At 43.4% G+C, this 72,089-nt stretch overlaps 1 protein-coding gene across 3 annotated transcripts; it reads right to left on the bottom strand.

Moving 5' to 3' along the window:
* Positions 1–26,510: 26,510 nt before the first annotated feature.
* On the bottom strand, positions 26,511–70,370 carry FNDC1 (fibronectin type III domain containing 1). Of its 3 annotated transcripts, XM_086626680.1 has the most exons (20): positions 70,169–70,370; positions 68,388–68,486; positions 67,401–67,515; positions 65,997–66,184; positions 65,231–65,338; positions 61,713–61,901; positions 58,645–61,020; positions 56,728–56,849; positions 54,955–55,066; positions 53,602–53,982; positions 52,586–52,588; positions 48,783–48,848; positions 46,685–46,852; positions 44,440–44,670; positions 43,184–43,292; positions 34,480–34,559; positions 31,717–31,746; positions 29,282–29,443; positions 28,093–28,215; positions 26,511–26,626 (listed from the first exon to the last, which is right to left on the bottom strand). In XM_086626680.1, the coding sequence occupies exons 1-20, from the start codon at positions 70,368–70,370 to the stop codon at positions 26,511–26,513; spliced, it is 4,980 nt and encodes a 1,659-aa protein (XP_086482806.1). The 3 variants fall into 3 exon arrangements, with proteins under 3 accessions (XP_086482806.1, XP_009990112.2, XP_086482812.1); XM_009991810.2 differs by lacking the exon at positions 52,586–52,588; XM_086626686.1 differs by lacking the exon at positions 52,586–52,588 and having other exon boundaries at positions 58,645–61,002.
* Between the last annotated feature and the right edge of the window lie 1,719 nt (positions 70,371–72,089).

Raw genomic sequence — 72,089 nt, 5'->3', positions numbered from 1 at the left:
TGACTGGTAGTTGTAAACCATAAAAATGTGAAAATGCTCAAGGATGTTACAAGAGCTGTCGAAAAGCAGTGAAGAAGGTTGTCATGATTAAGTATGTTCATAAACAGCCCAGAACTGAACAGAACCCCTTTCTACTAACTATAATCACCTTCTTGAGGAGAAGTGGTTTTGGCTTTCACTTCTTTTCATCTGCTTCTGGAGATGCTTTTCCCCTCTGCAGCCTCACAACCTTCTGTTACTTTGGTCAGTTTTCCAGACAACATGTCTCACATGAAAATAAGATGTGTTTTTGATCTATAAATATGAGTCTTGAGAGGTGTGGAGCAAACAAATATCCTGATAATATATCATAAACATGGATATGTATGAGTTCAGACAGCATGGAAGAGGCCTGAGATAGATGCAAACAATGGACCCAGCACTTGGCTTCCAAAGTGCTTTGTGTCTTCAAACCAGGATACTGGACAGCAGGCTGCAAGCTGAGGTCAGACCAGTCTTGCCACGAGCGGATTCGAAACCACTACACTTTGCTATGTCCCTGTGCCCTGTGCTAACACACTGCTATTCAGCAAAACTGGGTTCTCCATAAAATTGAATGGAAAGGGATTAAAAGGAGATGCATGATCCTTTGTGTCCTTCCCTTCCCATTACCGGCGTGGGTTGATCTAAAACTGGTCAAAACAAGGCAGCCAGCAGACCACTCTCATTTACCTGTATTTGCTAGTAGCCCTTGAGGCTGCTCTCCAAGCTGGTGTCGGGGCACAGGCACACCATAGCTCTGTACTCTGCCCCTCACCGTGCCCCACACCTTTTTTAACCACTGTAGAGTTTACAAGTTTGTAGCTGCAGCTTTGGATCCTGAGCGAGACAGGAAAAGTCCTGTGTGGCTTTAGGACAGCTACTGTTCCTCTGTGCTCCTGTACCTCCGAAATTCAGAGGCAAACCCTGACCCCCCTCTCTGGGTGCTCTTGCTTTGCCTTCCCGTTTCTGCCCTGTAAAGTTGGGGAACAAGCTGGAGAGCAACTCAGAATGATGTACTGGCTGTAAAACTGAGCTGGAGATGACCATCTAATTCCCAGCAGACAAGGAGGCAGGGTTTATCTATCCCCTTTGGAGGCAGACCCAGAGCAGAGGGGTAGTCCCCTCCATGGGGGTAGCCAACGAGGCCTCGTATGAGCGATGGAGGCATCTCGTTGGCACAGGTTCATCTCCGTCCTGGTAACCAGCTCCTCACTCCCAGATGCACCCATCAAGGGTGTGTCAGTGCTGCTGTCCCTGGGGCCAGGCTACTTCATGCTCGGTATCTGACCAAAATCCTGAGCCCTGTGCTTCAAGCATGGTCAGAGTTCGGTTTTTTGATTCCCATCATTATGTTGCCTATTAGCAGTTTACTATCTGCAATCACTGTTAAGGCATGGCTGCCACGTGCAATGTCACGTGCCCTGTGCAGCCTACCTGCCTCCTGCCCATGCAGGAATGGATCCAAAAGCCCCTGTTGAATCAACATGGATGTCAGGGATTTTTTGAACTTTCTTTGTGTCTTCCTTGTGTACCGTCTCTTGCATTTCTTGCTGACCATATGTTGTGTCCCTCTCTGGTGGTCCACCAGTCTCTACAGTTCTGTGGTAAAGAAATGGCAGAAGAAACAGGGGCAATGTTTCCTGGGAGAAAAGAAGCCTTTTGCCCTGCAGAATAAGTGATAGTCCAAGATAAATCAGTTAAGAAAGACACTTCTCAATCAACTCACGGACAGGAGTTCATATGACTGCACCAACTTCAGTCTAGTCAGGCCAGTTTACCACAGATGAAGAAAATCAGTGCCCATAATCAATTAATCTGAGACCCAAGGTGGATCTGGCTTTCAGACTCTTTTTACCTGTAGTGCATAGTGCATAGAGGGTCAGGTATCCCAGGAAAGGATCCCAAACTGCCAGTAAGTCAAGCAAAGCAACCTCCAAAGGCAGTACTTTCAATGTTCACTTCCAGATCCAGACAACCTCCTACCACTGAGCGCTGTAATAACTCTTAAGTATCACATCTTGTCTATGTGTACGACCTTATGCTTTGAAAGACTGAAGCTGAATCTTAAACCACAAAAAGTAAGAACAATTGGTTGAACTTATGTATGCATACATGAAAGACTTACTGAATACAATGAAAAGCAAGAAGAGACAAGAACAACTGGATAAACAAAAAGGTTTAGAGGAATACACGGACAAAATAGGAGCCCAGGGCCAAATCACAAGATCAGAGAAGAAACTCAGATATTTGTGCAAAGAAAGATAAGCATAATGAAGAATGTCTGAGCAAAAGGTAAATGAGAGAAAAAAATATTTTGAAGAGTTATAAAACATACAGAACATCCCTTAATGCATCTTAAGTCTATGTATTTAACAATTATAAGTGGTCATCGGGAGCAGTGTATCCACTGCAGGGAAAGGGAGCAAGCTCAGCTGTTCTTTTTGTTCAAAAACATGCTGGCCTTTCCCATGCAGAGCTTGTTTCTAAGCATCTAAAGTAGTTTGTTTGGGCCAGTTGCTTCCCAGTGGTCACATCAAGAGAATGTGAAAGTGTGTGATACTATGCCCACTAACCACGAGCAGCAACAGTCAAACACCTGGCTTCACTTCTGCAGTACAAATGGAGGGATGGCAGCCAGGTTTACCCTCCATGTCTGTGTATCAGACTGTCTGGTTAAGGCAGACCAGTTACACGGGGCATCTGAAGGAGCAAGGTGGCTGGCTCTCCTCCCCTTCTTCCAGCTTGCGTAAGATGATACTCACAGCTGGGTCAGGCTTCAGGACAACTTCAGTGTGAGACGAATTTATGAGAGCAGGTTTGAATGCCTGCTGTGCTTCTGGCTTCCTACCACATTCTCATGGATGTTGAAATATTTATGGAGAAAATAGTCTCATGAGTTGAAAGAAAGAGATAATGAGCTGCATAAATGGTGATTACCACAAGAACTCATCCTCCTTTGGCGGACTTGAGTTTCTCCCATTAGCTTGCAAAGATAGGTTTAGTCTTTCTGGCATGGAAATGACTGCAGTCCAAGATTTCATTTGTTTGATGAAGTGGGAACAAACACATCTGAGCAGATAGCTCTTGACAAGATTTATTCTGTCATTATTGTCCTTTCCGGTTCAGAAGAGCGGGGTATTGTGATAAAGACTGGATAGGCTCTCCTTAAATGTTTACACTTGCTTTTGAAGTCAAAAACTTTTCAAACTTTACATGCTATCCCTTCAAATTTTGATTTTGTAGGGCTTTTTTTTTTTTTTTTTTTGTAGCAGTAAAATATTCCTTTGATTGATAGCAGAATCCAGACTCCATCAAATTTCAAGCCATAAATTCCCTGTGGCAGCCAAAACCACTGAGTAAGGAAGCCCAGCTTAGAAGGATTTAGGGAAGACGTTCTGGGAACTCAGATTTGGGATGCCTGGAAGGTGCTGGGAATGTGATGTGATTCAGCTGGGGACTTTCAAGCTGTCATGAATTGCGCTTCAGAGAAGCTGAGCTGGAGAATCATTGTTTCTGTTAGACAAGTGGATAAAAGCAACAAAATTGTTTTCTATATCAGTCCTATCCTTGGATCAGTTCAGAAAGTCTTTCATATCATTAAAATCCATCAGGTCTCTACTTTTCCCAAAGAACTGAGAATCTTTCTATGGCAGCTCCACATGGTCCTGCATGCTTCTGCATCACCCCTCACCAATTTTCTCTCAAATTATACAGTCACAGGCAGCGTGAGCAGAGAGCAGAGAAGCCCTCATCTCTAGACTGAGTGAATATGTGGGTCATGGCTGAAAGGAACAGGAGGTAATACCTGTCTTTTAAGAGGGTTGATGTGGTCAGAAGCAAACTGGAATGAAACGGGACTGTTGAGGATCACGAGTACGTCCAGCTGTCACTGCTGACACACAGCCACTGGAAAAAAGACGAGTACATATGGCTTGAGGTCAAAACCTCACTCACACATACCTTCTGTATGGAATGGGAGACCACTCAGGAATCGGGTGCAGATTGTTTCAGGACTGGTGTCTGCAGGAGTCGTCAGCACCAGTTTGGCCACCAGAGCCATACCATGAGCACACCCCCACCACTCTCTGACACTAGCCATCTGCACGCCTCACCAAGGAGCTGCCACTGCACAAAGCTCTCACACCCTTGTATGTCCTAGTGTGAAGAGAAAAGTTTGGGAATAGTTGGAATATTTGGACACTCCAGCATCCAAAGGATTTGCTTTCTAACATTTGAAATGGCATTTCCTTTTGAAAAGTTTGGTAAGTTGAGAACAAAAAACATTTGGAAACATTTTTAAAAGGTCAAAATCAAAATAAACATTTGGAAAACAGAGAATCCGCTCACCCAGTCTGAAATGTTCATTTCCTTTTGATTTGCTGCGCACAATTTTTTTTCCAGGGCTTCAAAATTTCTTCGTTTCTGGTTAGAAAAGAATGTCGGATCCTGACAGTCCTTGTGGGGCTAGAGGAGCGTCTCCCACTTGGCCCTTCTGTGCATGCATCATTCATACAAGAAACGGGCCCTTGGACCGTAAACCAGTTAAGTAATTTGCTTCTAAAAGGAAACCACCACCAGAGTAGAAAAAGATGTTGAGAACAAAAGTTATTGTTTAATATGATAAAGAAAATCAGTGTTGAAAACAGCTTCCACTGTATCCCATTTCCTACAGCTTTGTCATTCAAAAACAAAGATTCTACTCTCTCCCCTCCGAAGGCTTGACCTAAAGCTTATCTTTCTCCCAGTTATGTGTCACTTGAATTCTACCAATTTTACACTCCCTGCAGTTTCTCTGGCTTTGCTTGTTGGTTCCACGGGACAGAGATACATTTGTTAGTCACTTTCCAAAGCACAGCAGGTTACCGCTCCCTGATGCAGGCACTATACCAGTACAGATAATAAACAAGGAGGAACATGCCAAGTCATACAAAAATTAGAACTTTGAAGTTTTCTCTCTTTCTGTTTTTCTCATTGCAATTTTAATGCAGTTATTTAGAAGTAAATATATTTCACCCTTGCTCCTCACTAAATATTCTTAGATCAGCAGAGACGCAGGGCTGCTGAACACACTTAAAGCAAGAAGGAGAAATTGTTTGCCAAACAGATGTAGAACATTATTACTAATTTCTTGTTTTTCATCATTCCTCTCCACTCAAGAAAAAATCAAATAATTGAAGTCTGAAACTGGTAACAAACCTTACGGCATTTGGATTCTGAAATAAAAGAGAAACTCTGTGTCTGCAGTCATCCGCCAATTTGTCCTTCAGCCTTAACATGTTGTTATCCTTGGCGGTATTTTTAAAACATCTCTATCTCAAAAGTTATCTTCTGACAAGTGGGGATTTCTAAGGTATTGGCGATGCCTTCTCTCTGACCCTGTGAAGGCAGCAGCCTGAGACAGCTGGGACGTCTCTGGATTTCGCTCACCAAGCTATTGGTGAGCACAGGCTCACTTATCCTGCCTTTATTCTCACCGTGCATCTGTATCCTAAATGCAATGAAGCCATGACAAATGCGTTGCTCCCACTATAGTGCAGGTTTCTGAATTCCCAGTGATTCTTCCTGCTTACTAGTGGTGCTGCCAGGCAGATCTTTGGCCTCAGACCCCTTGTTCTCTTACTTCTGCTAATATTACAAGGCTTTCTGAATCCATGACATGTGGCAGAATTTCAGGGCTGCACCAAATGCCCAGCGTCCCTCCCCAGAGGCAGGTATCCTGTCCCCACCACCCTGACAGTTCAAAGGGCCCCACAAGCTATTGGCTTTGCCCAGAATGCATGAACTCTCCTAAAATAATAAACACAAGTGTCTTTCTGTGCGGCCAGCCTCTGGCACTCCAAGTCATTCACTTTGAATCTCCAAGTTCTGATCCCCAAATGTGGAGGCTATGACCTTATCTGATTCGAAGGTGACAGCTGAGATTGAAAACGGACTGAAGAGAAGCTAGCTGAGAGCCGTGCAGTGATCTGAGGGGAGTTGCTAAGAGGGACCACGCCCGGGTTAGTTCCCAATTCCTGAGGCTGCATCCTGGGCCATTCTCCAACTGTGGAAAGGGGCTGAGGGCAAGGTGTCTCAGAAGAGTTACTTCCTCCATGTAGTCTGAGTCACTCCAGGCCTGTACCAGGATGACCAGATATAGAAAGAGTTTGACCTCAGGTCTCCTCAAAAGGCACTCGTCTCACCTAACTTGAGCCGTCTGCTACACTGCTGCCTAAAAGTAATTTTGTGTGACATAATCTCCCTGCTTAGGGCAATGGAAAGCAGTAGGAAACCTTAGAATAAGAGCCATATGACCAACTTATGTATCTACAGTGGGATTTACTTTGAGATATGGGCACCTGAATGTGTCTCCATGTAAGTGGCTGTGGTAACATTTCAAGACTTGAGTGAAGAGCTACCCCATGAAGCCTAAGGAACTGTGCAGTTGACCTTCTTTCTCTTGCCTAAACATACGTGTCTAAAGGTAGGCATTCTGTGGGGCTGGCAGGTACAACACAGGACCTATGGGTGGCCCACAGCCTTCCAGGGTCACGTCTAGGGGCCACACAAGATAGGTTGTCGCATCTCAGGGAGATGCCTAAACACAGGCAACCGAGTCCCACATCTAGAAAGCGTGTAGGCATCAACACTTAGGTGTTTGCCTAGAGCTAGATCCTTCCTCCACTTCAGGATGAGCTGAGTCTTTCCATAGAAGTGTCTATTTCTCTCTCTTCTGACTGTACAGGAAATCTGCCCAGCTGGGCAGGTGTCAGCAGCTGTGCTGCAGATGCTGGAGACCCCTCCCCATCTAGGGGAATGCCATGACCACTGCCACACCAGGTAAGCACTGAAGGGCCCTTCATGTTTGTGTGAAAAAATCCTTTGGAAGTATTGATTTCTTTCCAGTGATATGTTTTAACCATTTGGGGTAGGGGGAAAGGAAGGAAACGGCTTTATTTGCTCTAAACTAAGTATGAGGTAGACAGATTTCTTCAGTGCTGACTAGCATGCATCTCTTGCCCATTTTGGGTTTAAAGTCTATTGAAAACTTTGTGGCTGAACGTTGATCCCTCACAGTGATGCTAAAGGCAAGCAGTGCTCTGGGGTGAAACCTTGTCCAGCCAAAAATGATGGAAAGTCTTCTATGAACTTCAGTAAGGGTAAGATTTTACCCTTAATTTTTGTGGTCAATGTATTTCCACAGGCTTTAGTTCTTCTCCAATGTATGTTTAGTTCTTCTACCCAACTGGAGTAGATCAGGCCACCATAGGGAAAATTCAGACAAGTAGCTCTGAGATCTCAGAGAAGATCTCAAGTGAGGCAGAAATACCCTCAAACACCACACACTTGCACGGGGATGCTACAAGGGGATTTGAAATCAGCAGAGCAATGAAGAGCTGGAGGAGGCTATCAGGAGTGGAAGTGGTTCTGGAGGAGGTTGGAGGAAGGGAAAGAGAAGACTTTTCTCTGAACTGCATGAAAATACAGCTTGAAACTGGGTGAAAGTTCAGGGCTGTTCTGCCTTTATCCAAACCAGATTTCCTAGCTTCGCCCTCTGTGTGCAGGATTATTTTTCAGTTATTATTTCCTAGCTTTCCTGTTTCTGTACGTAATCACTCTGAGGAATGTTTAGCTATCTTCAAAACTGTGCTTCATAACCGAGGTGGATTTTGGAGGAGGCCGTGGCTTCATCTGCACTGACAAGCAATGCAGCAGAGCTGGAGCAGATCTGCGCAGTGGGTCAGTGCTGAGGACTCACCTCACACTACTCAGCGCCTTGGGGTTTTCTTCAGCCCAGCTCCAGCCTGGACCAGGTGCCCATGAGGAGGTGGCACATGCTACAAGCACTGCCAGGGACCACTCTTACCCTGATTTCGCCTGGCAGAAGCCCAGTTTGAGCTCCCTGAGGCCAGTCTGCAGTACAAATCTTTGCAGGTTGTGTGCAGGGAAGGCAGATACCCACTTCAAAAGTGCACTCTGGCTCCAGTCGAGTGCTGGTGTCAGCACAGCCCCAGGTGGCTGTAGTGCAGAGGCAGCAGAATAGCTCCCCTTTTTGCCCCCATCAGAGTAGAATGAACCACGGTACTTCCAGCTACAGCGATGCCGTTCTGCAAGCGTCAGTGTGGCACCAGATGGGAAATGAGCCTGCAAGGCTAGGCGTGGCTGTTATCAAGACATTAACTATAGACAGCTCCAAGTATTTTTCCCACAAGCCACAGCAAACCATGCTGATCCAACCCATCCAGAGTGCCTAGGGATACAGAAATGGATGTGTAGGAAGTGGTTAACGAAGAGTTCAACACTAAGCTGGCATTATTAAGAAAGGGAGAGGGAGAAAGCTCCTTTCCAGTCAACTTTCCTTAACCGGTGCTAACAAGCTGAGCTAAAAATGCACCAGCTCAGCTTGCGCTCGGGTGCTGACAGCTACCTGTTGGGATGGCAGTAACACCTGCCCAGCTGCTTGCACATCATCCAGACTGTAAAAACGTAAATCACTTAATCTCTGGACTAAGCTTGAAGGGAGCCGCTAGTTCAGGCTCATTTTAATTGCCATTTATTAGACTATTCCTCCTTGGAGGAGCAGGCAGCAACGAAGGAAAGCACTGAAACTCCCTCCTCTCTGTGATCGCTGACCCACCTCTAGCCCTGCAAGGGTGACATTGTGCTCAGTTAACACAGTGCAACACTAAGCTGCTCTGCAAGAGCACAGTGCTTCCCAGATGCTTGGTGTTCTGCTTGCCCCGGAACTTCTGAAATCAAGGTAGCAGAAGTGTACCAAAGCTATCCTATTTCTTGAGCCCAGCTTTTGCAATCTCAGAGGAAATTTTGTGAGAACAAAATACTCCAATTCAAGAATGGAAATGAAGAGAACTCTAAATTTGCTTCTTAAAAAAATGCTTAATAGATACAACTATCTTTAGGGTGAGAAGTACAGTGTCACACTCGGTGATTTTGTATGAGTTGCAATAATCAAACAGCACGTTAAGGCTAAGGGCGAGCTAAACTCTTCTCTTTTTCCAAATACTCTTCTAAATTAAGTCAGTATCTCCCATGTGGTTGTTGCCTCCCTGTCCAGGAATGGATTCTCATCTCTGACAAAAGGTAAAAATACTCATCTTGAATCACCCAAAACTTTTTTCTGGATCCATGAAGATGTAACTCCTGGGTTTAAGTGGAAAATTTCTTGAATGCAAACCAAATATTTCATGATCTGATCCTGCAAATGCCCATGAGTCAATAAATCTGTGGAAGTTTCTCATGTGCATAAGTATTTGCAGAACTGAGTCCCCAAAAAGGATCTTTTTGGCAATGATCAGCAAAATCTCTAGTGGTTAGAGGTCCAGTGCAGAGATTTGGATGCTTATTATACTTATGTAAACCTTCTGGATCGGCAACACTTGGCTCCAAATACAGGGAGTAAGACACTGGAAAGAATTGTTGCACTTTTACTATTAGTCAGACCCCCAAAGAGCAGAAAGCATGGAGCATCATGGAGAAGAAAAAGCACTGGAAATGAAATTAACCAAACTTTGCTGAAATGGCAATAAAAGCTTGTTGCAGATGGAAAGAATATGATACATTACCAGAAACATTTCCAGGTCCATTCCAGTCAACCCTTCAGTGAATTTGTAACTTGAATCTTGTTTTCTGAAATGCAATGTCACCTCTCCAGGCCCTGATCACAGTGATGCCGTTGTTAGTGTCCTGCTGGCTGGTGACATCTGTCCTCCTAGGCCTCCAGGATGCTGTGGGTAGTTGACCTCACGCTGGTGTAGATGTTTCACTGGCAGCACCACGATCATAAGAGCAAAGTATGTGAAGAAGGAATGACAGATCTAAACAGGCAGCTCAGCTCAATGAAGGAATACAAACATTTTCCTTTGGCTCTCATTGACTTCGTAAAGCCATCATTTCACCACATCTCTGAATTTCCATATGAGTTTCTGTTGCTCACCAGCCTGGGCTGCGGCACCAGGGACGCTGTTGCATCTTCCGCAGCCAGGAGGAAATGGCCTGCCTCTTGTGGGCAGGGTTGGTACCTTGAGTTGATTAGTAATTAGTAGTTCATTATCTCAGCTCAGTCCAGCTGGATAAGAATGATTGGTGCCATAATTCCCCCTTTGTGTTTTAGTATTTTTGTTTTCACAAAGGCTTTATGGGTGAGCAGAGACCCAGCCCATTCATCCAACTCCAGCACGCTTCCCTCCCGCGAATACCACGTCAGGGCTTGCGGCTTTACCTTCTTCTCCAAAGGACTCTCGCTTGAGCTCCCGGCTCCGGCTCTGGCTCTTTTGGCTCGGGCTCCTTAGCAGCCAGGGCTCTCGGCTCGGCAAGGGAGTCGGGGCTTCTCAGGGTCTCACAGATGTATCACGTCGGGGTCACCAGTTGTTGCTCACCAGCCTGGGCTGCGGCACCAAGGACGCTGTTGCATCCTCCGCAGCCAGGAGGAAATGGCCTGCCTCTTGTGGGCAGGGTCGGTACCTTGAGTTGATTAGTAATTAGTAGTTCATTATCTCAACTCAGTCCAGCTGGATAAGAATGATTGGTGCCATAAGTTTCATGTTTTGCAAGAGTGAACACAGCTCCAATATGACCAGGGGCTCTGTACAGTCATGTATCTGGGGACATGACCCACTCGCGATGGAGCGTGGGGGCCCCACAAGGCAGCGTTTCCGAGGAAACCTAGAGGGGTGGTACAGATCCCTTAAACCCCAGCAAACTCATGACTAGTGTTGCGTGCGTTAGTCATAGGGGTGTAGGAAAATGGATGAGCCGTTAAAGATTCAGGCTGAGAGCACTGTGGACTTGGGTCTGGTGTTAGGTGGGAGGAGATGCTTGCTCAGTAAGGATTTGGGAGTTGGATATAGCTCTGTGGATCAGATAAACAGTAGTTTCCTCTACTTTCATCCCTTGAAGTTTTAGTAGTTAGCAGTTTAAAAATTCATTGAGAGCAGTTTAAAAATTCATTGGGTTTTATGGTTCAATATATTTTAATTATTTTTTAAATTGGTTTCTGCCTCCCTCTGTCACTCTCCTCCTCAGCTCGTGATGGGAGACAAAGATCAGGTATTGAGGCTGAAAGCTATTTAGTCTGATGCAAATTCTGCTCTCAGGTCCACAGGGATAAAATTAGTGACTAATTTAAGTGTGAGCCCAGTTAGGACTCTTCTCTCTGTCCTTTCTTTCCAAAGACATCAGAGAAGGCCAGCAGCTCGCTGGGATGCGTGAGTCAGCATGACCAAGGGAAGTGACTGCTCCTTCCACCCAGCACTCAATAGACCATGTCCAGAATACTGTGTCCATTTTTGGGTGCTCCAGTACTAGGAAGACATCAGTAAACTGGAGAAATTTCAGCAGAGAGCCACCAGTATTGTCAGGGCTGAAGCACTTGCCTTGTCAGGAGAGGCAGAGGGAGCTGGATGTACCCAGCCTAGAGAACAGATGGTTTCAGTGTGACCGAAGAGCAGCCCTTGGTACCTATGGGGAGGGCGTCCTTCCTCAAGGATGGAGTCAGGTTCTTCATAGCAGTGCACAATGTGAGGATGAGAGAAAATGGGCGTAAGTTGGAATAAAAAAGGTTCGGTCTGGATGTAAGGAGAAGCTTTTTTCACCCTGAGGGCAATCTGGGAGGTGAATAGATTGTCCAGAGATGCTGCGCAGTTCAAAGCAGGGTGAGGACAGAGCGCGTTCTGTTCTGGACTGACGAGCTGACAGAAAGGCATGCTGTTAAAGGCTTGGACACAGGTGGAGTCCTTCACTCCACATCTGTGCAGTGCCTGTACACTGAGGCAATCCCCATCTCAGGTACAGCAGCAAAACCTTTATTAGCCTGCTTTTGTTATTGCTATTTTCGGGAGGGATCATTCTGAATTAGGCTGGATTATTATTTAATTAATGATTATGAGAAGCCAGCTGCTTCCACTGTTCCTCTAATGAGCTGGGTAAATAAGCAAATAGTGTCCAGCTTTTGTCTACATCAATTTCATGTCTGTGCAACTTCACTTCAGCTTCAGTGGAAGGGAAAAGTACCCAGAGCCATTTGCATCTGATCCTATGCCCATAGTTGACATATGACACACACATACATCACATACATCAGTGGTTTTATTGCTCTTTTTCCAGATATTTCTCGTCTGGTGCTCAAATGATGCATGCTTTCTCTCTCCATGGGGATAAAGTCTTCTGACACAGACCTGAGTGCAGAGTAACACAAGCTTTGGGCCAGTAAATAGTTACAGCGTAAATAAAATGTTGTCTTCTGTTCACAAAAGGGTTTTTTCCCCCTATTCATTTAACATAATTACATGTCAGAAAATACTTTATAGACTAAGCTTTTAAAATCAGGCCAGTCTCTATGATGTTGGGAAGCAGAGATAATATTGATCACTAGGGGAACAACAACACAGAGTCTCCTGGTCTAATTTGTGAAGGAGGGCATGGGTGACCCGGTTGGCTAGGGAACAGCTGCAACCCGTGATGATGTTCTTATGATCCCCAACCATCTGACTTCCTCCATACTCATGTTATTACATTACTGGACATCGTTAAAGGACCTGGCCTGCCAAAGTGCTTGGGCTTATTCAGCTCTCAGCAAGGAAAATGTTCCTCACCCCTGCTCTGAAGGAAACACCGCGTTTCAAAAGTTTTCAGATAGCTCAGCATTTCCTGAACTCAAATCCTGTCTTTTGTAACCAGTGAATTCATAGCGAGACTTAATAGAGATGGGGCTGCTGGGGCTCTGCTGGTGGTCGCTGTGCTCCCTGTAGCTCTAAAGTTCTTGTTATAGCACCTTGAAGTGCCGAACATGGTATTTAATGTGGGTCTCAATTTCTATGGCATACTAGTTTCCGCATTGTACTTATAAAGTAGAAAATGAGCTACAGTTGTAGAAACTGCTTACTTCAGAAAACTTACCTGTGGCTTCCAGGAGGCAAGGGAGACCTGGGCCCGGAATAGGACATATTGATTGCAAAGGGAAGTGATTGGTCTTGAAAAGCACAGGCTTAGAGCTGCCCCAGGTCAGTCTGTGTTGTACTGACAGTACAGAGCAGACACAAACTCATCCTGGCCAGCCATGGTCTGGATGCAACATGTAGGTACCCGTCTCAGAAATGCTCTGGCTCTGTTAGGTCTTCAGGCTTCCAACTCGGGGCCCTTTCTTCTACTTCATCTGTTTGAGAAAAGTCTTTAAAACATGGGCGAGGGAGCAGTGCTGTGGCAGTGGCATTAGCAGGAGCTGTGTATTTTGGAATGCCTTCTTGGCACAGGCCAAACAGTGAAACCGCTGAAACCCCAAACCAAGCTGATGACTTTTCATTTCTTGAGGGATTTCTGTCCCTGTCCCCAACATCCTGGAAATGGCAAGGCTTAGGAATGTAACATTTGTTTTTCAGTTTAAGATTTCCAGGGACTTTCGCAGTGTATTTTAGAAAAAAATTGCTCTGACACCTCAGTGCCTTGAAAGCTTTATTGAGGGGGGTGGGAGGGAAGAGCAAATATTGGCATATGAATAATGTGTGGATTAGAAAAAGGGTAAATACGATTTAAGTATTTTTTCTTATCTCCAGCTCACTCTACTTTTGCCCTCTTTCCAGCTCAGCAAAACTTTTAGCCAGCTCAGATGTTTCCTCAGAGACCCATAAATATGCTACAGCCCAGAGCAAGCCCCATAAAATAAGTAAAACCTCCCAGTGTGAAGTTCTGCCTCCCTCCCACTCAGCAATTAACTCTTCTTCCTCCCACTTATATACAAGTCTGCTTCCCACACACTGAATGCCAAGTTTTCTGCTACTCTTCTTTCACACCAACCTCAAGAGAAGGGGAAGGAGTTTTTGATGATCCTGTCCTCAGGCTCTGCTGGGTTCTTATCATCTCCAGGTCTCTCCTGGGACAGCTGCAGTCTGATATGGGCCTGTCTCAATTTTATTGGCCATTGAAGGACACACAAGTCTCCTTGCTTTCAACCATTTCTCATACCCATATCTATATGCCCTTCATCTCTCTCACTACCATCTATGCTTCCATCTTCGAAAGAAACACTGGCTCCTGAAACCAAAGTTCCGGTGAAGATCTTGGCATTTGGCAGCTCTTTTACCTTGCGCCAGGAGCATGGAGAGGTTTCAGTAAAACAAAGCACCATGGTCTCAGGTAACTCTCACATTTCCCCATGACAGAACTCCTAGCTCACGTGCCTTCTTCTCTGTTGATGGCAGACCTGCAAAAGGCCTCTTTGAGCACCCACATTAGCCTTCTTAATTCCCTTTTTGCCCCTTTTATTTTCTGGATGATGAGAAATCACTTCTACCTTCTTTTTCCTTCTCCTGAAACTCTGGATTATAATTACTTACTGCCTGAGCCTGTTTGCTCAGAGACTCTGGAAGTACAGTGCAGCTTGTTTTAAAGACTATTTGTAAGAGCAAAACATCAAATGTTGGTAACGGTGCTAACATTTATCATGTGGAGTTGTCCCTGTAGCTAGTTTCTATGAAGTATTCCTTGTACGACATCATTGCAAAAAGCCTGTGATAGGTTGACCGACTGTTTTGAGAAACAGCAAAGTCCCTCCTATAGCTGGCTTCCAGCCCCTCTACAGCTGGATAGCTTCTGCTAGTTTCACAGGGACAAATGGGATAAACCGAAACATGTATCTGAATATGGCCTAGTTAAGCTCTATGTAAAAAGCTGAAAGCTCTGGAAGACAAGTCTAAGAAAGCAAGGCATATTCAGATGTGGATGCACCATTCCTTGAGATGCTTTCTGGAGTTCAAGAGTGAGTTAAACTGTCCACGTCAACACAGCCAACAACTAGAACATCCGCATAGTGAGGGAGCCAAATAGAAGCCTGGCACTGCTCTGTTGGTTTCTCTGTGGTTATTCCAGATATTAAGAACCCCATTTCCTACCTAAGTGGAAGAATTGTAATTCATCTGGGTTTTGACTGCCTCTGTCAAACCACATCTGCATGTTCTGGCATGTATTATTTCCCATTAGATCTACTCAGATCTTAGAGGAGAACCACTTCCCAGTTCAACACCATAAAACACAAAGGAACATAACAGTAGCCAAAGAAACATTTCTCATAAAATAGGGAAAGACAGGGATAACATGCATATAAAGAAAGCCACACTTGCTGTGTGACTAGAACAGACTCCTAGAATCAATCAGGAATGGTAGAAATGGCAAACGAGCCCTTAGATGGCAGGGTTTACTCTTTCTAAAATAATAAGTATTTTGTAGTCACTTCCAACCTTAAAAGTAATGACCCTCCAAGGTAAGGTACAACAGAGACATCACTACTGACACACCACGTGGGAATGTTGTCACAGCTGCTCTGCCCTCCTGGCAGCACATGGAGTCAGAAACTGCAATGTGAGCCCAAACACAAGCATTTAGTTTGTTGCATCGTTAAACAGCTAGTTGTCCAATTTTATAAACCAATTCAAATTCAAGATCATTAAATGTTCTTCTTCTGAGGCTGACAACTGATGTGAAACCATAACTTGTCCCCAACCCAGTACTGAGGCAACCAACTACTGCTAATTCATGCAATTTTTTTAATAGGAAACCTCAGCTTTCAGAAGGTAGATTTTGCATTTTCAGGAAGTGAAAAGGCTTTCTACTGCAGTCTATGGAAGCAGGTGAGGATCAATCAGCTGGTCTGGAGCCTCCAGCTCCAGCCTATTTCCTTGCAGCTGTTAGCAGCTGGCTAACCCACATCCTGGATATCCAAATGGCAGAGGAACCTACAATTCTGTCTGTTAGTTGAGGCCTTGAAAAAGGACTACAGACCTGTGTGTGAAAAGTGTGGATCCTATACAAAGTTTTTCAGGCTCAGTGACAACAACAGAAACAAAAGGTAGTGGAGAAGACACAAGATTGAAAACAAGGCCCCATACTGAGAAGCTTTCCCTATAACTGGGCTTTCTACACAATGCACAAGTCTTCCAGAAGCAGTGAAACTTGGGGAAACCCATGGCTAGATCTTGACCCATGCTGAGACATCCCCAAGATATTTGAGTCCAGCCCTGTGAAGCATCAGGAGTCAGTGGGGATTCCAGAAGATCCCTTTTATACTTCCGTAATTGCATAAAGTAACATTAAGACAAGGACAATATTTATCAGAGGATTCTCTTACACAGGAAAACCCTCAGAGATGGCTCCATTGACACTCTTGCAATCTCCTTTCCTGTTATTCCTTGGCGGAGTGAGATCCAAGAGGACCAACGCCGTCTTCATTTATTGTACTGCTATTGAATAAAATACCAAGTGTTGCATGTAAGACCTCAGGTTTAGTTGCATGCCAAAGACATATATTATCATCGTAAAGGGATGAACAAGGGAAACATGGCAAAGTCAGCAAAAACCCAGAGGACAACTGGCTATGATATTGATTCTTGCCTTTTTTTCTATTTGGAAAACAAATGTGGTGTATTTGATGTGGCTGACAGCAGCAGATAGCTATAGAAAAATGAACACATACCATGCAGAAGCACACTCCCACAATAACAGAGCCAACAAATAAAGCCTTGAATGGAAAGAGGCAAATTAGGTAATCATCTCGCTTGTTTTACACAACAGTTACAAAAATCCCGATATTCTATATGCTGCAGAGATTAACCCACGTTGCAATATTTTTACCTCCCAAGTGATACATTACACAATTATTTCAAGAAAATGTTTTTCACAAGCCTGAAGCTCTTCTTTGGAGCTGTAACCCCTCAGGTGCACAGAACATTTGTATAAATGAAAATTTGGATGACAATGGAAAACTGCATTTAGGTACCAGGACGATAGGAATGCCCCTCAGCATGGAGAAACTAGACACCTGTCTTAGATTGCTTTTGCTGATGACAGAGCAAAGATCCCTGAACCAAACATGCTTGCATTGGCAGCCCATGGTTCAGTACTCCCTTTTTGCAAAGGAAGCCAAGGCCTGGGAACCTAAGTTTGAAGGACCACAAGAAGTGCATTACATTTTGATCACTCTGCTAAACTGACCCCAAGCTGTTTTGGGGTCACTGGCAGTAGCAAGGGTCATCGTGCAGCCTCTTGAGAGTGCTGTGGCAGGTGGACCAGTGAAAGATTTCCAGATTTTTTTCAGATTTTTCCAAGTTCTTGCAAATTTCACATGGGTTTCACACGCACTAAGTCGCTCTCACACTGTTGGCACTTACCATAGCTTTCTCTTGTCTAAGGAGATTTTTCCTCAGCCTGTTGGGATTCTAAAGCAGGTCCAAAAACCTTGCAAAGTCTGCAGAATTGTGTTGTCGTGGGTCTACAGCATGACAGGAACCTTGTGCCCTCACTCTGTCTTGGGACACAAACTCAGTCTTGAGCAAAACGCATAAGCATCATAGCTCTTCTAATACGTACATGATCCACTTTTTAGAAACATTAGTGCATCACTAAGACTCACTAAGAGTTTGCTATATAGCACTACGTGTTGTACATCCACTATATTCTTCAGTGCCATGCATTTTTTCTCCTCAGATGCAACTGAAACCATCCTTATGAAGCTTTTTGTCTCTATGTTATATGATAGCTCTTTGAAGCAATTCTGTTTCAGTAAGAGTTTATCAAGTGGGATGTGATATATTGATATATCAATTGATATATACAATACTATAATATACTCCAGTTATGAACAAGAATTCACTAACTGTATGAATAAATGGCATTTTAGTTACTCTGAGCAACATGTTTTTTCTTGTTTCTGAACCTTTTGAAACCAGTCCAAGCAGATTTCTCAGCACATATGATTCCAGAATAATTTTCAAAGGAAGATTTCAAAAGGAAGAAACCAAAGCAGATTTTTGTTTGGAACAAAAGATCTTAAAGCGTGTTTCTAGCAGGAGAGCTGAAAATCCAGAAAAATAATATAACCTTAAAATGTGAAATGAGAGCTGCAGTAGCAGTAGAGGCAACTGGGAAACAGCTGGTCAGTTGCAAGACACTCTGACCCAACCTAGACCATTTCTGTGCACAAAGCACAGAGGAAGATGCCTCATCACTTTGGAAGTCATGCCATGTTTGTTGGAAAGATCAGTTTCGAGCCTTTGCAGACTGAGGACTAGCAGAGTACCTGGCAGGAGAGCCAGTGGGCTGCAGCACGGATTCCCTGTGTGGGAGCCCAGGCTGATGCAGTACAGTGGACAAGCTTATCAGCGTGCAGTTTTGAAAGGTAAACATTCAGATCAAGAAAGCACCAAAAAATGAACTGTAGAGATAATAATAACCTATAGTACGTCTTGAAATTAATGGACAAGTACTCATTCTGGTTAGTTATTTCTCTGTTTTGTTTAGGTTGTGCTGCCTAAAGCCAGTGTTGACAATACTATTCATTTTGGAGGTCTTGTTTTCTCTCGCGTTCAGGGAGAGGAAATGGTAACATACTCACAGCTTGGAACCATTTTCTCTTGTTTGTTCACTGCTGATTAGCAGCATAAACTAAACATGACCTCAGCTGACTTGTATTTACATACTCTGCTGTTTGGGTAGAGAACACAAAACCACAGAGTGTATCTGCTCTTTGCAGCCTGCGGACCTTTCTCATCTGTATGCTGGTGCCTTTAGGCAACTCTGCTTGTACAGGTTACCATGTCACACGGGTTTGGGTTCTCACCCTGCCCTTTCCCAGCACCTGCCCAAGAAAGTCTGGCAGGATGAGGGGTGCAGCTCTGCAGATGGCCTCTCCCTTTCTCAAGGCTGTCCCAACTGAAAAGCAGAGCCAGGACCCTCTGAGGAACCACTGGAACAGCCTCTTCCTTCCTTTTCACAGCTGATCTATGAATATTGACCTTCCAAGATGGGCTAAAATTATCCTCTCCACCCAGAGTGATGGCACATGTAGCCTGGGGGAAGGAGGTGACTCAGTAGTGCCTGAATCCAACCCATGAGCTTGCAACAAGCAAGGAACAAAATGCCAGCACTCCTGCTCCCTAGAAATATCCATGGGCAGCTTAGGAAGGGCTCATACAGGAGAAGTTTTGCAGCCTGGGCCAGGCAGGACAGGGGTCAGCATGAAGACAGAGATGCTGGGTGAGCTGGAGGAGTGCAACAGATTCTATCCCAGGTCCTTTCTTATCTTTCACTGCCTACATTCCATTCCCTCATAATGCTACTGACTATAGGGAAGGGGAACATGCTGCTACCGGGTGTTTTGGGGAGATTTACAGAGTTGTGGCATTAACATCTCCTCTGTTTATGCAGGAGAGAAATGTGTGGGCAAGGCAGGTTAAACATCTGTTAGAAGACATCAAGTGGGACATACTTAAACCATACTTTCAGGACACAGTCAGTGTTTCAGCTGCAAGAAAGAATCTCCAATTACAGAAGAGAGAAGGTCAATGAAGGGAAAAAATGGAGGTTAATGATGGAGAATCAGCAAAAGCTTATAGGGATTTGATTAGCAGTTTAAATAAACACAACCTCTATTTTTAATGGATGAAGAGGACCTGCACCTCAGAACAAAGACCTTCAGAAGGATGAAGGGTGGAAAGCAATTAGAAACGCTATGGCAATTACACTCAAGAAGAGTTTGAAATCCTCCTGAAAACAGTCTGTAATGCTTTTACTCCTACTGCAAGATAAACTGGTTCTTGCTACCCACAGTACTCTGGGGAAAATCACAGTGCCTGCAATTTTAGGAAAAGTATCTCCTGAGAAAAGCACAGCAGGAGCACATTGTGCGTGTGCACTTTGTTTCTACTTCATAGATTTCTAGGTTGGAAAAGACCTTAGAGATCATCGAGTCCAACCATCCCTTGTTTCTACTTATAATCTTCCAAAGCTTTAGACATAAAAGATTCCAAGTTTTGCCTTGAGAGGGATGGACTCTTTCTTAGAGATTGTCTCTAAGACCTAGGAGTGGACTTTGTTGCTCCTGAACCAAAACTGTGCTCCCATTAAAACGATTTTCTCACTATGTGTGTGCAATGCTGAATGTACAGGCCACCTGCAGTCCTGCCACCCATCCTCTGCTGTAGGGCCGCCCCTGCCCTCCACTGCAAGGCCTGGCCAAGCAGCATCTCCTGCCATCTAGAGGCTTTTTGCATAAGCATGAGGGTATGGCCAACGCTCAGGTGTGACCTGATCCCCCAGTGCAGCTGTGAGCTTGCACAAGTCATATTTGGAAAACATGTGCAGGTACTACTCACAGAAAGACTTCAAGGTCAGAAATTCTTCATGGGAATCTAGGAGACTACTCTCCTTCCCTCTCTTGCCCTCACAGTCTCCCTCACTCCCTCACGCTTTCATCTGAGCACCAGATGTTGGGCTTGCACTTGCAACTTCCATTAGAAAAAAAATTTAAAAGGCTTTTTTTTTAAAATGATGGGTTTTATTTCCAAAAAGGTGATCCTTACCCTTTATTCAGTGCTGGTGTGGTTACACCTGGAGTACTCTGTGTTCAGTTCTGGGCTCTCCAGTACAAGAGAGATAATGGAGGAAGCTCAACAAAGGGCCATGAAGATGATGAAGGGACTGGAACATCTCTGTTATAAGAAAAGGCTCAGAGAGCTGGGACTTTTCAGCCTGGAGAAAAAGGTGACTCAGTGGGATCTTATCCCTGATGCAGGGACTAAAGAAGATGGAGCCAGGCTCCTCTCAGTGGTGTCCAGCAACAGGAGAGAAGTCAATAGGCACAAACTGAAATACAGGAAATTCCATTTAAACAAAAGAATTTTTTTTTTTTTTTGTGGGATGGTTGGTAAATGCTGGCAGCAGTTGCTGAGAGAGACTGTGGATTTTCCATCCTCAGAGATATTTAAAATGTGAGAGGACACCATCTTGAGTAACCTGCTGTAGCTGACCCTGCTTTCAGCAGAGGGGATTGGACTAGATGATCCTCAGAGGTTCCTTCCCACCTCAGCCATTCTGTGAGTCTATGATCATTTTTGCCCAATAAATAAATCCACTGTGCAAATTTCCTGGGGGTTTTCTCTTTGTGTTTGTGAAATTTTGGTTCTGGTTTTGTCTGGTTGCATGATGTAGTGATTGATATTATTCATAGACTTGTACACCTCTTGAGGTTGGAAGGAACCTTTGGAAGCCAGGTTCAACACACTGCTCAAAGCAAGGCAAACATCAAAGCTAGATCAGGTTACTCATGGCCCTCTCCAGGCCAGTTATGAGCACCTTCAGGGGCGGAGTTTCTCCCAACTCTCTGGGCTGCTGTCCCTGTGCTTGGTCACTCCATGATGAAAATATTTTAGTAATACTTCATTGGAATTTCCCATGTTGCAGTTTCATCCTTTCACTGAATGTCTCTCAGAAAAGTGTGATTCCATCTTCTTTACAATCCCATTAGGTTGCCGAAAATCAATTCTATCCACCACCATCAGCCAAGCCTTCCCTCCCCGAGGCTGAACAAATCCAGCGCTCGGTCTTTCCTTTTACGTCCTGTGCACCAGCCCCCTAATCATTGTGGTCATCCTCTCCTTGATCCGCTCCAGTCTGCCTTGCACTGGAGGGCAAATGGTACTCCATGTGCAGTCTTACCCGTGCTGAATAGAGGAGGAGAAGTACGTCACCGAGCCCACTGGCTATGTCCTTGCTAATGCAGCTCAGTCTATGGCTGACCTTCGTCGGTGTAAGTACGTGATTCCTCAACATGTACCATGTGGAGGTTCCCCCAGCTCTTCTTCTGCTGGTCAGTCTGTGTTTGGAGCTGGGTGACACAACTGGCACTGAGGAGTTATGGCAACTGTTAGCACCCAAGAACCTGGACCCCAGGCTGTTGCCTTTGACACTTCCCAGTGTTGACACCACAATTATTGCACTCAGTTATGATTCTGATGTTACTGTGCTCTGAATGTTCATCTCCACCAGGGCCATACTTTTCACTGACTGTAGTGATGCAACTGGCACAGCAATGTGGCACAAGTCCTGTGAGAGTGCTTCTTGCTTTATGCGACACAGAAGCATGATGAGAAAGGGAGCAGCAGTACAAGGCATGGCTTTGTTTTCAGATGTTACCAGCTAAGGGCCCTCAGGCAGACTGGAGGCTTTCCAGGGGTGGAATTTTTTAGGCATCCACAGATGCCAGCCTCACCTCGGGAAGCAGAGCAAGGCTGCTACAGCATTGACCTCATTCACTTCTGCATTCATCTCATTCTCTTCTGCCAGAGGAAAGCAGCTCTTTGTACGAACAACATCTATCTGCCTGGCGAGAAAAAAAGGACGTGGGTTTTGGAGACAGAAAACCATATAGTTTGAACAAGAAAGAATAGACAGAAAACCATATAGGAGGAACCACAAGGAGCTCTTCACATTGTTCAGTGAGTTGGGTTACCTCCCGCAAAGGCCTTCAATTATCTTTCCAAGTCACACCCAGTTCTTCCTTCATCACCAAAGAGCTCTTCTGTCCACATTCCGGATCTACGTGCTGGGCTTTGGCCGCCCCTGAGAGCCTTTGGCATTTCTCACATGCTGGATGCTGGTGATTGTTCCTGCTGCCTTTGAGGCAGAAATCCCAATTCTCACAAAAACATGGTACAGTGATCAGAGATTAGCATCTGGAATTGACCAGGGCCAGACAATGCTTCAAGCAACTTCTTCGCCTGTCTTTTTCTCCCCACCCCTTCCCTCGTTTTTTTCTCCCTTTCTTTTCCAGCTCTGTACAATTCCTCACCAGGCAGGGTCCTGGCGTCCCTCCGCCCAGAGAGACTTGGACCAGAGGCAATGCAGGCACAAGCTGTGTGGGTTTTCTCTCTGTGGGGATCCTCCCTCTCCTCCATCCCATTCCCTCTGACAAGAAGGCAGGGTTGGTGCAACACCCCTCAGAGCCTCTGAAGGGACATGGCATTCTCCGAGCTGGCGCCAAGGGCTTAGAGACCAGATGTAGATGTGGTTTTGCCAGTGAGGGGGGCATGGGAGGAGAGCTGACAGAGGGAAGGACCCATCCCTTTCCCATTAGCACCATCCGGAGCTGTATGATGTCCCCCGGCACGCAGCGCACTCACAAAGCTGTACAGCTATTTCGATGGAGACGGGGTTTACCTCCGAACAGGCATGCTGCTTCTCCTATGGTGGCACAGCATCACCAGTGTGTGGCGGGGACAGTGGGGAAGGAGAGAAGGAAAGAGTTGGGTGGCCCATTGGTCAGGGCACTGCCAGAGCCTTGGAGAGAGGATCTGGATGGGAAGTGGCTTTCCAGACCCATGTGGCTTCAGTTGCCTCTTTAATTCCACTAACTCTTAGATAAACAAAGAGCAAAAATAGTATCATCTCTTCAAGAAACTACCTACTATCACAATAATGTGTTACCCTGCGCATGGGGCAAAGGATGCAAATGTGTCAATCAGATCGCCTCATGTAGCACAGAGGAACTGACTGCATACCATTGCATTTCATGTTTCCTTGATGTGTCCTACTCCTGACTCTGCCCTGGCTGGTTTAGAGAATATTTACACTGGAGGGGAACAGCATGCAGTGCCCTCCACCCCTGCCCCCAGCACCCCTCAGTTCCTCACCAGCTGAGGCTGCAGAAGAAACAATGGCCTCAGCTCTTTACCCCTGATGACATCCCTAAATGGGACTGTCCTACCTCAAGGGGAATTTATTTCCAGCGGGGAATAAAGGAACCACATCTCTGCAGATGAACAAATCAAAACCCACCTGTGGTCTCTGAAGGTGAAAACGCAGAATGCATTGGCTGTGGGGCGGAAACATCCATCTTTAAGCAGTAGACCAAACCATGACTGGCGAAACCAGGCCCTGCTTTTTGGAGTCAGTGGCACAAGTCATAGAATCATAGAATTATAGAATGGTTTGGGTTAGAAGGGACCTTAAAGATCATCTAGTTCCGCCCCCCTGTCATGGACATAGACCTTCCACTAGATCAGGCTGCTCAAAGCCTCATCCAACCTGCACTCATATGTGCTGAAGACTGGGCTCTGGACCAAGGAATGACTGATTCAATAAAAGAAAAAAATACATTTTATTATTGAATGTTTTCTCTAGAATCATTAAAAGTCACTAAATAATTTAGGTTAGAATGATCTCTGTAGTGCTCACATTCAATCTGTTGTCCACAAGGACTCTCAAGTCCTCTTCTGTAAAGCTTCTCTCTGGACAGTCATCCCAGCATGTATTGCTGCAAGGGGCTATTCCATCCCACATGTGGGACTTCTCACTTCCCTTTGCTGAACTGCATGAGGTTCCTGACAGCTCATTTCTCCAGCCCATAAAAGGCCCTCTGATCAGCAGCTCTGCCCTCTAGCACATCAACCTCTCCCCAGCCCCAGTTTAGTATCAGCCACAAGCTTGTTGATGGTGCACTTCATCCATGTGCTCCATCCCATCGTCCAGGTCATTAGACAGTATCGGCCCCAGTACTGGCCCCTGGGGGTGACACTTGCAATCACTTGTCATTTGGACTTTTCACTATTTTTGACCACAACCCTTCGAGCCTCATGACACAGCTAATTTTATATCCACCTTAAAGTCCAACTATCCAAGCCATACCCCCCAGCCTGGCTACAAGCACACAGTAGGAGAATGTGCCAAGCGCCTTACAAAAGCCAAAGTAAATGACATCCGCTTCTCCCCACTTGTGCACAGAGCCAGTCATCTCAACAAAGAATATGATCAGGCTGGTCAGGCATGATTTGCCCTTGGTACCTCCACGCTAGCTGCTAACCACCTTCAAAAGGGAACAACATGCTCACATGCTTCCAGTCCCTTGGAAAGCGTTGACATCTACTCCTCTCTCAAGAAAGACTTTTTGAAAGCTAAGAATTTGTCATTTTGTCAGATTACTTGACACAGATGACCAGAAAGGATGAAACAGAAATGGAACCATGTATCATAGGTTTATTAGGGAAAAAAGTTATACTTCAAGACCATATATTTGGCACTGTACTGAAGCAAAAGTATGTGAGAACAATTAAAATGTTAAAAGCCAAATCACCATGAAAAATAAAATGCTCTTTTAATCACTTTAGTTCCTTTTTTGTCCCCATACAATTTACAATAACTACAGGAAGCAACCAAAAAGGTATTAGTCCTATACTACATGTAAGCTGGAATGAGAATGAAAGATGGACCAGAGACTGGATTCGTCCCCCAGGTATGCTGCTACTCTCCCAGGCTGTCAGAATGGGTGAGTTTTCCTAACATGAGCAAAAGCTGTTGAGATGTTACCATGAAATGGTAAGACCATGAAAGTTACTGAGTAAACCATTAATGATAGATTGCCCCCAAGGACTACTAAAATCCTACATTATTGCAAGCTTCCAAATGCCTGCTAAAAAAATCATCATTATACCTTTCATCCATGTCAGCTTTTGCTTTCTAGTCTGGCTAGAAGAGATTTCAGTAGTATTTTAAAAGAAGTGTAACCCAATTTGTTCCCAGGATGGATCAAAGTCAAATGAGTGTCCTGCTAGCTGACTCTTGCATTGGTGGCTTGGGCTTCTTTTTGGAGGGCAAATAAGTTAAAAGCAGTTTCTAATTTGCAAGTTACTCATCCCAGGCCTCTGCACAGTGAAGTGAAAGATACTGACAAGGAATAAATAACATATAGAATAAGATGAGAATGGACTGAGGAAAAGTTATACTAAAACTTTTAAATAGCAAAGGATAGAAAGTTTAACTGATGCTGATAAACTGCTGAATATGTGTTTTTTGCTGGACTACACAGTGCCACTCTAACATGGAAAGAGGGGTAGATTCCTGTTGAACATCCAGTCCAAAGGCTGCCAAGGAAGTGGGACACAGGTCTTTGATCAATAATTCAAACATTAGATCAACAGTACTCACAAGAAGAATACAGCTCTTTCCTTGGTTAATATATTGTGCATAGCAATATCTCTAAGAATTAACAGCACCTTTTACATAAAAATTCCAAACATATTAATCTAGTGAACAAGAAAATCTCAGCATCTCTAAACAGTACTTCTGCAGATGTACAGTACTGTATTTATATAGATATAGATACACATATATCTCAAAGTGAATTTACACTGTGACCTGGTGATTAGTCCAGCAGTGGGTGAACCCACAACGTAAGTCTTCAGGAGAATATATTGCCTTCGGTGAGTGGCCAGTTACGTGGCACAATTGCATAGGGGAGCCCCGGAGGGCAGCTGAGGACAGTTTAGCATCTCATTAAGCAAGCACAGCATGCTTAGGTCGTTCCTGCAAGATATAAGAAACTTCCGAATTTTCATGGCTAATACAGTTCTAGTTTTCACAGGTCGCACGCGTTGCAAACCACCCCTCCGTGCCTTAAAGACTCAGAGGAGGAAGGCAGGACACCAAACGTACACCCTGTCCCTGCTTCCAAGCAGAAATCAAGCAGCACCACAGATTTAGGCTGGTAGAGTGGGGACCAGGTTTGGCTTCACGGGGGTTTCTTGAGCAGCTGGTCTTCACTGGTTTGCCTCATTTCTCTCTTTTTTTTTTTTTTTTTTTTTTTGGTGTGTTTTCTTTTCTGAATCAGTTGCTCAGAGTCCTCTGGTAGAAATCATTTGAAAAGCATGGTCCGCCTAAGACAGGAAAGCAGACTGCTACCATTTCCCTGGGATGGGCACGCCACACTCATACCAGCCCACATAGTAGTAGGGTGTTGTGTGTCCGATGCGTCCAAATGACACAGGCTCCTGGCGATATTGACGGTAATACCCTGTTGGAAGAAAAGCACTCATTTGCATTTCAGAACAAGACACAGTAATTTAACAAAAATAATGGTCATGGCGAGAGTCGATCCCACAGCCAAATGAAAACTTAGACACTGTCTGGTAAGGAGTTTTGTCAAAAGGGTATTTGCTAGCCTTGGCATTTGGCCTAGATCTTTCTTGAATGATTTAACTCTGGTCCTTTGTATTTCTTGTAGTTTTGATTGGGTTTACTGCTCAAAATCTCTTGAACTGTTGTGTAATGTTGTGGTCTGCCAAGGCACTTCTGCATTTCACTCCAAAAGGTGGCCATATTTCAGCTGTGTTTATGAAGTTTGCAAGTGAGTTTAAATATACGAAGGACTCCAGGGCAAAAAATACCATCAAATCGTATTATCTCATAGGGCTCAAGAGACTATCAAAAAACATCAGCTTTTCACAAAACAAAAAGGCATCATTTGGTGCAGTAAATACGGAGCTAAGCCCTTCCTCCTCCTTTTTCTTCATCTGCAGAAAGAATGTGACTGCTTAAAGCATTAGGAGAGGTGCAGCATTCTTCTCCGCATAGCTCGTGCACTGGAACATGTGAAACACTCATGTCTGTGCCAATAATATAATTTCTGTGCGCTCTTTCTCTCTCTGTCTCCTAGACCTAGTAATACGCATCTGGATTTATCATCCCTCTTTTGAACTGAGAATGCAGTACTTCCCAGTGACATATAAATATCAGCGACTATTTCAGTTTCTTCCTGGTAATGCCACCATGACAAGAATATCAACAAATAATTCAACATGGAAACCATTAAAGCCAACTGAATAATTTAGACCAATAGAGTTATTGAAAAGATTGGCTGACTTTCATGATTGAGTTCCTTTTGTGCAGCGAGCTGTCACCCTCTTGGCTATGTTAGCTAAGCAGTTTACTCAGAGGAACTCCTTCAAGGAGAGAATTTTCACTCGGAGGGAGATATCTACCAGGCCAGAATAAAAGTCCTGCAGTCCGACCTTAAGTCACTAGATATACTCCTATGTGTTTTGCACTGAATGAACTGGTAAGAAGCCAATTGCAAAAGCCATATTTGCAAAGATGTAGCTGGTCCTTTGTGGCACGTGGAAGAGTTTTCGCACCTCAACTCAATGCGTTAGGTCTTATAATTAGGAGAAAGGTTTCATAGACCTGTACAATTTTTTCCTTCTGTTTTTGCATTTTGTTGCTGTAAATTATTTGCATTACATGCCACTCTCTCTTTCTGTCTCTTTCTCTCAACATTCACATGTCCTTCTGAGACTTTCATAACCTTTTCAGCTAGGTAGGTACAAGATGACCTCATCGCCTACTGCATCGGCAGGACTCCTCAGAGAGCTGCCAGCAGCCGTGGACAAAGAGCCCCGCTCTGTGCCCTGCTCCCTCCCCTTAAACCTATGGATAGGATGACAGGCACCTGGCCAGCATCCCACTCCTCCATTGCCGTACCTCGGATGGTGGGCAGGGCTTCAACGTACGACTGAGGTCCTGTTCTTCCGTCCAGGTGTGAATCCACAAACTGGCAGTGGTCCTCACCCCTTCCCCAGCTGTCCCCAATGCTGTAGAAGGTGTCTGAAGGGTAATACAGACAGATTATTTGACCCAGCATCACTTCCGTTTGGTGTGCTCTTTACCACTAGGAAAACAGATGTGGGAGAAAGCAGAAGTACTACAGTGACAAGCACAGTATTACCAATGAATCTGGAAAGAGAGGCTGAACAGAGTGAGATCGCTACCATTGCATTATGGATGGAGAAATTATGGAAAAGAGAAATGGGTTACAGCTCCGTAAGGAATAACTCTGATTTTGCAAGTCCAAGGACACTGTACCACAGGTGACAGGTGGAGGGAATTTCAACCGGATCACTAATTTCAATATGTCATGAGAAACTAAAAAATGCTCTACGTGTCAATATCATCAGTTTGACTGCAGTCTCAAATGAAAGCTAAAACTGTGGAGCTCTCTCTCTAGCAGATGGGGTGGGTCCTGCCACCTTGATTGTTTCTTATTGGATATTCGAACACTGTCTTTAAACTGTACCAATGCATTGCAATAAAAATAACACATTAGCATAATCTGAAAAGCCATTGAGATAATCCCAGTATGCCAGATCAACAATATGGAAAGTTTCCTTCATTATCTCTCAGCAAATCCATCCGTGTAAGACCTACTGCTAACCCTTAGGAGTACTGCTCACCCAGTCATTGCAAAATCAGTCTTTCCTCTGACGTTCCCCACTTCCATCTGCCCTGGGGCTCTCTAGGGTGCATTGCTCTGTCTGGCTGCAGCTGGGGCTCACCCACTTGTAGACCAAGTGTGGGACTTCCCAGGGAGACGTGTGGGGGGCACAACTTTGTTCTCACGGTACAAAGCACATTGCTTTCTCAGGATGCAAACACACACAAGCTTTTCAAGGTAAACTTCCTCCTGTCCTCTATCTAAAGAGCTCCGCTTGAAAGCAGATGGCAGGGAGTAAGCATAAGGCAAAAGCAGGGCAGCTTGGCTATCACATTGGACCTTCTCCAGAGAAGGACTCCCAGACAGACGTCACACAATTCTTTCACAGACGAAGTGAAGAAAGCGAGAAGATGGAGATGACAAGTAATCATATATCAGGAAATTAATCTTGGTGCCCACCTTTCAGGTCATCGCTGAGATAAATCTTGTACCTTAAGGAGTTGCAAAGAACCACTCCTACAAACTTGCGGTACCAAGTTCGTTTCACGTACTGCTTGCCACTGCAGTCTGAATAGGTGGGGTCATATTTAAAAGTGAATGGGATCCAGATAGGCTCACCACCTTGGAGAAAAAAAAATTCAACATTAATGACAGAATTTAGCATTTCAGTCTGAGTTTTGCTGCAGTTAAGGCCTGATAATACGTTTTACAAGAGATGCTGTAATAGATTAATGCATGACTTCTATATCCAGAAATACTACTTCAAGAATGAATATCATATTAAAAGAATCAAAAAGCAAGGGATTTGATTAAATCTCTTCTAGGCAGTAGACAATAACAACTGTGAAAATGATTTTTAAAAATGATTTCATGTACTAAACCACAGTTTTAAGTAAACAAATAGTCTCACTGTTTTTAGTAAGACATCTTCTCTACCTAGTGATACTCAGTTTTTTTTTTCTAAACAGAGCCTGACCTTAGGTCAGACAGTGACACTGTCTAAACACAGTCACTTTCATTTTAACACTAAGTACAGAACTTAATCCTTTCGCTAAAAACAGATGTCAAAAATTCTGTGGAGAGTAAGAGCCTGTGATGTGAGTTAAAGTCTATTCTCACTATTTTGTTAAAAAGATCAAATCAGAAACATACTTTTCTTTTTTGTTTTCCCATATTATATCAAAACATATGAGGTTCCAGTAACAGACAAATGAGACCTTTCCTGGGGAACTCTGTCCAGAGCATTGCTGAAGAGGAGACTGCTTAACCGTATCACAAAAGCCTAAATATTCCTCCTGGCTTGCCCAATGTTTGCTTTACACTAACCAAGACAATATAATTTCTTTTGAAATAGCTGTTGTAGTAATGTATATATAATTACAAGAAAAGCTTCCAATGTGATAATTGGTATTTTTCTCTCTAGCTGCAGCACGAAGCTCTGTTTTTACTGTGCTATTTTGAGGTGGTTTACAAATGAGATTGAAAGTTTTTTCCATTAGTCATTCTTCCTCCCTTTCACTAGGCACAGGGATCAAATCTTGCAAACACTTGCATGTGAGAAGCAATCACTGATCAGCAATTCTCAAAACTCCACCGGTATGGACACAAACGTTAACTGGACTGACTTTATGCAATTAGTCACACAGCAAAAGGATTGCAGGATTTTGGCCACAGCTTTCTCTTTAGAATAAAGCAATAAACTATCTACTTCTTGAATGCAGTTTTCTTGCTGTGAATAGTCGGGTTTTGTCCATCACTTTTGCCCACCTCCAAAAATCCCAAAGGATAAATTTAGCATGTCCTGTAAGAGTTACGCTGGATGTTCAGAAGCTCTTCATTTCCACAGGTTCCCAAAGCTCTGCCACCTCTTTTTGGTCTATCTTATCTCTACCACTGCAGCTACACAAAAATATTTTCTCTTTGTTCAGTTGAAGCAGAAACTGCAAGTGCAAAAGTCATCACCTTCCAAAACCTCCTTTCCGTGAACAGACTCACAAAATAACTGATGGTTAAAAACCCGAAGGTGACGGGGGACACGGGAAGGCCACTGCTCTTAGAGGCCTCTCACAGTGACTGCCAGAGACATCGTGTGCTCTGCAATATCTGTGCATCATCAGACATCAGAGAGGACACGGAACAAACAGACTAACAAGCGTAATGAAACAAAGAATGGAGGGAGACACTGGACATTGTTTTCATGGACAATGCAGTCAAAAAGCCCCAGAACTAACCGTTTGAACTGCTTAGGAAAAATGACAGTGTAATAACCGTGAGGTCTTTTTTCTTGCCATCTCTTCTGAGATGCGCTGCCTAGAGTCACCCTACCCGTGTCCATGTTAGCAAGGTTGGTCCCAGCAGCAGGAAATCAGCCCTTCTGATTAGGGGCTGTATTGGCTGATTGCAAAGGCAGAAGGCTTGGAAATACAAATGATGCTCCACAGTTTTGCGGTGTATCCCTGTCATACAGGTCAGCCACAAATCCTTTAAATTTTCAATTATTTATAAGGGTGTGACAATTGGTACAGATGATCACAACAGCTAGAGACAGGAAAACCTGATCCCCTGTCCAAGCTATGCTCAGGCAACTAAGGGACACAGATACAGAAGCAATATAGTTCAGTGCTTATTATTAAGCAATTAAAGCTGTTGTACCAGGCAGAAGATGGGCCAAAATCAAGTGCTTATTCTAACATATCTTTATAAGAATTCTTTTCAAAGACCAAAATAAGGGGTCCTAAGAGAGAAAATGTTTTGTGAATTAGCATGGTTAATTACTACCTGTTCCTGCTTAAAACTGTAACTCAAACATGTTAATATGCTTCTGACACCTATATTGTAACTGTTTTGCACAGGTTTTATGCACTTCATGAAAAAAACAGCAGAATAGGACTTACCAGGTGGTCTGACAATGAGGAGGGGATTGTCTAGAAGAATGAAACAACAACAAAAAAAATTAGTATTTTGTTCCAAACCTTGTTTTAGAATATGAAACACAGAGTGTCCCTCAAGAGAATATCAGTTGCAGAGTAAGAGCCTTTAGCCACGTTATGAATGTGAGATTCAATGTCTCGTGTATTTGCAGAGCTAATGAGTGTTATTCCACTGTTTTTCTCACTTGATGAAACTTGCCACAGGATTGTGTATTTATTCTGATACTGTAAAAACTCTACTGAGATTAGTACCAAAGTTCAAAGCCAGCTTTGAAACAGATCTCCTCTTGTCAGAAGATCCTCAGAACAGGCGGGCAGTTTCACTGTAGGCTTCTGAATATATAGTGTAAGTTACACCTGCAGGCCTACCTTCCAAAGGGAAACAGAACCTACCTCTTGAAGGCAAATCTCAGTCCCAGACATCCATCATGTTTAGCACAGTTGTTTAGTGCTAGTCAAAAATATGTGAAAATTGTCATTTTAACTCTTTTTGTCATAGTGGCAGAATTTTTGCAGGAGCTCCCTGGGCAGTGGTCCCTGCACTGTCCACTACCTCAGGAGCTTCTGCTAACTTGAAATAGTCTCTTTCTAAATTCAAGAAGAATGGACTAGGTGTGGAGTAAGAATAACAAAACAACATGATCTAATGCATTAGCTTGTCTGTATTCATTACGTTGCAGTTTCTGTCATCTCTTAATTAGCCCTTACTATATACAAAATGCCTAAAGAAAAAGCACGGTGCTTGTCTACCGATGGGGAAGAAAAATTCCAGGTAGTTTTTACAGTTTGATGAAAGAGAACAACGATTTTCTGTTCTCTTCAGTGTGTTACCAGGGGTAAGATTGAACATTTACAATAAGCTGCTCGATACTATGATGGCGTTCTTTATTGAATATTAGCATCAGCTCAAACCTTTCAGTTGCACTAGAAGACCACTCTGAACTAGCAATTTCTATGTTTTCTGACCTATTCCTTCACTGTAACTATACCATCTGGCTTTAGATTTAGCAACTGCTTTTGTAATTGTGCCAGCTGGAAAGCCACCTTTGGCCACAGGACAAACAAAAGATCAGTGCTGCAAATAAAACTTTAAATTTGGTGGATTTAACCTGTTAAATAAAGCTCACAAGGTAGCTGATTTTGGCTGGGAAAACCAGGCATTCAGGCCCGTATACTGGCAGCCAGCTAATCAGCAAAACTCCCTGCAAGATACAGCATAGAACTGTAAAATCATAGAACTGTTCAGGTTAGAAAAGACCTTTAAGATCATCGAGTCCTACCATAAACCTAACACTGCCAAGTCCACCACTAAACCATGTCCCTAAGCACCACACCTACATGTCTTTTAAACACCTCCAGGGATGGTGACTCAACCACTCCCCTGGGCAGCCTGTTCCAATGCTTGACAACCCTTTTGGTGAAGAAATTCTTCCTAATATGCAATCTAAGCCTCCCCTGGTACAAATTAAGGCCATTTCCTTTTGTCCTATCTCTTGTTACTTGGGAGAAGAGACTGACACCCACCTTGCTACAACCTCCTTTCAGGCAGTGGTAGAGAGTGATAGGGTCTCTCCTGAGCCTTCTTGTCTCCAGGCTAAACAACCCCAGTTCCCTCAGCTGCTACTCATAAGACTTGTGCTCAAGACCCTTCACCAGCTCCATTGCCCTGCTTTGGACATGCTCCAGCACCTCAATGTCTTCCCTGTAGTGAAAACAGTATTTGAGGGGCGGCCTCACCAGTGCCAAGTACAGGGAGACGATCACTTGTCCTGCTGGCCACACCATTTCTGATACGAGCCAGGATGCTATTAGCCTTCTTGGCCAACTGGGCACACTGCCGCATTTGTCCAATGTTAAATATTATGCTTGGATTTATACTTGAGCTTCTTACTCCTTTAAAAAAAATCTGAATATTTTATGCAGGACCATTTAATTGTCTTGCATTTTTGTCTCCCTTCTGTGAAGACTTAGTTTCTTGGTTCTTAATGGAGCTTCTGAAGCAAGCACTACAGGGTGAAGTCAAATGAGCAAAGGCAGAGACTCTGTAAACCCCATGTCATCAAAAGGGCAACATTTGCAACAGACAACAGACCTTTCACTCAAGTAAAGACTGAAAAATTTGTTCTTTATTATTCAGTGGAGTCTTTAGCCTCTGGCTCAATGGAAGAAGAGGAGGACGAAGGAGGAGAAGGAGAAATCAGTTAAAATAGCTCATTTAACATACTATTTTTAGAAGAGAGTGCTCCTCTTTAATTCACTGCTAGCTCTGTGAAAGAGCAGCATGCCTTGTCAAAAAAAGAACGGAGAACTTTGCCTGTCAGATGGAACAATTGTTTCCTATATTTCTTCTAGAGACAGCTGCTTCCAACTGCTCAGCTGTTCACAATTAGGAAGCTAATTTACTAAATGTTTGGTCAATCTATCTAAGACATTAAACCTCCCACAGCTTCTGTATTGTTGAACATTAGTAGTCTTTTGTATTTTAAATTCAACTTCCTGTTCCCCTGAAGCTCCTTTTAATGTGACTTATATTTTCATAGTGGCATTAGAAGTGCATATTACTACCCTAGCTTTACTGAAAACTAATAATTAACCTAAAAAAAAAAAAGTCTCAAAGCAGCAAGCTCAGGATAATTACTATAATTACTGTACTGGTTTCAGTCACTGTCTTGCCACACTTGTTATAAGGAATTTAGTTTTGAGATGAAAATAAAAAGCAAAGCATACCAGATTCTGTGATAAATGAGACTGAAGAGCTAACAGGTCCATAACCAAACGGATTCTTTGCTTGGACTTTAAAATAATACCTGAAACAAAAAGAGAGGAAAAATAAGATTAAAATATTGATTCCATTGCAATGGCTAAATTATACATAATACTAAAACAGGGTGAGACTCAAAGTAGCAGAATTCCACTGAGATCAGGCATCTTTTGCATTAAATGGAGTTGGCTGCTCAGACAGGGTATGAGCTCGCTGTTACAGATAAATTTCTCCTTTTTGCAATTCCTCACACGCATACTTCTGGATCATTTATTTTTATAATCCTCCTTCCAAAAAACACAGACAACTACATCCCCTTTAAATGAAACAACCGATAGCAACAGACTAAAAGAAAAAGTTGCACAGAAGTAAATTCTGATCTCAAAAACAGTTTTAAACCACATCAACTCCTACAAAAGCAGTGACGTAAACTGCAAACTAAAACTGGATGAGATTTATATGGGATCAGAAGCTAAGCTTTTGACCTTTCTTTAAAAACTTTTGCAGCATTAAGAGCACAATATTTGAGTAATATGAGAAGGCTTCACATGTTGCCTTACTGATTCCCCAAAGTATTTAAATCATATGCTTAACTTGAAGCACGTAACTAGCCACTAGAACTCCATTCTTTGCTTGATAGAAGCAAAATTATTCTCACTCTTAGAGAATATGTGTAAGCACATTTTTATTTCACTTCCAAATACAATGATTTTCAGTTGATGTCTATCATGGCATTTTTTTCCCCAGATTAGTGTTTTCTTCTTTCCCTTTTTTCTTTGTATCCAGTTCAGCAGAAACCAATTTGAATGGATGAAGATAACTGTGAAAAGCTCCAGCACAGCATTTTTGAAGTGCCTGAGTTTAGGTTTTCTTTTCTTGCCTGCTTGCTCAATTTCATTCTTGTAAAGAAATTAATTAAAAAATGACCACGCCTCTGTAATATCCACATAGCGTTTGGAACTTGATGTAGCCTCTCATCCAAAAGCAGACATCTCTAAAAGCTCCATACATGACCCATACAACAGGACAAGTACTTCCTTGCAGGGATAGGTGCCACTGAGTGCTCGGTTATCTCCCATGGCAATGCCCCATCCGAGTGGCAAGCCTGATGCTCCTCAGCTGGTGAAAGTCAGCCTACCCCACGAAAAACATCGGGGTGCTCTTGGTGGCAAAGCTCTCCCCATCCTGTAGAGAAGTGCGGCTCCACTTGCATGGCCCACGCTGGTCTGAGGCAGGGGCTTCAGAGCAAAGGCGGTCTGATGGCCCTGGAACCTACTGCCACCTGGCACACTTTATACACCAAGTGTGGACGCCATCCACGCTAAAAAAGTCACTGCCTTTTCTTCCCTTCTGTCCACAAGAAATGACAGTAGCCCTTGCAAGGTAAGAGTGTAACATGGTTTAATGCCACAGAAGATGCTCACGCTTCACAGCCTACCAAGCAGCAGGTGAATTCAACTCGATCCTGATGCAGGAACTTTGCTATTTTCAGTCTCCCTCTCAATTTTTACAACGTGCACTTTCCTGTTCCATAAAGTATATGTGTTCCTCAAGGACTTCGCTGCAGAACATGGCCTGGAGGTCACGGAGCCCCTCTGACCTGAGCACTAGCAAACCACACAGGACACTACTCACAGTGGCAAATCAGACTGAACCCGGATGAACCAGCCCTTTGGCAAAGGTGAATCTCGTTTTTTACTAAAAGGAATGCCTTTTTTCATGCAAATTGAACTGCTTTGCCTCAAAATCAAACTGATCTCTGAGAAAGGGATAGGCAAATAACATCCACTTCTTCAGCAGTAGGGTGGCAATCCTGTGGATGTAGGGTTTTGCTGCAAAGCTGGTTATCTCTCGCTTTAAGAGAGATATTGAGCTCCTGGAGCGAGTCCAAAGAAGGGCGACTAAACTGGTCAAGGGGCTGGAAAATAAAACTTATGAGGAGCGGCTGAGGGAGTTGGGGCTGTTTAGCCTGGAGAAGAGGAGGCTGAGGGGAGACCTGATTACGGCCTATAAGTACTTGAGAAAAGATGGTGGGGAGTTAGGGGAAGGGCTCTTTACATTAGTGATGGGAGATAGAACAAGAGGAAATGGGCATAAGCTTAGTCAGGGGAGATTCAGGTTGGATGTTAGGAAGTATTTCTTCTCTGAAAGGGTTGTCAGCCACTGGAATAGGCTGCCCAGGGAAGTGGTTGAGTCCCCATCCCTGGATGTGTTTAAGAATAGGGTGGATGAGCTACTTGAGGATATGGTTTAATGGGGATTAGGGATGGTTGGACTCGATGATCTCTAAGGTCTTTTCCAACCTAGAAATCTATGAATCTCCAGGGTACATGACAGGTCATCTCCTTGTTCGCTCTGTAAAAACTACAGGTGAGTCTTCTAGGAAAGATCTATGTGGAAGTTACAGAAATTGAAAAATTCTGGGCTTCATCCTTGGCACGAGCTTTACCTCGTATCTGTGCCAGACCTGGAGAACATGCATGGTCAGATGCTCTGCAGGACATGTTCCCGCGCCTGCCCAGGGGACATGCCCTATCCCTGCTGCGTCCCACAGCTGATGACAGAAACCAGCTTTGCTTCTGCTTTCTGCAGCCGCTTCACCTGTAATTAATAACTATATGATGCTCACAAAGGACTTGCAGCTTTCTTTTGAAAGACACACATACTATGGCAAAGAGAAACCACGATAAGTAGTGAAATTTAGCAAGGCTATGGCTTTTGCTCATTTCTAGCACAATCCTTTTGCTGGCAGAAATATTTTCCAGTGGTTTTAACTACTGGCCTTGATTTCTTGACCGCAGCTTGTGAGTGTTTAGTATGGCTGGAGAAAGAGGACAGCAGACGCGAAAAGCCTCCCATAAACTCCTCTGCTTCTGGCCACCCAAGAAGAGCACGGCAGCCTGGGCACTGCTTTAATCACCTGAGTCGCCCATACTCCCATGGGACACTAGCATCCATCCACACCTCCTTCACCCACTTGCACTTTCTCCACCCAGATCAGGACAGGGGCCATTGGCACAAGGCTGACCACAGGGACGGGACACGGAGCAGCCATTCCTCACTCTGCCTCCCAAAACATGAGGACCACAACACCAAGGTGTACTGACTTAGCCCAGTGCTTAGCGTAACTAGTTCAGAAGAGCAGGAGAAAAAACATTTTCCAGTCCACATCTTTTCTGCAACACTTCAAAGCATAGTGAAAACGTCTGTACGGATGTCAGACTTCCCGCAGCTTCCAAAGAGGCAGATACCACCTTGGCAACACAGTGGAACCATCTAAGCAAAACTTTCAATGCACTTAATACGTGTGTATTAACGCTCGCTCCAAAACATTTCCATGAGACGCATAACTGCGGTGATCCACATCTGAAATAGCAGAGAGCAGCCCAAGGACCCTGCGCTCAAATGCATCTGTTTAAGTGGAGAATAACATGCAGTTCTGAATTTAGTGCGCAATGCAGGAACTGATTACCTACGCAATCAAGGCAACTGGGCATTCCAGTGTCCTGGTATGTACATAAAAGCTCATCTGGGACACATAATTTTCAAGTTGCCTGCCTGCCTGCCTGGAAAAAGCAGTGATGAAGTTATGAGTACATTTTTCTTCGCTAAATTGGAAAATTAGTTCCTAAGCCTTTATGTACACAAAAAGCCTCTAGTTGTGCCAGAAAGAGAGCCAGGTCTCATGACTTGCTGACCTGTGATTTAAACATAGACGATGCTATGATTGCTGTATTAAGAATGTCAATAAAATTATGCAGTCAGGATATATTTCTTTGTCAGACATGACAAATAAAAAACAAACTGCCAAAGCCTTCTTAGGTCCAGGCATCTGACATTTTCATTAGTCAGAATCCTTCAGCTGGTGAATTTGCCAGGAAATCTCAGATCAGTATAACTCAACTGTTCTTCATCACATAAATACATGAAGAAAATTTGTAACATGTAAGTTGTGCTTTCATTACACTTTGCTCGGGAAGAATTGCAATGAATTTTCACCAAGAGGCACAGAAATATCACAACTGCAACAGCTGCAATACTGTTTGTTGTTCATTTTCAATCCAGACAAGAAAAAAGCTTTTCCTCCTATAAATTTCTTTTGAGATTTTATATATCGCTTCTATTGATGTTTCACGAAAAGACATAGTAAACTGTAATGGCGAAACAAATATGCAATATTTTTATTCATTTAGACTATATGACTAATCATATCACCATACCTGTCACTTTGAGCAAAATTATTTTGTGACTTAATTCGGGGTGTCTCCCTTCTGTTGGAATTAAATCGCTGGCACTTGCAGCCACAGAGTGAGATAATCACTCAGCATGCTAATTAGGGAAGCAGCTGGTTTAAAAAAAAAAAAAAATAGCCGTAAAATCCTTTTTCCAGCCTCTCCAAAGGCACACCAGCATGCACCCCCAGCCCCGTGCCCCACCCAGTGGTAGGCTGAGATGGCAGGACACCAGCCAGCTGTGGGACGTGCGGCAGTGCCGGCGGCACCGTCCAAACGTGCTGCAGGTGGCGGGGCGGGAGCCCATCCCCATGACCGCAGGCCAGCCACAAGGACGGTGGGATGGCTGCTGCCGGATCTCCATCAGCGCTAGGTGGGTGCACAGACGGTAGGCGCAGGTGTCTGGGAGGGAACGAGCCGACGCCACGGCACCCTACAGATCTACTGCCCAGCAGGATCGGTGGATGCGGGGGAAAAGAGGCTGGAAGGGGACTGGGGACAACAGGCAGGAGTCCTTCCACGTGCACATGGAGAGGGCAGCAGGGGCTGAAACCCTCCTTCTGCAACTGCTCCATCCCTCCAGAAGAAAAACACATTAGTCAGCCACCTGCAGGTTCACAGGCTAGTGCAAAGTGCCTCCCTCCACCAAAAATGGCCCAGCACTACGCCCGTCCAGCTCTGTCAGGAGTCGCGAGCCCTGAGTAAATGTTTGAGAGCCTCCTGTGAAATGCTCTGTGCAGTAGTGGAGTTGGTAGCAGGCACTGTGGGATCAAAAGGTCCCTGGAGGGAACAAAAATCAAGTGGGCAGGGAAGAAGGTTTGATGAGACATGGAGATACAGTAGTAAAGGAGGGTGTTTTAAATCACAAGACTATCTAGCTGCTCCTATCAGGCATGGACACAGCTTTCCTGCAAAAAGGCAGGAAAAAGCCTAACCCTGCTCAAGAAGGAGATTGAAACGTTTATGATGAGGATTATAATGTTTGTGACTGCAGGAGACTGGATTTAGTGGTTGAGTGGATGCTGTCCAGCCCTTTCCATCAGTCTTCTGTGATGGCAGAGAATTAAGATTAGGGAAGGGACATTGTCATTGCTGGTTTTAAGATATAATAAGGTTTAAAGTAATTTTAGTGTTTACATTCACATGTCACAAGGCAGCAGCTCCTGTGCCCACTGAAGCTGACATGAGTTTTGCTAATGGAAAAACTTCCGCTTCTCAAACAGAGGTTAGACCAAGACTTGAAAGAAGACTTATGACACGGGTTAAACACAGGCTTCCGTTTTGTTTGTAATATCTAAACACCAGGCAGATGTTTTCCGGGATATGTTGACAGCTTCAAATCTACCCTGGGGTTGACTTCTGTCAAGATGCCAACCCGTTTCTGATATGCTGCGCACACCACGGGATTGCACCACCAACATACCCCCACGGAACATCCAGCAGTCAATGGCATCTGCATACAGTGAATGCCATCAGAGATTTCTCACAAAATGCACTAACAATGCAAACACAACATTTTTAGACTAACTTCAGATTTCATGCCATATTCTCTTAGTTACGCATGGGGTCTTTTCCCAGTGGTTGAAGAGTTAGTTATTTTAAAGACAACAAATATGCAATCAATTCAGTCTGTGGATTTGGAGAATGTAAATGAGATTGGCCAATACACACAATTTCCCTGTTGTAAAGAGCCCTCCTTCTCCACCACAGACCCCACATGAAGCTTTTATTGCCTCCACAGAGCATACAACAGAGGGCAATGGATTATAGAATTCTTCAGTAAGATGCTGGGGAAATAATATGCTTAAAACAAACAGTACTCACTTGAACTTTCCTACTTTTAAACAGAACTTCAATATTCAACAGGAGAGTTATTAAGTTCGTGAAGATGCATAACCTTATTGTTGCTATAAAACTCTGTTCGAATACAGCCAAATGGTGACCTTCTGAAGTCTGGAGTTAATGTACATCTCGGCAGATGTATCACAGTTTGGCAGCTCTGTTCCCATCAATTCCCCTGCACCAAACACAGCCAGGACAGTGGCTGCAGGTCTCCTGGGGGCTTTCACCGCAACCACTCTTTCTGGTGAACTGGAGCTCTTGGGATGTTGGGCATGAGAAGCAAAGAGCTATTGCTGGCCTTCAACACTGCCCTTGGGGCAGCAGAAGAGGGAGACTTGACTGAAAGACAGTGAAGAGGTGAGGAGCTGGGGCTGGAAGTTAGAAACAGCAGAGAAGCAAGAGATGGAGCAGCCCAGCCAGGGGAAGCTGGGGCATACAGGCAATGCCTCCCCCGTCTGCGTGGGGGACAGGGTGTGAGTGGGGGAGCAGAGGAGAGGCTACAGAAAACTGGTGAAGGGGAAAAGGGCTGGGGATGTATCGGAGTCTGGGATGTGGAGGCAGGAACTGGGACTAGTGGCAGGAGGAAGAGGTTTAGGCAAAGGATGTCCTCAAGGCACAAGGATGTGGATGTACAAAGGCAGGAGGGTCTGCATCCACTCCTCTCGCTATGTAGGAAAAGAGTTTAGGAGATCTCAGATCTCTTCCATGTTGTTGTAACAGGTGACACCATACAGGTGAAAACAAACCAACTGTGCCCCACACCTCCCTCCATACTTTTGTAACACTGATGTTTTATAACAAAGGCACTAGCAGCTACAGAGCATACAACTGCAGCTCTCTGCCATGCAAGTAATATTGCTTTAACGCACCATCCACCATTTGCAAGGACTTGCACTGAGATCTAGATTATTAATCTTCAGAATAGGATACCTTCTTTTATTTCTTGAACATGTGAGAAAAGCCTCATGAAGTGTATGACTGACAGCACTGTAGACAGAAAAGGAGAGGACTAGATGGAACAAAGTTTTTCCTGTAACATCTTATTTTTGTTTGTTTGTTTGTTTGTTTTTTTAACTTTTTAGGTGTCCTGTGCGTGCTTATCCTGCCTCTCCATACACCTTTTGCTTGCTAATTTCCCAGGTCTTTGACGCTGCAGACATCCTCTGGTTTATGTGTCCCTGGTGCACCTGCCTAAGGAGCTGCTGCTGAAGTCACTTCGGTGCTGGTTCTCCCAAAGAGATGTCATGTCCCCAGAACTCTTTGGTTGGAGGGAAATGTCCAGGGAGGAGATAGGGAAGCAGCATCCCCTTCTTAACACAGACTGATTTCTTGGTACTTGGATGTTTCAGGGCCAGCAAAAGTAGCTGCCGGCGCAAGGTGTGTGTGAATCTATACTAAAGTCAGGGCTGTGCAGAGAAGCATTGTAAAGTGGTCAGAAAAAAATATGCCTGGTCATATTTGAGACCCGAATGCTACACTGCACTGACTTTTAATAACTTATTTATTTTATCTTATTTTATTATTTAATCTATTGTGATTTTAGATTAAGGCCATGCTCAAATAATTATCTGTTTACTAGGTTGAGGTTCTCAATTCACTGCTTTTAACCAGCAGAACCTTCCTTTCATCTATAAATCATTTTGGAAAGAAAAGATACTTCAGGTGACACCGTTTCTCTCTTCTGCGTTGCCCTGGCACAAACCCTATGTGCCTGTCCTAAGAGTGGATGCTCTGATCTGTAGCTGGCCATGAAGTGAGGCATGCTAGTCCCATCCCACATTACCAAACACAGCAGCAACACTTGCCACCAGTGTCTAAGAGACTGTAGTCATCAGCACGTGAAAAACAACCACCTAGCCCAAGACAGCACCAAAAGTATTTCAGACTCAGAATTTGAGAGAAAAGTATGAGAGCCACTGAACATCTGTCAGAAGAAGTCATTTTAATGTAGTCTCTTTGTGGCCATTTACTTACCACCCAATTGCCATGAATTATTCCAATGCCACGCAAAGTATGCATTCTTTTTCTGCCATTTCAGTGAGATTTTTTGCAAGATAAAGACCTAAAGCTCCTGCCAAACTGACTTCTGAGCAACTGCCATAGCCTTATTATATACCACCAAACCTTCTGTTCCAGCGCAACTCATGCGAACAGAACGTGAAAACAGATCACAGAGCGACACCTCTCCTCATCAGCTCTTAGGTATCAAATCTTGGCCACACCAGGATGTGGGAACAGCCACATGACATCACGCCAAGGGTACACTTTAGTATACTCTTCCCCCTAAAATTTGATTCAGTTATGCATAAGACTAGAAAAAAAATTTTTAAAATAACATTTTCTCTGTTACTGATATGTGTTTTTATATACACAAACATATATGCATGTACACACAGTCATCTGCCCCAGGGTTAATATGGTAAAAATATCATGTAAGTAACTGTGCAGTTTATGAAACAATTTGCTATCAAACAGAATGAGTAAAATCCAGATCAGACTTAAACATTTATACTAAGGTCAAGAAAAACAACAAACAATTCTCAAAATTTGTTTTACTTCCCTAATAGAGCTGAAAAAGAGTGGATCAAATCCTTACCGTGTGTTGGGCTTCAAGTTCTCAATTGGCAAATGAGTAGTCCCTGCAGTCCTTGTTGACCACTTATTCTTTAAAAAGTCGTCATAGGATGCACTATAAACCAGATAGCCTGTAAATGGGAAAGACAAATAGTTGTGCGGATTCTAAGTAAATTTTAAATAAATAATATCCCTAGGCGTCGTGGTAGATTTTATGGGTTAAAAGGAGTGGAAGCATCTTTGAATATGAAAGTGATTAGATGCCTAACTGTCCTGGAAAATCCCAGGCTTCAAGAATTTCCAGTCTTTAGTTAATAACGATGGAGCATTAACATCAGAGGATGGTACCCAGGTGCAAATACTGATTTAAAACAGTGAAAGTGAAAAGATGACAGAGGCAACCCATTCACTGTGATACACAAGTGATACACTGACTGTGCAGAAACTAATATAGCTAGAAATACTGCGGTTTTTTTTTTAAAAAATGTTATGCAAACTGTGCTCGGTACGGTACTGGATAGACAGCCTTGAATGAAATGCTGTGGGACAGACACCACAGAGCCTGTTCGAGTGCCACCTTCTCCCTTCCCAACCATTATCGCTGCTATCCCCCTCCTCTGTCATCGCTGTCAGCCGCAGAGCTGGGCGAGACTCCTCAAAAACTGGACGTTAGCACCAAAGCAGTGGTCTTTTCCAACGCTTACTTCAGATCTTTTGAGTCCACTGACAAACAGGAGTTGATTAATTTCTAAAATATTGTGGTTATTTATTTACTCTAGTGTCTATCCAGCAACTTTTGAGATTCATTCTTGAAATCAGTTGCACGCTCACAGCCGGGCAGGACTCACACTGGCTCCAGTCACACAGTCACCTTAGCTTGGAGTGGTCTAAAGCCAAGTGTGAAAGATGCTCCAAAGGCAGGTTTGGGAGGTGCCTGCAGTGGTGCTGAGGGCACTACCTGGGGGCAGAAGTGCTCAGTCAAGCAAAGTGCTATCACAGCTACCATTCAGGCAAGAAGCGGTGCCTTCAGAACCGCTGGCACAAAAGCAGTGTCAAAATCTCTGAAATATCTGGACCAGCATGACCTGGTTGCCCTGGCACTGAGGGACAACAGAAAGACCTTTCTCGTTCCTCAGAAAGTAGCTCACTTCTCTCAGAAAATTGCAGGGGAATGAGAACTTCATGAGCCATTGGCTCAGTTTAAGGTAAAAATGGTCATTAAAGAAAATCTTCCCTTTCCCCATTACTCCATCAGGAGAGAAACCCTCAGGAGAGTACCTGTTACCATGTCTCCTTGAGCAGGCTTGGCCCAGTCCACGATGACAAAGGAGTGACAACCTTCAACTGCCACGACAGTGATGTTGTGAGGGGCTTTCAGGGGACGCAGATCTTTCTCTCTGAGGTCATTAGGGATGATTTCATCGAGGCTCTCCACTTGGAAGTGCTCCAGGGCCTCTGTCAAGGAGCAGGGGGCTGCTGGGTCTTTATTGAGATAGGTCACATAAGGAGCTGTAAGAGACAGAGAAGTGTGATGTTTAGCTGGCAGTTTGTAGGTACCACAGAACAGTACATAGGCTGGCAATTTCCTGAAAAGAAGAGAGTCAAGTTTTGTGATGCATTTTAAAATTCCTCCCCTTCCAGCCCAGAGATGGTTCACTGCTGCCAACAAAGCGTGGCTCGCACTCAATTTGGTTGAAGATCAGGGGCAATGGGATGCCAGTATTCAGGTTTACCCCACACTCACGACTGTGCCCAATTATACAAAGACAGAAGGATCATCCTTGCTATGAGAGGCAGAAGAGAGCAGTCTGACTGCCGGACCCTCCGCACACTACCTCCAGCCGCTCTGGAAGATGGGGTGAAAATGTCACCCAAACGCTCTGCCTTTCCACACATGGAAACAGATCCCTGCCAGGGCCTTAGATCGTCTAAGACTTTACAGGTCTAAATGGTTTGTTCTTATACAAATATCCTGAAGCTTGAGTGAAAAAACAGAGGGAACAAGAAGAGTAATTCCAAGGTGAAGTCTAACCAGGTTAAACAGAGGAATTATTGCTGTGGTCCCCTGGGTACTAAGAGACCAGGAGTCACGAGTTCCCACCTTCCAGGCATGTGCTCCCAACCTGTAACTTCTATTTTAAAAAGCTTTATACTGACTGGAATTGTACTTCATCTCAGGAAAAGATTAAACTATCTTTTTATTGCCTTAAAAGTCACCGTAACATTCGAAGTAAGGACTGTAAAACTTGCTTTGGAAATGTTTATTCAGTTGCAATAATACAATTCATTGAAATGGTAATATTATTTCCCTAGTGCCTTGAAATGTTCATAAACCAACATTTCTTGGTTTATCTTATTGGATTTCATGCCCTAAAGGGATTTTTTCCAGATCTTGCAATGAAGTTAATTTTAGCCTCTCCAGCTAAATGAATCAAGAAGCACTGTCAGTGAGACGGCCGAATAGAAACATCATGAAATTGTTTGGACAGGGAAACTGAAGATGCACTGGAAAAAGTCTTGGCATACATACAAACAAATCTTTTACTGCAGCAGTAGAGCTCCACTCTAAGCCACGTGAAGCTTGTGGATATTGGAAGGGAAGGCAGGACATGAGTCAAAGCTGACCGTCAATCCCCTGAACTCCCATCTGAAATGCCAGGTGGGCCAGCAACTGACCTGACCTCAATTCAAATGCCAGAGGTTTGTAAAGGGCAGCAGGGAGGTCATTGGTCTGGGGTGGAGGCTGGAATACAGTGCCCTACCACCTCCAAATCCCTCTAGCCAGGCCCCCATCTGCTTCTCTGACAAAGCAGCAGAGCAGCTCTGAAGTCAAGAGCTACAACACCCACCTACACACTTGAATGGCTCACGTACCCAGGAGCCAGCCTCACGGCTCATGTCAATGTATTGGGGTTCCTTCATCGAGTTCCTTACACAGAGCCAAGATACAAACAGCAAAGTCAAATTTCTCTCTACTGGTTTTATTTTTTCAAAAGTTCATATCCAAAATACCATTCATTCCTTTACTTTGAAGCACACCTTTGACATATATGCTTGTGCAAGGTGGGGGAAATCACTGGGGGTTGCATGGGTCAGTGGAAAAGAATTCAGTTCCCCAGAGGAAGACACGCCTACATGCAGACTTGCACTGATTGAACTACTGGTGTGAACTTAAAATGATGCAGTTGAGCTGAACAGAGTAGACACTCTTGCTTTTTTACTGACTTCAGCTAAACTGAACACAACGCAGAATACAAAGTCGAGCACTTTTACACTGAAAGAGTACAAAGAGGTTTGCACTGCTTCAACAAAATTGGTGTAGGTCCACACGCAGACATGCAAGCATCAAAGCTATGAACAAAGTACTGCTGTTTGGGTTTCCCAGGTGGCAGTCCTTACAGGGACCACACACCAGTCTGTTGGACATAGCTGCACAATGGTCTCAGCTGAAGGGCTGACCTTACTAGAACAAGAATTCTTTGCAGCACAAGCAGTAAGCTACATAATCAAAGAACAACCTTACCAGTGAACCGTTTCTTCCCAGCAATATCATATTCTGACATAGGGCCGGTGCCAACAACACTAGTCTCTGGATAGACAACTTCCGATTCTGTTGTCGTAGAAGCAGTAGTGGTGGTGACAGTGGTGGTGGTGGTGGTTGGTGGCAAAGTGCTCTCAAAAAACTCGTAGTCTTCAGAGGAAACATAAGATGAAAATGTTAACTTACTTCATGTTATTTTGGCTTAACTATGAGAAGGGAAACATTTCTGTCATCAGCCACAGCCTCAAAGGAGTGCCACGCACCCTGCCCTAGCTGCCATACACTCCTTACGGGCCTTTAAGTCAGGGTTGGTAACATCTCAGCCTTGCAAGGGTTTCTACCAAACCGATGGACAGTGAGTGCAAAGTTTTTGCCTTAGAATACTAGTGTCATTGCTGATTTAGACCTTGCTCACATAGGTAAAACGTATGACAATAAACAAATGTATTTATACAGCAATATCCTGAACGTGCGCTGTCTGCCACCTCCCCTCACAACCCCCAAGAGAAGACGGCACTGTAATTGAATCCCTGGCTGCAGCCCTCAGATGCCAAAGGAAGGAGATAAGGAAGCGAAAAAATGGCTTTTTAAGAAAACTGTGTTATTATTCTAAAACACTAGAGCTGGTTCATGCTGCTCTTAAACTTTCCTGCAACTTAAGAGGCATGAAGCCTTGTACTTGCCATTCGTGGTCCTATTAGGGCCATGAGGGAAGGCAAACTGTTATCTCCTGATTTTCAGTCCTCCATGTCAGTCCTATTAAATCTAGTGCTCTTTGAAAAGCTTGACACACAAAACGAAGGGAAAGAAGCACTTGGCATCCTTGCCATGTCCTCATACAGGCTGTGAGACTCAGCTCACAGCTTTTGAGTGTTTTCTGCTTAAATTGCTAAAGCGTTTGTTTTCTGCAGGTGACCTGCCCCTAAGGGGAGGCCTGGCAAAAGACCTGTGCACCGAGGATATTCTGCTTTCATTGGGATGTAAGGAACATGAGATGTAGGACTTCTGCAGTTTTTAGTTCATCCTCTCCTCCCCACATTCTAAATGTTGGCCTCAGTATGAAGTGATCAGAATAAAAAGCACAAAAGTCTATGATATCTTCCTCTCAGCTGCCGTACTCTCTCTTTAAATGCTCTTCTTGTGGTAGTGGTGGTTTGACTTAAGATCCCAGCACTGCATCCACAAAGAACAAAACTTCCATTATTCTAGAGCCATAAATTCTACTAAAAAGCTTTGAGTTTAACAGAGGTCTGTACTTATCCGCTTTCATATGCGGGGGTAGAAGCAGGAATTTGAGGATTAAAAGCAGCAGAACATCAGAAGTCACCGATGGCAGAAAGTGAATGCTAGTTCCAGTAATCAAGAATTTGCATTCCCTACACAAACTTATAATTAAATGCTGGGACTTGAGGCTTCCTCTTCATCTAAGTTTTGTGTGTCCTGGATTACAGTATCAATATGGCACGAATATGTGTCTGAAAAAAAATCTTTCTCTCTTCTCCTTTTATCTGATTTCAAATCTCTTTGATTTAAATTCCACACAAATTCAGCAGACTAGTTATTTTATGTGTAGGTGATCTCATTCAGTATGAGCATGTTTTATAGTCTAAATGCAGATTACATATAAAAAAATATATATATTCACAGTGCTGTAGAGTGTCAAAAACTCACTAAGGTATTTCAAGTTTCCAGGGCTCAGATGTTATTTGGATTTTCTATTTAGATTTCCTATTTTAGAAGAGTTCATTGGCTTTGACTGGGCTGGAGTTAGAAGTTGTATAGAAGAAAGTAAATATAGGATTGAAGCAGTGACTGTACGACTCAGCTCTGAACGTAACTTATTTCCACAACAGGTTCCTCTTAGAATGCAGGACCAGTGGAAACGTCCAGAAATGGTTGCCTTTGCACCCTTGCTCTTCACATGTATGCAGGACTCTGGAAAGCTTTTCCAGCTTACCACTGCCTGCTTAAGGACCCATTCACCAACCCGCCCCCTCAAACCCAACTCCAAAGAAAGAAGAAAGGGAAAAAACAACCCCAAACACACCACTTGCAATAGACTTTTACAGTTAAACAGTACCATCATCATATATCACATATGCTTCTGGAGTTGCTGTCACATCTGAATCCAGTCCTGAGAACGTATCTATTGAAGGAGAAAGAAAAAATGCTATAAGAATTCAATAGTCTCATCCCTACCCTCCTAGTAAAATACTTCTGGAATAAAGTTTAAAATAAAAATCTTTAGTCAGTTGATTTGTAAAGAAATAAGATAACTGTCTAGCTTCCAGATAACACAGGGACAGTCCACTCTGCATATTCAGAATAACAGATGAGTAGCTAACTGTAGTAACCAGGAGTTTTGCAGGGGGAAAATGGGTTCAGGCCTGCTACTCAAAAAATCAAGAGTTAACACACCTTCCAGGAGCTCTGCTCCGGCCCTGGGAGCTCCGGAGCAAAGGCAGGCTGCCAGCAACCATCTATAGTCTGAGGAGCAGCAAATGTGAGAAATGTATATGAAAAAAAAACAACTAAGGAATTCAAATTAACTGAAAACTTCTATTTAAATATTTTTGTGGGAGAATAAAAATCAAACAACCCAGATAGCCATGACATTTACAGACTGTGTCTATGCTAGCAAGTAATGCAGCCCAAAAGGAATGGATTTGCAGAACAAAGTAATTAGTTCTGTATTTCCCAGTGGTTTACTTTGCACTACCTCTAGTCTGATCCTGCGGACTGAACGCCCGTTACAGGTTGAAGGACACACGTGTCATCCTGAAACACTGCTTCTGCTTTAGTTTCAGCCAACAGGAACTCAGTTTGTGCACACTGAGATTGCTTCATGATGCAAACAAAAGCATAGCAAGAAGAGATGATTGTGAGGTGCACATCAAAGACGCTATCCCGATCCACCCAAAAAAACAGTGCCAATGCACCCACGGCCTTCCCAGATGCCTGTCCCTACATATTATCTCAATATCTCTGCAGGCCATTTATCCAGCACAAGATACATCAACCATCAAGCACCTCATCTTGTGAACCCTCGAGGCTTCCCTGCACACTCAGAAATGCATTACTCCAAATGTTATTCAGGGAAGTCAAAGAATACACAAAGTTCAGATTAGCCATGAAAAGCAATGCAAACAAAGCAAAAGCATTGTGCTGGGACCCACTGCAGGTACAATCAGAAGTCTTCACTGAAGTGCTGGGGCTGGGAAGAGGCCAGTGTGTGAACAAAAACAAGAGAAAGACAGCTTTGACCTCAGGATACTACACAGAAACTGGTAATATTCCTGTAAACACTTGATATGAAAGCAATAATGTTATTTTCACTGAGCTAGTAATACAAACAATGTAAAATTTCAACTGTCAATGTCAAATAGTTCACAAATACTATCTGAATGATACATTTTCATTTTGCAGGGTTTTTTTTATTTAGAATGAACAATTATTGTACAAGACTGATTTTTTTTTCTACTACAATAAGTTTCTTTTAAATATACAGCAGTGATTTTAATGCCAAAATAAGCTTTGAAAACACAGGAAATGGGTTAATTCTTGTCAGACTTTCATATAGAAAAATCTGACGTTTTCTCACGGTAGACTTTCATCGTCATTCTTCAGATCATCCTGGAATGTCACCTGACTCCTGTGAGGGTAGTCAGTGACAAAGTAGTGACAATGTAGGTCCTTTGCTGAATTCTGCAGGTCTTCTCACCACAGTTGGCCAGCATCAACCAACGTCTACAATGTAGGCACTTACCTTTGACTACATCCAAGTAAACAAGAGGCTCAGATATGCAGAAATTTGAAGTCCTTCATGGGCAGATTTCAATTCTTTCACACCTACTAGCTAGTCAGCCTTTGGCCTACGTACAATCCAGCAAAAATAAATTTTATTTTCCATTTTTGTACTTATTCAGTCTCTTCTACTTCACTGTTGGTGCTTCTTTAGCATTAACTGTGGCATGGTGACAATAGGGGTACTTCCCAAAAGATCTCTCACTCCATAATTCTCTGTACGTACACCAGCTGCAGTTCTCCAGCTTGCTCCGTCGCTCCTTGCTGCAGCTCTTCAGTGAGCCCTGCCTGTACCAAATGAGGTTAAGTCTTGCTACAACATCTTGCCATGGTCTTTTGGCATTTGTAATTACAGCAGAGAGCACAACCATCACTTGATTTTATCGCATGTAACACGTAGCTAAGACTCCACCTTTTTTTCTTTGTGAGTTCATGACAAAATTTTAGCTGATTTCACTGACAAATCACGCCTGTGTGGCCAAACTCCTTCTTGAAAGTTAAAGACTGCTGAATCCAGTGAAGTGTTGACAATAAATTCTGCTGGGTTGAGCAAAAATCCTGCCAGAGAGTAAGTGAATCTGCCAAAGCTTAAGTAGAACATTTGGCAGTGGGTTTTGGCACTTACAGACCCAGGCTGTTTGTGAGTAAAGCACCTAGCAACAAATATCAAGCTTTGGCAGAAAAAGTATTTCATTAAATGATCTGGAGGATTTTCCAGACTAGGATTAAAGGGAAAGACAGCACAAAAATATGATTTGGAAATAGTCAAGGGAAAACAGCATTCAGCATTTTGATAGTTCAAGCAGTAGTTGTTTATCCTTCTTGTAATAGACACTGCACTTGTTAAACAAAAACAGCCATCATTAAATAAATATTGAATAAATATTAAATAAATATCACAAAGATGCTTTCTTTTCAAGCAAGTTCCTCTGTGGAACAGGCAGGTTGATTTGTAGTGTTTGTCAAATGCTGAGGTAGGTCACCAGGATGTGGGGCAGGGGGAGGAAAGGAAGGTCAAGAAAATCCTAATAATTACTCTTCAGAGTAACTTGCATAATTGCCAGGTAAAGATTAACATCACTCAAGCTATATAGCAGGTAAAAAGTGGAAATCCAGCACCATCTTGTCCTCTCTGTCTTCCACTTTGATGTGTTTGCAGACATACTGTTGAAATGTCAGGCAGTTTAGGAGTGACTTAAGAGCCATTCTCATTGAACATGCAGCTCGAACAAAAAAACTAGTTTTCATAGAAAGCTCAAGGATCCAGCAACCCATCTGGTAGAAGGCAAAAAAAAACAAGCAGAATGTTTTTAAATGTTCATAAAATCACATGAAAATTCCCCAGCCCGCAACTCTGCTAAAAATAATACTGCAAAGCTTTTTGTTGTTCAGCTTCCGGACCCTATGCTCAGATTAGGCCCAGTCATATTTCATAAACCCTTATTGTTCTTATAATATGTATTCTCAGAAGATGTCCTTCAGGTATGAAATAGCCTAGGCCAAAGGGTGGAAACATCACAGGACATAAGCAACATCTAAGGTAAGCAAAAGCAGACAGTGGCAGCAGGAGGGACTCTAACCCTACCAAAAATCATGGTCTCCTTTAGGCAACTTGGAAAATACCAGGCTGATCATATAAAGCAATATTTGTAACATTTTTGTAAATACAATTCAGAACAATGAAAGCACCAAAGGGAAAATGAAAAATCTTCACAGCAATGTTTAACGATGATTGTTATTCATACATAGATACATTTGTGCGTGTGTGTATATATGCACACATCTATGCATATGTATGTATGCATGCACACTTCTATAAACATACTCGAACAGGGGGCTAATGGCTAGATAAATATTAATACTATAAATCATTGTAATTCCATCTGTACAAGGCAATGACATCTGTGACTTATTACTTACCCAGGGTAGCTGGTAAGGAATTTTCAGTCTTTTGCTTCTGAGATCCTTTTCAAAGATGCCATCCTTAGATTCAGTGTGAGTTAGCTGAAGCCAGATCTTCCCATATCTTCTACACTCTTCAAAGCAATAGTTCAGCTGCTCAGGCCATGGTTACATGACCTACTTGTGAATTTACTTTGGCTTCAGAGATACAGGTGTATGGGGTAAAGCTAAGTGGGTTTAATTACCCATTAAAAGCAGCCATTGCAGGTGGCAGATGTCTGATTGCCATTCCTTTGTTTAGGTTATGGCCCTTCTACGGCCCATTTACAGACTGAGTTGGGGATTACCTACAAAGGGGAAGGATAAGGACTACCACGGTGCTTACCATGGTACCTGAACTCGTTTTGCAAAATAAACAGCTAACCGGATTGCAATGCAACATTCAGGTTATAAAGGGTAAAACATGGTAGGAACAGGCTCAATGCCCAAAGATTCTAGTGCATTTACATTTGTTTACTTTGGATTTTAGTTTGACGCCAATTGCAACAGGGAAATAAAGACCTGTAGTGACACTGGTTTATATTTTCAGATGAGAAAGAAATTAGTGTACAACACTCTGCCCTATCTGTGTGGAGCCAGAGTTGTCTTTCCCCAGATTAATCCATGCTGTGCTACATTCCTGCTAGAAAATCTCCATCTCCGAGGGCTGGCAAGAGAACAAGAATATCATTTTGCAAAAGCCGATCCCACTGTGGCTCAAAAGAGAGACTTTTCAGAATTTATTGTGAGAAATGAACACAAAACAGACAAAATGTATAGTGCCTTCAGGTCTTTCCCTGGCCTGAACTGGAGTGAGGACTTAATTATAGGTGACTGCTTTGACCACAAGACTACGGCCTGTACTTGTGTTCACATGCACGAATACATGTCACAAGACTGGATCTGACGCAAGGTAAGAATTTTGCCGAAATCAACGTATTTCCATTAAAAACTTCAGCTTTGCGGAAAGCTGACATTTTCCAACGGAAAATCATTTAACACCCAAACCCTTGTTTAGCTGCTCCAATCTCAGCTCCTACCTTATCACATGGACCAAAATCTTCAGAGGCAGTCTGTTTCCCACCTTACATTTGTGTAATGCACTGTACAAACAGCACAACCAAAGAAGCTCAAACAGCACAAAGGGAAGATACCTTCTGCATTGCACTCTGGCAGGCCATCGAACCCCAACAGCAAGTTGCCCTCATCATCATACTGTGCATAGGTGCCTGGAGGACAGGTTGGGGGTGGTTTCTCAGTGGGCGGTTCAGTGGTAGTTGGTTCAGGAGTGGTGGTGGTAGTTGTAGCAATAGTTGTTGTAGTGGTTGTAGTAGTTGTTGTGGTAGTTGTTGGGGGTATTGTTGTTGTAGTAGTCGAGGGAGTGGTTGTTTTCTTAATCATTTCAAGACCAATCAAAGGTTTCCCTCCAAGGCTTATTATTGGTTTATCTTGCGCACTCGCTACAGGTTTGCTAAATCTGCCATGTCCAAACAAAGGTAATCCATCAGGACTCACCATCGGGGCACCCTTTTCATCTAGGAGAGAAGAACAAACCAAAACCATCTCACCATTAATCCATTTCAAGCTTATAGCATGATATTTATCAACAGTAGATACCACAAGCGCACTGAGGGTGTGATTACAGTCTCCTGTACCTAAGCTGACAGAGAAGAAGCTTGTTATCTAGGAAAGAGCCATGGCTAAGGGAGCTGGAAAATGGTTCAGAAGAACCTCAGATAAACCACAGTGGTGTTCACTTTTCTCAGCTGTTTGATAAACACTTCTTGGGAAGACTGCAGGGACATTTCACTTCAGAATCACAACATGCAGACAGTGCCTGCATTTAATCTAAGTTAGTCTTGTAACTATTGTTGAAAGGTACGATGAAGCCATGTTCTGCTCCCTAATGTCAAACACGTCCAAAAAAACTGGGATGAGTTGGTGAGATGCTTTCACTGCAGATAAGCTTTTGTGCCATATTCTGGATACTGCAAATATTCATGGTAACCAGTTTAACAGCAGGCACTGAATTTGGGCTCAAGAGATCCATACAGGTAGACTGATATGCAAACTGCAGTGTTTTCACAGATCACACACAGGGTTTTTTTACTATCTGTGGTTAGTTTCAGAAGAAAAAATAAAATAATCACATAAATATGGCTGGTACAGTGCTAGTGGTGGGGAATAATTATTTCTATGTATACAGAGATGTAAACAAGCATCAATCCTTATTCTGGCTCAGTTCCGCAGTCTTTTCTAATGCTGACACCAGTGAGATGGACTCGGGTGATTCTTGCTGCCTCGTACTCCAGAGCCCCACAGGATGCCCCAAAGCCTCCCCAGGTCCTGCAGCATGCTGACTGCCTGATGGACACCTGAGGTACAAGCAACTCCAAATGGCTTGCATGGGACCTAGGGATGCCCGAAGCATCCAACAGCTCAAAGACTCGTACCATATGCACAAAAACAATAGATTTTTTTTATGTAAGAAGGAAACTGTCACTTACCAACAATCGTACGCCCATCTCCTCCTAATTTCACTCGGAGAGGGTTGCCTTGGGAATCTTGGAGGTATTTTCCTTCAACATTTAACACTAGCCCTCGGTCAAGATCTACAATCTAAAAGCAATAGATGGACTCAAATTTAGATAACACAAGAGGGGGTGAAATGAAATTTCACAGCAACAGAAATCGTGGGGAAATTCAGATGCTAAGTGTGATGTTCAGGAAAAGCTACAACACCTACAGACAGACTTCTAAAAGCAAGCGACTAATTGTATAGTAAACACTGAAAAATTACTGCTGAAGAAGGCAAATCCCCAGAAGCTGGCCTCCAGAGTTGAGCAGCAACCATATTCATTTGGCCTACTGTAGCTCTCACATGCCAGGGAGCAACTTCGATTTCCTTGGGCTGCACAACTCTTAAGGTGGATTCCTGTAATGCTGATTTGAGTATGACCCTGAGTCCCTTTGAAGATGGGATTTTAAATTATGTCTACTCATAAAAAAAATAAGAAAAATTAAATTAGTTAATTTAGATTGAAGCGACAGTGAAAACAAAGTAGCTAAGATTTTAATTGGGGTAGGAGACAGAAGAAAAGCCTCTGTCTCATAAAACAAATCTGTCTGAGAGCTTGGATTGAATTTAAGAGGTAACTGCAGTCTTTGCTGCTATTTCAACCAAAAACAGATGAATTGTATGCTGTTTTAACCTGAGGTAACACACACTAAGCCACAGAACACACAAATGCAAAAGGTGTTAAGTACTGGGAGGAAATCGGGAAGAGGACGTGAGCAGCAGTTTCAGGTTAGCAAGACAGGCTTACATTTGGTGCTGGGCTACAGCAGGAGGGACAGCAGACCATGAGATCAGTCTCTGGAGGCCTCCAGGCCCCAGATGTGGACATAGATGATTACATAGACCCTCTTGCTTTACAAGGTGTTCATCATGCTTGCAGCAATGCCCTCCTCTCGTGGGCTGCAGAGAGATGCCCCACGGCCTCCCAGGTACCCTCCTAGCCCACTTTCTGGAGTCTCTTTAAAGGGTTTTGGGCATGCTGTTCAAAATGCCTCCCTTGAATGTGACATATCTGATATCCTCCTGCTCAGTGCTTCGGCAAACACACAGGAAACACCAGTTCCTTCCCTGTGTTGGTTGGTTATAAACTCATTGGAAAGGATTTTACAAGACAAAGTCTGGTCATATAGGCACCTAGAGGGGCTTTCCTATCAATGACATCTGAGCTCTTCTGAAAATACCACTGGAAACATGTCTGTAAAAATGACAAAATGCTTAAAGATACCTATGTATGTACATTTAAAGCATCATGACACTTAGGGATTAATTTTACGTTTTCGCTACTCTTGCTCACGAGCTTCTCCCTGGAGCATGAGTCTGGGAGAAGTATTGTTGAACATGTCTTTCACAGCAGCTGCCCCGGGCAGTCCCCATTCACACTGCCAGCAGACAAGCTCTGATTCACTGGGGAGCTTAAGTCCCACTGACTTCGAGGAAAAAATGTTTCACTAAATCTATGGGAGTAACGCTATAGTTGAAAATTCAAGCCATCAGGCTTTAAATCAGACGTTTAAAATGTTCATATAATGAAATGCAGAATTTGTCTTTAGATTTCAGTGAACAGTGGAAGCTAGATCTCTAGGTATAACCTCACTTTACAGCTTCATTGACTGACAGCACTGTTCTCCTCTCTTTTCTTAACGAAAATATAACTACAATAAGAGGCCAAATCATCTTGAATTTGGAGAGAAGGTCACCCTACCCACTTTGTTCCTTGAGGGCCATTGATTACTCTCTGTCCACTTGGTTTTCCATTATTACCAGGTAGTATTTTTCCATTTCCGTTTCCATTTTTCGTTGTAAGATTAGGTCTGCCATTGTAACCTGAAACAGAGAAGAAAACACGCTACTCTGAAGAAAGCTGCGCATACTACAAGTGTACATTTTAAAGTGCAAAGAAAAGCATTTTCTGAGTGATCTGTACATAAATGAGAGCAGAAAGAGCCCTCCTCAACTCTTGGCAAATCAGGCATTTCATTTCTGCTTGGAGCAACTCTTGTGACACTGTTAGATCCCCACAGCTGGCACAAGCATCTGAAATGGTTTCTTCTGAAGAGGTTAAACACTCATGGTTTGTTTCTGCCATGTTTATTTGGTCTCTTTAGTCCCTCTTGGTTTTTTGTTGTTTTTTTTTTTTAAGAAAGCAGGGCAACATTTCTGGACAGCACTACAGCCATTAAAATGTTTGTGATCTTTGCAAACATTTGAGGAGTGTGGTGAGGGAAGAAAACATTATTAAACACAAACATTTCTTCAGTCCTATCCTTATACAAAGCTGTAGTGAACTGAAAGGAGAGGGGATGGGAATTACTTCCTTTTTTCTTTTTAAGTCGTTCAAGGAAGGACTCTCCTTATCTCGCTGAAAAACACTGCTACACAGAGGCACACTCAGCTCAGATGTGGAGAAGCAGTGGCATCGAGCTGCAGGTCCCCCAGCTCAGAAGGGGCAGTAATTTTCACATCCTAACTCAGAGACTTACCTCCAGAAAAATATATATGAAAATATATATATATACATTAACTGAAAAAAAAAATTACTGAACGTTCCTCAGCTATTAACTTCCCAATGCAATGGCTAGCAGTAAGCTGGTATACAACCTCCACAGAGAAATCTGTTATTCTTTCATGCAATGCATCTCATTCTCCATGGTATTATTTAAGGTCCACTCCCACCTTGAAACTCTGTAAGCTGGTGGACCTCTACACAACATTGAGTCTGACTAAAACATAGCAAATACAATAGCCCAGCTGCATGGTTCTTACTGTGTAACAGTGAGGCCACATTGAACAAAACATTTTTATCTATATATAACATAGAAGGCATTTACTGAAACATCCAGGTCACTCAGTACTGTTTTGGATGTCCATGCAATGGAGGGAGAAAAAACATTTCTACCTAGCAAAGTCACTGAGACTGTCTGAGATTCTCCATAGGTGACATGGGGAATCAATAGGTAACACACCTTGACGTGTAGTGGACTCTCTGTTCCGCCACCCAAGGTCAGTAGATGTTCTGCCAGAAAGCAAGCCTCTAACATTTGGGGTAAATCACAGCCATAAAGGTATTAGAGAGTCTGACTGTGATGTGAGCAGTCCTCAACAGGAATGTGCAACTCTGAGCTGCCACTTAAAATATGAGGAAAGTGGCTTAAAAATTAATTAAAGAAAACACAGAATGCCAGGACAGCATGAGGAAACACGTTACTGCCTAGGCGTGGGCAAGGTAGCACTTTATAACCTGTAAAAGCCTTTTAGTAATCCATATGATGAAGAGCAACAAACCCGAGAGGGTCATTTTCTGAATACAAAGGCACTTCCAGTGAGCATTGAATTAAGTTATTGCTCAATAAGGAACATAGCCCTTTCGTCAGTTTAGTACCTAACTCTGTGGATGGTGGGTTCCCATGCAGATTAGATCACAGGACCAAAGGTCTGGAGCACCACATTACACTGATTAGGCAATGTCCTCAAGAACTGGTCTCCCTGAGAACCACCAAAAGAAAAAGTAATACACTATACTAAGTAACTGAACCTGCATTCTGATGGAGGACTTTTCATCTAACTGCTGATCTTAGGAAAAACACAACTCAGTGAGATTACTACAACAAAGACAATCTACCTTGCCTATAAGGAGGTCTAACAAATTGCCGTTGGGAAGAGCTCCGTAGCCTGGAGTTCAGTAGTCGCTGGCGAGGGGACAAAGTGGAAGAAGAAATTGTTGGAGAAACAGTGTGTGTGGCAGTAGACGCAGAAGAACGCGGCCAGACAAAGCTTGGTTTAGATGGGGTATGCTTGTTGGAGGACTGAGAAATCCGTGATGCTATGGCAGAGCTTCCTGGTGATTCAGGAGAAGATATTTTTAATGCTGGAGTTTTTTCCTTCTCTTCCTCTTCAGAGCTTACTTCGTGAGGTAGAAGAGTGTTCATAGATTTCCTTTTATTGCTAGTAGTGTCATCATATGTGTTTTTGTTACCTCTAGAAACAGAAGGAGACCATTTTGCTGCCAATGATGTCGGTTTCTCTTCCACTTCTTTCTGATCGTATTCACTGTAGTAATCATTCTCTTCATTAGAAACTGACTGATGAGATTTAGATGAAGAGGAGGGAGAGACTTTTCGAGGAAGTTCAGCTTTGGACCTTTTTGAGGGCAACAGGCCATATTTTTTCTCTGTTTGCGACACTGTTCTTGTAGCGACCATTGAGCGAGTAGGTAATGAAGGACGAGCTTGTTTGGAAGAAGTGGATGACAACCTTGGATTATACTGATTGTCTTTTGCTGTATCACTGGCAGAACTGGAGTCTGGCTGAGTGAGTTTTGGTTTGTAGGAAGGTACCTGAGAACCTGGCTGCTGTTGCTTTGATAGAGATGAACTTGAGCTTCCCTGAGAGAAAGATGCAGGTAATCCCCTAGAAGACGACACGTCTTTAGGAAACGCAGAGCGGCTGCTTGCTCTGTCATTGCCTTCTGTTACATCCTCATCATCATCTTCCTGTGATTCTTCATTACTCTGGGATGAGATGGGAGATGGGAGGCGCCGGCCCCTTGAATGCAGTAAGGAAGGACTGGTTTGTGCCCTCTGTGGAGGCTCTGAGCGGGAGATCTTCTCCAAGGGAAGATGAGAGGGGAACGTCTTTTTAGGCAAAGATACACTTGGTTTTGATTGAGCAAGGGTCTCTTTTACCTCTCGACTGTCCTGCTCTTCAGACTTATGTTTGGAAAGAGAAGATTGCAAAAGAGAATGCTTTTCTGAAGCAGCTGCTTGACTTTGTTGTTCTGCTGAGTCAGAGCGGGGTGATTTTTCACCGTGTTTCTTTCCGAGGTGAGAATCAGAATCAACCTGAGGATTTCTTCTCTTGGAATAGATTGCTGAAGAAGACTGCCTGGAAGAGGGTAAAGAAGGAAATAAGGGATTTGCATCTTTTGAGTCCTCCTTATAACTCTTATCAATATCCTTTCCATCAGATTTGGCACTGGAGGAGGAGTGAGAGTGAGGTGAAGCATGACCAGAAACAGTAGACCTCGATGAGGCTGCCACCGCAGCTAGTTTTGAATTCTTCCATGTGCGAGAACTGGAGCCCGAGGGCAGCCTTGCTTGCTGTGACCTAGAGCTGGGCTGTTCTGCTCTGTCCTTTGCTTCTTCACTGTCAAACTCATTATGGCTATCATGAGCATGGGAATCTGACGATTTGGAAGAGGGTTGATGTGAATGACCTAGAGAGCTAGACCTACTGGGATGACTTGGGACAACCTCATGAGAGACAGCAGACTGCCGATTTGATGGTAAAGCCAGACGACCAGGCTCTGAAGTTTTAGAAGTTACTCTCACCAGCATAGGATCTGGATTTCCTTCCAAATTACCTGAAAGATCATTATTTTTGGCAGGCAGAGGATGGGAAGAAGTTTTAGAAGGCACATTAGTGTTGCTTTCCCTCAGTTGCTTTGTTTCGTTGTCTGTGTATTTAGGAACCGACAAGGCAGAAGAGCGTTGTGCTGACGATGGTAACAGTGCTGGTGGCTCATGTTTTTCTGTGCTCATCTGCCGTGACACCTCTGATGTGTGGGTTCGAACAGGGGTCCTCCCTGAGGCAAGGACAGGATGGATCGGCCGACTAGGGGACAAGGATCTGACAATGCTCCTCTGATCCTGGGCTTTTGATGGCGTCGTTGGAGCTTCTCGGGAGGAATCACGATCGTCTGTCACTTCGGTGGATTGGAGATCAGGTTCCAGCTCACCTGTCTTTCTAGAAGGTAACTGAGATTTACTTAAGACCCCTCCTCGAGCCAATATTTTATTCTTATATTCAGAAAGAAGACTCTTTTTATCACTAACATTAGGTGAACGAACAGATGACTGCTTAGAGGAAAGTGATGGTTGGACTTTTGAAGAAACAGAGGAAGTTTGAGAAGGAGATGAGCCAGCATTCCCAGGTTTTTTAGGCTCTGAATTATCTTGAATATTTGTTTGTTTCTGAGCAACTGGATCCTCATGAGCAGCTGGGGAGAAAAATAAGGTTTATTCGTAACAACAGAAGAAGCACAAAAAAATGACAGAAGAAACTAGACGGGTAGCAAGATTAAGGCAACTTATGAAAACATAAGACAATAATTATTTATGTATTAACCAGCCTATGTGGAATTATTGTAACTTGGGTTAAAACTCAGAGCAATTAACATCAAACATCTAAAAGCCGGGACTGCAACGTTGTATCAGTGGAACCAAATCTTCATCAGACCTTAGTCATGTTGATGGCATTGTGCTGCATTATCCCATGTGAGGCTGTGGCCCACATTCTTTGTTAACTCAGCAAATCTTCTGTATTCACAGCAGCATCTTTTTGGCAAGAAGCAAACACAAGGAGTAATACCTGAGTAAACTCGTCTAATTGACTTTCAAGAGTGGGAGTTGTCAGGAATAGCGCAACCAAAGACCCAAAGCATTGTATTCTTTGGATAACAAGAGCACATAGTATCTTCATGTAGGAAGTAGAGTATGGTATGCATTTACTTAAAATGTCCATAAAATGTCCTTTTACATGCTGCAGTAAAAGAAACAGTATTAAGGAAGTAAAATCCCATGGGTTAGACGAAGTGCAGAGGAAGCTAAGGAAAGTTGATAAGAATGAACATAATTGGGACCAAGGCAAGAATGGGTAGACTACGCAATCAATGCATGGTTTGGTGCTCACCTGCTGGGATGGCGACACTGAAGGCTTTAGACTGAGGACCTGGTCCCCTCCTGTTCGCTGCACGAATTTTGAAAATATAGCGCTCCCCGGCCTGTAGACCATCTATTATGGCTGATGTTGTAGCTCCAGAGTAGGTGATGGACTTTGCTCCAAATGGCTTGAGAGCCGGGGCGTATGAAAGAATGTATTCTGAAATGATTTGGCAGACGGTTGGAAGGAGGAAACTGAAAACAGTCCTGTTTCCAGCGGACAGACTGTATGGGTAGGATGAATTAGAACGTGCATTACTAAAATTAATACACTAGCAATGCACGCTGAGTCAATAGCTGGAGTATAAAGACATGAGAGAGAGCGATATACAAATATACATAGGTAAGTTGAACATTTGTTCACCTTAACAGACAAAACCAAATCACATCAATGACCTAATGACTGAGACAGAATATGTTAGCTATACCTTCATAAAAATACATAAGGAACAATGCCCATCAGAGTGAAGAGTCACCAGCAGGAGCCAGACGACAGCTGTGCGTTCCAGAGAAGGTGTGGGGGACATGAGAAAGTTACAGCACCAACTACTGCGTGGTTTGGTGTGCTGCACCAGGAGATCTTTTTTTGTTTGTTTCTGGACACCGAGCAAGAAAGGGAAAAAAAATGAGTCCTCTGAAAAAATTAACTGCCCTAAATCAGAAATAAAACAGAGGAAATCTGCAAAGAGAAAATGCACTGTAGGCAGAAAACATGTATGAACATTGCCAGGAAAATACGCACTGTCTTACTACTTGTGGAAATGTAGTCTGAAAGACTCCAAATATTAGGTAGTGCAGATCGTTAAAATCAGAATACTCGTGCTGTTCTGACTGATGGACCACAAATAGATTTTAGACTTCCCAAGAGAAAGAGAAATTTTGAACTTACTGATTAGCTATCAAGATGTTTGCTATCAACATCACAAGATCCAGAGAACATTCTTCCAAAACATAACTTGCTCACAAAGGTGGACAACATACAATTGTGTTGCTGACTGTAGCTATGCTCCAGCAAATAAGAATGTTAAAAAATTTTCTTTCCCACAGAAATTATTTGGAAGAAGAACAAAATGGCGTATTCACATAATTATCATTCAAGACATCAGTATTAAAATCAGATGACATCACTCATTAGTATTAACTACTTTCTTATCTTACATTTCCAACAGAACCCTGACATGGCTATAATTGTACTTTAAGACCCTAGTCATGAAAAAGCAGGTCTGCCAGTCCACTGTGGTGAAACTCTACCAGCTCCAAAGGCCATATACTCATTCCTCAGCCATGCTGGAGCCCAAGGGGCATACCCATGAAAACACCAAAGCACTTACTTTAATCTTGGGAACAATATTACCGCAGTTAAATATAAGTGTTTCCAGCTGAGTCTTTGCTTAGAAGGGTTTTAGCTGTAATCTACAGGCCAGTAGGTAGAATTCATGCCTGGATGATTGAGGTTCTTATTCAGACAATGCATTTCTACCAGGAAACAACAGAACTGCATATTGCCAAATGGCAGCAATAGCACGCCTGTCCAACAAAATCAAAATTTGACACACTGTGCTTAACTACAGCTGGGGCCAAACACCACTGCAGAGAGAGCAAAGCAAGGTCTTGCTGCCACTTAAGAAACTCACCCTGCTCTCACCTTTCAGTGTAGGATTACTGTGGTACCTGCACTCTGGATTAGCTTTCTGTATTGAGAGAAATATCATCCCTATAGGAATGATTGTAGGCACGAAGAGAAGTCTTCCCATTACACTCCCAAGGAGTGTAGGTAAGATCTCAGCTATCTGCAGGCTTCCTTTCTTTTCAGTCCTCTGTGAGAGGCATGGGTATCGGACCAAAATAGGATTTTGAAAATAAATTCTGAGGGCTGCCAGTTTTCTCTCTCTACACCAAGAATCCCAGCAACACTTCAGGAGTCACAGTGACACAATAGGAAAACTATATAACATAACACCACCTTTAAAAACAGGAAATGTATTTTTCTCTGAAAACGAGCCCATATTCATTGTGTTAAGAAATAAGACACGTGTAGGTCATCAAAATCAAGGAAAAAAATCATCAATATTTTACACGCAAATGCATTTAACACAGTTGGAAAAAATAAATGTATTAGAAGGCATGGTAAGCTTTGGATTTGGGTTTTTTTTGTTTGTTTGTTTTAAGACAGACAGGAGTTGCTTTAATTGCAGAGGCACTGGTGTTATTTCTGGTAACTCTCAAATGGCTACTGGAGGGAATTTTCTCCCATTACTTTAATATGTGGTATAAATATATAAAAGAACAGGGTTGAAAAACAAAAGGACCAAAAGAGAAGAATTCCCAATTACCATGTGCTATCAAAACCACCATGAAGTGCTAATTCAGTGATTTCATTTAGCCAGTATAAACATCTTATTTGTCATTTATTTAGTTTAAAAATAAGACCTCTCCTGTAATACTTCATGCTTAAGGAAAACAATGATATATTAGACACATATAAGTGTTCAGCCCTTGAGTATCAGGTATCATTAAAATGATTGCCTTGGATGAATCATCTAAAGATCAGCAGACAAAAATGGACAAAGGGCTACAGACTGCTCAAAATTAGGAGCAGATCTGAAATTTTAGATAATGTCCCTGCATGACCCTACTTTAAGAAATAATAATTCTTGGACATAATTGCAGCTCCATTGAAGCAACTGGCAAGACTCCTACTGACTTCAAAGAGGAAAGAATTCCACCACTGCCTGAAGAACACATAAAGTTGGTCTTGTATGCAGACACGGTACACTTCCCTCCAGGCCAAAGATTTTTAAATCCCGAGATGCTACAGTGCTGATAAGGCACCTTCAGAAACTTGTGTAACTCAAGAACACAATCCCATCAACCACTGGAGAACTGGAGCAGCCAAAAATCAGTCTGTTCATTTTCAGAGGGAAAAAGGAAAAAAAAAAAAAAAATTCCAGAAACCCTTTTTTAAAAACAAGTAAATAGCGACTTAGTAACTTTATGACCATGTACGATAATGCACATGGACATAATACACAAGGCTTACGCATGACATCTGTTGAAATCACTATCTGCGCTTGCTTCTTAAGCTGAGGCTTTCCCTCCATGTTAAACTAGAAATAACACACAGCATAAACCCACTCACTTTCTTGGCAACTAACCAACTTTTCTGTCTTCGCCTAACTGTTACAAATCCTTTGGGAAACTTCCTTCTTGACCTCCGTTTCAACCTGCTTATTAATAGGAAAAGAGGTATGTGTGCACACATGACACCCCAGGAAGCTCTGTGACATCCCAGGCACACGGTGACAATGGCTTCCCAGTGGCAGTGCAGAGACGCTGGGCTGGAAACAAGAAAATCTTGGTTGGGTACAAGCTGTTAGCATGTGAAAAAATCCTGGCACAATCAGCTGTTCCAGCTTGCTGCGGAGCGCCAGTCTGGCTTGGAGAAGAACAGCTCCTTGAGGAGGTTAAAAACAGATGGTGATGACTTACCTTTGACTTTTCCTTCACTCTCTGGGAGAGCATCCCAGGACGCTGCTACAGAGGTTGGTTTGCCCTTCAATGGCCAAACATCCAGATTTTCAGGTGCGCTGGCAGGAGCTATGAAACAACCATATGCAGAAGAGGCAAGTAAGAAAAGTTGACCTACACAGCACACACCTTTTGCTCCTTCTTCTCACAGCAGAAATTCCTATACGACCATTTTGAAGACAAACGTGAAGAGCACACATGGCTCAGGTCCATGTGTGCCTGTACTACATCTCTGTATCAGACTCCTGTTGTGAAATTTTACTCCCTACTTCCAAGAACAGGCTGTCCACACAAGACTGCTTCTGTGTCTTAGCTGGAATGACGTGGTAATTCAGTCGTTACGGACCACCTCCCTGTACCAAAGGGGCCCCATGGCTTCTCCGTGGTGGAGGTAGGATTTTAAATTCACTACACACAGAGCAAGATAGCAGCCAGGCTGCTCCTCCCAAAAGAAGGGGAAAATCCAGCTACAGGGGTCCAAGCTGCTGACCCATCCCCCAGAAATTCCCAAACCATCTCCCCCGTTCTCGTCCTTCTGCAGGAGCAGCCCCGATTTGCTCTCCAGGGCACTGCTGCCGGAATGCAGGCAGTAGGATCAAGGGTTTTCTCAGGTTCCCAACCCTTTGCTGCCCAGGCAATCACTTATTCTGGCTTTCCCTCAAGTCAGCCATATTTCACAGCTTAAACCCTAAAACCTGCATCACTCAGGGACCTTTTTAATACATACCCGCCTCCGGAGTCCGTTGGTAAACAGACACACTCCATTTGCCTTCCTTTTCTCCCTCCAAGATTTGGACGGCAAACTCGTACATGGTGTCCGGCAGCAGATTCTCCACCAGTGCCCGCCGGTTGGACACCTGCTTGTAATCCCATCTTGCCGATTCCCCCTTTTCTCGATAGCGAACACTGTATTGCCTGGGACCAGGAACACACGAAAATAAAAATTCACGTATCAAAATCTAGCATTAGCAGAACCAGAGAGGGACAGGGCTGCTTAGCCCTCAGCCAGCCTGCTGGGGCTTACTGGAGAAACTACCAAAACGCAAACACGAAGTACCACCACCACCAAGAGTCAGCATCTTTTAAGCATCTGCCTTCCTCTAATGCAGTCTGACTGCCTTTGCCCCAAGGGATGGACTGCTCTTTCCACCCTCTTGCTCAAAACACTCCCTGCCTCAGAGGGAAGTCACAGGGCTTTTTGAACCAAGCCAGGCATCCCTGGGAAGCTTCATGCCACTGTCTTGCTGCCCCATGGCCACGACCATGGCCGGACGGCTGGGAGCCCCTCGCTCCCAGAGCAGCGCTGACGGCTCAGTTCCCACGTCTGCCCAAATAACTGCTTCCACAAGGAAACTGAGAACATGTAAAATTGCCACTTTTCCTGCTGTGCCCCTTGGGGTACTTCAGCCCCAGGTTGACAGCCCTTCACTGTTCCCGGGCTGAGCAACACAATCCAGCGCTTTCAGACCTTTGGCAGTTTCCAGCCCACTTCTCTGTTTATTTTGGTCTCCAACTGCTGTGGCATGCTGCTGCAAGTCAAGCTCTACCACTCATGGGAGACCCTAACCTGTTCAGCCTCAGCTGCACAGGGTTTCTGAGGGTCAGCAGATGCAGAGGGCACTGATGGGTGTCTTTCCTGTTGCAGAGTGATGCTTCCTTCATCTGCAGTCGTCTCGAAGCTGTAGCCTGACAATCCAACTCCACACCTCATCTCTGCCTCTCTGTGGTCTGTGCCCCAGCCCCACCCCTTCTTTCCCCATGCACGCATGAGGATTCACTGACTATGGTGATATACCAGCATCCGAATAGCAAAAATATCTCTGGTTGGTACTGACAACATTCAGTACCCCTGTAGTGAAGTAATTAAAGACCTCTAAACAGTCAAGACCAGGGTGCAGGGAGGCAAGGAGGGTTCATCACCCCACATCCACCCATGTCAGGTCTCTTAACAGCTTCTCTGAAGCATTCCCTACCAGCCACCGCCATAGGTAGGGATATGCAAATTCCTACACCCTAAGCTAAATTATTCCCAAAATAACTGTGAATAAATAATACCAAAAGCAACCAGTAGTGCGCTGGCAGCAGTTCACCTATAGTATGTATTCAGGAAAGAAAACACAGGGCTAACTACCTATTTGCTGCAACCTTCTGCTTTTCATACAGTGGGTCTGTCCAAGCAACGAGCACAGACTGAGACGACATAACTCGAACAGTTACGTCTTGTGCCACCTCCACCTCTTCCTCCTCTGGAATGGCAAACAAAATAGCATATCAACAACAATATTGGAGTTTTCATAAAAAGTACTAACAGTCTTCAACTGATGTTATAATACGCACACAGCACAAATGAAAACAAATACAGTGGCAGTGGAAAATGAAGTACACTGATTACTGATGGTAGCCCATGAAACATCATTTCTTCTGTTAGTTGTCTGCTTACAAGACCAGAGTACTAATATATTCTACGGTCCTTCAATATCCTATCACTCTCCAAACTGTTACTTACAGAAAATGTCTTATTAACATACTGACATTCATTGTCTCTGGCAAACCCACCACTAGAGCTGCCTGGAGAGCAGAAATTTTGCCTTAGGAAAAATTTTGAGATTTAAAAATTTTGTTTCATTTTGAAGGGCAATAAAACCAAGGACTGTCAAAAAATTCTTCACAAGGGAGAATTCCTGCATATCTTACATTTTTGAGTGCCTCAAACAGGTTGTTTCAATCCAGTTTTTCAGTTTTTTTTATGGTATATAAGGCAAAAATACAAAAGAATAATAAAAGAAAAAAACAACATAATTGAAGTGGGCTGTTTTGACATATCAGAATATCTTTTGCAAATATTTTACAAAACTTTAAAATTAAGTGAAACTAATTTGATTTCTTTGAGGTTTTTCATTTTGATGAGGTCCCTTTTTCTATTTGTTCATCAGAGTTTTTCCAGTCTAGTCTACCTACTAAATCAAGAAAGATTTAGAGTCATCCATCATGCTCTTTAGTGCACAGAGAAAAATCTAGCAGCTCCAGCACCAGAAGATTTGCAGTCTAAAAATCACAAAGCTATATCGTTGCACTGAAATATCTCCATGAATTGACAGTAGATGCGAAAGAAACATACCTGTGACTTTCCTTTTAGTTAAAGATGACCTATAGACAGGTTGGCTCCGTCCTTGGGAGCTCCTCGATGGCAGTGAAACCACATGAACTGATTCAGAGGCTATACATGCAGGGAAAAAACAGAGGCTCTTCTGTAACCTTTTTTATTGCAAAAAAATTTCTCTTTTCAGGCAGAACTCTGTTTTATTCTTTTCTAAGATGCAAAAGGAGAAACTTCCTTGAAAGGTAATTTATTTAGATACATAGCATTTATGTCAGAGGTTTCAATATGCATGCAGTAAGAACAGTAAAATTAGTACTTTAGAAGCAGGAAAGCTAATTATTAACACAAAAAGACCATTACAAGAGTCCTATATTCTTGGTTTGAGCTCTTCTCCTGATAATTTGATTATTTAAAAAGCACTTGTTCTTCCTCTTTGAAAAAATATAGTATAAAAGTAATGAAAACAAGAAGTAGATACTGAAAACCATATTACACAGTATTTCCCTTCAAGATTAAATTTGTTACTGAACTCCCACTAAGTCCGTGTACTGCCTGGACATCCTGTCAACCTGCAGAGCAGCGGTATCTGCTGAGCATCAAACAAACGGGACCATCTTCCACATGCACATGTCTCAACCTCAGCACAGACGCCAGAGCGGCCCCTTCATGAGCGATGCATAGAAAGATATAAAAATGAAGGGATATTAGAGATGGGATAAGAAATAAGTAAGAGATTCCTGTTAGAAAAAGGTGGAATAACTGCTAAAGGTGACTGAGGAGCTGTCTCTCTTTGGACAAAAGGAGATAAAGATGTGCGTTTAATACAAAACCCACAAAGCAGAGGCGAAATAGACATTTACTTTGCAAAGCCAGGAATTCTGGCAGCCACGTGCGATTTTGGAATCATCACCTACTTTGTAACCCAAGACCAGACCATCTGTGGGACGGGCTTCCAGCCTACAGGAGAGATTTTGAGAGAAAGAAGCCTAACCTCGAGCAAACGCACCCAAACAACAAAGAGCAGCTGAAGCTTGCGGGAAGAGGATCACCGCGAGGCTCGTGGGCGCAGACCTCATGCCCGGTCGGCAAGAGGAGCTCAGGCAGCAGGACGGAGACAGGTCAGCCACGACACAGGCAAGTGACACAGACAGTGCAAAGGGAAACGCTCGGCCTCTGGGGAAATAAAACTGTTGCAAACCCCATTGCTGCCATTGGATGGGAAATCCTTTATATCAAGGGCACAAGTGCAAACCACCACAGCACGGCAGGGCAGGGAGCACAGAGCAGGCCAACCTGACTATCTCAGGAGCCCTTAGTGACCAGGACCTCAGAAGGAACTGGAGAGAAGATGGATATAGGAGTATAACACTGTAGTACAGAGCCATGAAACTGTCTTACTGGTAAACATGGGTAAATTTAACTAAAGTATTCTTGTTTTCTCCACTGGCTTGAACACAAAGCGTGAGAAGAGGATGAGAAAGAATGGATTTAAGAGCAGACCCACCGCATACAAGGAGAACCTGAGCTAAGCCTCTTCTCCCCAGCCCTTCCCTCTGCTAGTAATATCAATAATAACTCACATACGGTGTCTCTTTAACAGTTCTGCTACATAATCTACCCTGGTCATATTTTTCTGTTAAGACCACGTTACAGAATGCAATTATAGTGAGCATTTTAATTTATAGGAACAAGTTATTTTGACGGCTACAGCACTCAGTGATCTGCGATCACCTGGGAGCCACCAGGGATTACAGAAGTGTGCTGGCTCAGCCAGGTGCAATCAGGGAAATCCCACTCACCCAGTTTTCTTGCTTCCTGGTTTTGCCGCTCTTGCAGCAGTGGAGCATAGCTCATCCTTCGGCTGCTCTCTCCATACCCACGGAGGTAACCTTGGGATCTGCTGCGTGGGCCCCTGAAGCCTGCTCCATATGGTGGCTTCCACCGAAAAGGTAACTTGCCATCTGGAGATGGGGCACGCACTCTCAGAGGTCTGTTTGGCATGTCTTTCTCTTCAAAAAATAAGCACACACGCAGAACCCATGGCAGTTATTATGAAGCACAAAAGGTACAGCAGTCCACATGTCTGTTGCAAGCACATCCATTAAATTATATCAGAATAAAGGGCATAATTCTATAGTTTTTTAATTTTACTATAAAAAACAACTGCAGTAACAAGTTTTCCAAGTGAGATATCCAATACTCAAAAGCATCTTTTCCCAGGCTCTTCAGACAGGCTGGTACAAGACACGGAAAGTGAAAACATATCGTAAAACAAGGATACTTGCCAGAAACTGGGAATGTCCTGTAGCTTTCCTGTTTAATCTTTTCCTTTTTTTTCCTTTTTTTTTTTTTTATATATCCCCTTTCCCTAGTTCAGGCACATCAGTGCATTATTTTTTTGGCAAATGCTAAAGGTCAGTGTAAAACGAAGCACAGAATCATTTCACTATGTCTAAACTTTCTTTTAGAAAGTAATCTGCATTAAAAGAAGGTTCTCTCCTAAACCCATCACTAACAGTTCTACTCTCCGACAGCCACGTGTTTAACAGGTCTGTTCCGCACATGCTTCAACTCTTGACTTCTCAAACTCCCATTATACGTTCCCTTGAACATTCAGCTCTGTAACAGGTACCTTATGCAAGTAATTTATTTTTACATTTGCTGGCAAGTTAGCAGCGCTCTTTTAAGAAGCGACACTACTGCAAGCATTACTCAAGCAACTAGTCTGGTTGCTCTGAACAGCATGGCCAGCTTTCGTGGCATTCCCCATTGTGTATGACCCGCCAGCAGAGCAGCCAGGGACATCAGGAAGAAGGGTGCTGGCAGCACCAGCCAGGACTGAGATTGTCCACACCTGCAGTGATTTTTTGCCTCTGTTATCCTTTAGTTTCACGCTCAAAGCAGGACTCTCTCAGTCTCTTCTAGCAATGCCATTTCACTGAGCATGGAGTTGTGTAAACCGGCCAGCACAGAGGTTACACATGGTATTCAAACCCTCTCACTCGCTGGCTAAGCCAGTTACTGCAACCACACCAACGTCAGGAGAACAAGGGACTGAGACAGAAACAGCTGCCAACCACAGGGACCTGGACAGACAACAACAGGCAATACACTGACGTATTCCCTGTCAGAGCAACAGTGAGAGCCTCTTTCTGGCACCAGTTCAGGATCTCATCTGTATTCATGACAATGCTTAAACATGCTACTTTGAATAAGTACTCATGCCTGTATGTCCTATACACACCAAAAGCAGGTCCTTTTCCAGTATTTCTGCTCAGTGACAGCTTGTATAACCAAGTTGTTCACTGGATCTTGATCTGCTGACAAGTTTACATCTTCTTACACCCTCTCGATAAACATTCTTCTATTAAATGACCCTTTCAAAGGGACCACAGGGGCTCTCAAAGTTGCTGGCAGAGATCCTCTTCAAATCCCTGTAAGAAATGCAAAGTTTCGGTGCTGATGAGGCATATGATATATGCAGAGAACAGCACGCTCCAAGGGAACTCCCTTTTCTGTTGAAATCCTGGGCAGCAGCTCAGCATGGTTAACCTTGCCTTTCTGTTTTGCCTAGAGAGAGACAGATCACTAGTTTTGTGCTGGTTTTGGCTGGGATAGAGTTAATTTTCTTCACAGTAGTCAGTATGGGGCTATGTTTAGGATTTGTGATGGAAACAGTGTTGATAATGCAGAGATGTTTTTGTTCTTGCTGAGCAGTGC

The sequence above is a fragment of the Tauraco erythrolophus genome, chromosome 2 (genome assembly GCF_009769465.1).
Source record: "Tauraco erythrolophus isolate bTauEry1 chromosome 2, bTauEry1.pri, whole genome shotgun sequence".
Classification (NCBI taxonomy): domain Eukaryota; kingdom Metazoa; phylum Chordata; class Aves; order Musophagiformes; family Musophagidae; genus Tauraco; species Tauraco erythrolophus.
The sequence above is the reverse complement of the archived record's forward strand: the minus strand, read 5'-3'. Positions and strand labels throughout refer to the sequence as shown.

What these genes read in the sequence shown, in the direction of transcription:
- FNDC1 (XM_086626680.1), bottom strand. Translation starts at nt 70,370, where the DNA reads ATGCCAAACAGACCTCTGAGAGTGCGTGCCCCATCTCCAGATGGCAAG. An exon ending in CCTCATTGTCAGACCACCTG is followed by an intron (nt 29,444 to 31,716) that starts GTAAGTCCTATT and finishes TTTTTCTCCAAG; the next exon opens with GTGGTGAGCCTATCTGGATC. An exon ending in TCTCAGCGATGACCTGAAAG is followed by an intron (nt 28,216 to 29,281) that starts GTGGGCACCAAG and finishes ATTACCCTTCAG; the next exon opens with ACACCTTCTACAGCATTGGG.